General features: G+C 39.8%; 1 protein-coding gene and 2 pseudogenes across 3 annotated transcripts; 1 reads left to right on the top strand and 2 right to left on the bottom strand.

The window, feature by feature from the left end:
• Positions 1-15247: 15247 nt before the first annotated feature.
• LOC114288938 (short-chain dehydrogenase reductase 3b-like) lies at positions 15248-19256 on the bottom strand (annotated as a pseudogene).
• A 24432-nt stretch (positions 19257-43688) lies between these two features.
• On the top strand, positions 43689-48142 carry LOC114289483 (uncharacterized). Of its 2 annotated transcripts, XM_028233234.2 has the most exons (8): positions 43723-44128; positions 44741-44840; positions 45494-45589; positions 45730-45782; positions 47075-47123; positions 47342-47456; positions 47547-47594; positions 47804-48142. In XM_028233234.2, exons 1-7 carry the CDS (start codon positions 43896-43898, stop codon positions 47561-47563), a joined length of 663 nt encoding a protein of 220 aa, XP_028089035.2. In that variant the 5' UTR covers positions 43723-43895; the 3' UTR covers positions 47564-47594; positions 47804-48142. The 2 variants fall into 2 exon arrangements, with proteins under 2 accessions (XP_028089028.2, XP_028089035.2); XM_028233227.2 differs by lacking the exon at positions 47342-47456 and having other exon boundaries at positions 43689-44128.
• Positions 48143-48647: 505 nt separating this feature from the next.
• LOC114288933 (putative protein phosphatase 2C 2) lies at positions 48648-65432 on the bottom strand (annotated as a pseudogene). Its single transcript, XR_014350318.1, has 5 exons — positions 65414-65432; positions 55244-55419; positions 54901-55136; positions 54425-54786; positions 48648-49009 (listed from the first exon to the last, which is right to left on the bottom strand). The product of XR_014350318.1 is annotated as a putative protein phosphatase 2C 2 (transcript).
• Positions 65433-72089: the final 6657 nt, after the last annotated feature.

Below are 72089 nucleotides of genomic sequence, written 5' to 3'. Positions count from 1 at the left end.
CAAAGTATGCGAAGATGGACTTATACTAAAATGAGAAGGCCTCAGCCCACCCCAAAACAGTGGCCTAAGTGCACTAAAATGATGATGCCAATCATGCAAAATAAGCATGCAAACTAATGAGCCTAAGACTAAGGCATGAAGGCCAATTCTCAAGCATACCAAAAGAAGGCAAACATGGACATTAGACCAACAAAATATGTGCCATGGCATGCTAGAATGAGCCCCAAAACCCGCACACATGGCATCCCAAAGACTTAAACACAAGGCATGCACAATGCTCCATTCCAAGGCATAAAAGGAGACTTCTTCAAGGCATGGAAGGAATGATAGATGCGAACATTTAAGCACAAAACATGGACTGATATGGTATGGTAAGTGATTCCAAATCACTGAAATGGCCTAACTAAGGCATGTTTATGACCCACACCTTTAAGGCTCACAAGCCAAAATGCATAGCAACTATATCAAACATGTCAAGCATGACCAAAACAGTAACCAACAGACCTTAAGCATGGAAAAATAATGCCAAGAACTTTACAAAGCAAGATCAAAACATGAGAGCATGGCGGTCTAATGGCATGATGCACTTCTAGGTCAAATAAGGGAATACAAAGCAAATGTATTAAGCATGAAAGAGAGCACTAATCCGACCAAATATAAGGGCATATTAGGACCCAACAACATACAAAACCCCCTGAAATGGGATCAAAAACACCTAATCATGCATGCTACCCTTATAAGCCAGGAATATGCAAAAATGAGAGACTAAGGGAGAGGAGTGTCCCTCCCCTTTACAAGAACTCAAAACCCCTTCTTCACCACTGAAAATTCACTGGATTTTAGTGGTGAGAAGGCCAAGACTCAAGAGTAACCAAAGCTTAAGAAAGAAAACACCAAAAGGGCCAAACAAGGCCTAAGAGGGGGAGGTCGACCCCAAACCACAAAAGGACCTCAATGAAAGATCTCAAGCATGCAAATACAAGACTTTTATGTTATACACAAAGCCTAAATCAGCATGCAAGGCAGGTCAAAAACTAATGCAAGATTGGGGAAAATAAAGCAAAAGTCTTACCCTTGAAGAACACTTCAAGAACAGCTGGTCCAGCCACTCTCTTCTGACCAAAATCAGTCCAAAACTTCAAAAACAAACCCTCAAAGCCCCTCAAGGTCGAAGCAAGGTGTAATGGTGTGTGTCTTAGTGCAAAACTAAGGTCAAAACACACATTCTAGGCCTCCAAACACACACTAAGGATGAGAGAGAGGGAAATATATAGAGAGAGAGTATATGACAGATGTATATATGTATAATCTCTGGTTTTTTGTTCAAAATCTCTAAACCCCTACAATGGAAGAAGAGAGGTGCTTATATAGGTAAAAGAAATGGTTCTAAGCTTCTCAAAGAAGCTAAGTAAAAGAGGGCAAAGGGGGCAAGGAGGTCAAGGCTTCTTGAGGAATCTAAGACAGCTGGCCAAGCTTCTTGAGGAAGCTTTGACAAAGGGTCAAGCTTCCTCAAGAAGCTTTGACCAAAAGGGGACAAAAGGGGCAAAACAGCCACATGTTAGCCCCGGGGTAAGTTTGGTGTATTCCAGCTGGCACAGCTGGCATGCACCATGCCTGAAGAAGGCAAAAAGGTGTTACCGGCCGAAAAAGGAGGTCGCCGGCCAAACAGATAGCCGGCCGGTCATATGGAGTGCCGACCGGCCATTGGTATTAAGAAACCATGGCCGGTGTCAACAATTAATGGCCGGTGATGCAAAGGGAAGGCCGATGTGGTGTGGGGATGGTCAACAAGCCATTCCCTACCCCTCAAAGCAAAAACACAAGTATTTGGTGCGAAACCAAACGCAAGACGAACAAGTTGAGAGATCCTGAGGCAAGGTGCACAACCAAGGCCTCCGGGAACTCAAAATGAACACGAACATAGATGATCACCGAGTGTCCCCATCGGTGACGTCCAAGTCTTGAGGACGGTCAAAAATGAGGTGTCTACAATAACATACATTATTGGGCTCATCTATTGACAATTTAAGCTTTTGGGATAACTGGTGTTCTATCCGTTAATGAATGAGAGCATGGTCACATATGAGTGGGAGTGTTAAGGATACAAATAATGAAGTTACCCATACATCTTGATGAAGTTACTCCTTTCTCTAACAACATAAGCTTTCAATGTGATGGTAGTGAAACTTGCTTGGTTGTAGCAAATAAGGAGACTGGTTGAGGATTTTTTCTATGTCTTTACTTACGGTAGACGGTTTAATAGGATTAGGTAGTTCTTTTGATTTGCTACATCGTGTTTTAGTTGAGAGTGAAGTGGCCTTTGATATGACAATAAATAAATGCTTTCCTAAACTTTTATGCTTGAAATTCCTTAACTGAATACTGATTGTGAGCATATTTTCTTGCTGTAGGTGCGAACAATTTGATTCCCATGGAAATTGCACTTAAAATTGCTGAGAAAATCAGAGCGCGTGAGAGGTTTGCAGCTTATATTGTTATTCCGATGTGGCCAGAAGGCAATCCAACAGGTGCTATTACAGAAAGGATTTTATTTTGGCAGGTAGGAACCAATTATGACTTCAACGCATAGCATTGTACTTCTGCATTTTAAAGGTAGCTTCAGAGATGGATAACTTTGTTGCTTTTTTTTTCATTGGATTAATTTATTTCCAATGGGAAATCAAAAAATTTTATTAATCTGCCCATCAGTGTATATACTTCAGAATGATCAATTTTTGATTTTGAAATTATCTCTCATTTATTGTACAGAACAAAACAATGCAAATGATGTATGAGGCCATTTACAAGGCTTTAGTGGAGGTTGGGCTTTAGAATAAATACACCCCACAAGACTATTTGAACTTACGTTCACATTTGGAAAGCACTGGTGTGCATTATTTGTTGTTTGTTGTTTGGTCTTAAATTACAGATGATTGGTTGGTGTGCATTGTTTGTTGTTTTGTTTTAATTAAATTATTTTAAAATTGCAGAGCACTGGCGTGCATTGTTTGGTATCCAATTTTAATTTTTTAGAATTGTAGAATATTAGCTGGTGTGCATTGTTTGGTTAATTTTATTTTATTATAATTGCAGAACATTAGTTTACCATTTTAATTTTAATGAACATTATAAATTTTATATGTTTATTCCTTAATTTGCATTAAGACTAGGGAGAGTTGTTATTTTTAATTGAATTCTGTAGAGGGTATGGTACAAGAAAAATTATTAAAAGTTCTTTGAGAAGAAAAAATGTTACAGACTCCACATGTTTTAACATGATATGTATATAAATTACAAATATATTTCGATCTCAATATTATTTACACTGTGCATTTAGGCACGGACATACACTAGTATATATATATATCAAGAAAAGAATGTTACTGTTAAAAACTCTCATTTTGCTGGAAATTAGTTTTGTTTTGCTGATAGGCAAGTGGACATAATCCTCTATTATAAATGGTTAAAATAAATGGGATGGATTATTTAACATAAGACAATCGATTCAATACTTTAACGAGTAATGGATGGAAATTAATTTTGTTCACCTACATCATTTTTTTTGTACGATCTCATTCTTGATCTTGACACTAAATTTGTAATTTTTTTACGAACATAAAGTGAGCCTTACCCATATAAGAGATTGTGTCCAATTTTCTAATGAGATCATGTGCAATTAAAATTTTTTAGATTTGTATAATGACACAATTAGTGAAATTCCAATGAGTTATGGACATTCAAATACGCCCAAAAAACCAGTCCTATTTCTCAATTTGCTGTCATTCATAGTCTATATTATCCTATCCGTCATAAAATAATCTCCAATGACTCCAACTGCCCTTGTTTTTTTCTGTGCAAATTTTACATATTCCAAGTTAGCATATAGTCCTAGAATATCTATTGTGTGAGTGATTTTCCGATCACAATGCCCAACTCAATACTTAGCTGGAGAGTACTGGCAGAATAGATGACACCTGACTGACCTGCAACAAAAAGAGAAGATTCCGGCAGTGGTTCGTCCACCCGGGGGCACTCCGACGATCAAGTCAGTATATCTCTCAAAGATAATCAATAGCACTAATCTTACTATTCGGAATATAGATTGCGTACCTTAGACCCATCAGGGGTGCCTTTCTTTTATAGCAAACTCAATCCTAGTCCCAATAGAAGCCTAGTTTCAATGGACTATTGCTCAGTGCTTATCCTGGACTCTTCAATAGATAAAGATAAACTCCCTAAAAGTGTTATCCTTATCCATACTATAGTCCTTCCTCATTCTAGGACTCTTGTGCCTTATCCGCTTATCTCGGATTTCGATATCTTCGGAGATAACCTCGGCCTTGCCGAGATCACCTCGGCGTCATATCCTGGACACGTGGCACTTCGGCTGACACGTCGGCATCACCTTGGCCACGTGTTGGGACTCAGAAAATATGTCCCCACAACTGCCCCCTAGGTTCTATTACCTCGGCATCCTGAGGTGATGGAACCTATATCGGTAGTTCCTACCAGTACATCGACGTAAGCCGAGATCATCATCATAGGCCGATATTAAAGATTACGAATCCCAAGGGCTTCTTCACGCGTATGAGCTGTTATACATAACAACTCAACCGTTTAAGCCACATGCCTTCCCTTCACTGGATCGTACTTGTTACGCGCTTGTAAGTCGTCTCACGCCTGCGTGCTCCATCTAACAAATCCGTTTCTCTAGGCTCATCAATTCTGTGTTGCCGCCGTTTTAGGTTTTTAACAAAACCTTTCCCCCTTTCATCTTTTCACTTTTCGACGTCTCTATTCAAACTCTTTCTCTCTCTTGCCTTCTCTAATCTTCCATTGTTCCAAGCTCTGAAGCTCTACTGCCACCGCTGTTTCACCTCTTCCGACGAGGCTTTTTTTTCGCTACCGCCGTTTGTCTGACTTCGGCGATCTCAACATCGGCTTTTTCCCTCTGGTAAGTCATCATTCCTTCTGGTTTTTAGTTCTTGTTACGCTCCAAGAAATTTTACTTTATCATTAGTCGCCATTGTTGTTTTACTCAAACATTTGATTTATGAATCATACATCTGAATGTGTTTATTTCACGATTTTGCCCTTTGCCCATGTCTTGAATACTCGCACTGCTTACAATTTTTCTATAATTTTGCAACTGTTCTTGACCTTGTACCCTTTCACACACTCTATCACAGTGTTCTTGGTAGTTCACCCTTGTTCTTGATTCTAAAACACGTTCTTGTTTTCTGTTTTCTATGTCTTTTCCAGATTTCTGCCTCCAATCTTGCTCCATTTTATTTAGGTTTGGGATTTGTTTGTAGAACCCTTGATTTTTAGGAAAAACTGGAACTATTTCCTCAAATTCTTACCCAGCACATGTAGACGTCCCCCGAACGCCCCGGGAGGATGAGTCCCGTTCTGTTCATTTGGGGTTACTACAGTTCGGACTCAACTTGTGTCACGGTTCTTAATCTGAACCAAAGAGTCCAAATCTGGCAAATCGTTTTGAGAAACAGATTTTTGAAAAAGTAGTGCCAAACATGGACTGCTTTGCCAGATACAGAGTCGCCACCTAAATATTTTTAAAATGGGGAAATTTAGGAAACCCTGACTCGGTGCCGAAGGCCACATGTCCGTCATCACCGGAGTTGTCTCGGCTTGGGAGCTTGGGTACGATCGGGGAAGGTCAGCTATGAGCACCCCCTTTCGCCCGGTCCGAAGACCGGCCTCTACTAACCGTGATATCCAATTTTGGAAACGCTATGTGTTCTTAAACCAATTATTAGCCTAGAATTACTATGTTATGCGCGCAGCAAACAAGTATAGGCTAGATTGCCTAATTTGGAAAGAGACATTGCATATCCGTTCGTTTTGAAAATGCTTTGGAATTTGCTACTCGCAAGTAGGCTAAAACACGGATTTCAATGAGTTCTTCCAACTCAAACAATCCAACCTTCACCCACAGGCATCCAAGCAGTTTATAACACATAAGCATCTAGCCACATGTTAAGCATGCTGTCATGGCAACATTCACACTCATGCGATATGCTAAAGCGGAAATACTTACATCGTACTCCGTGCCAAAATAAAGAACTTGTTAGCAAACATGCATGATCCAAGTCCATGTTAAGTGCCTAATGCATCGCATACAAAGTGTTGCTAGAATAGGCTCGGCTATCCTAAACATGTCATGTGAAAATGCACAATTATCACGTATTCAGTTTGGGAATTGAAGTATTGATGCAATTAGCGTGATGTACCGAGCCTAATGCATGCAATACAAATGCATGGATGCACACATGCATAGCATGGGGTATGCTAAATTAAACGTGCCCTAATACTAACCATTAAAGCGGGTAAGTAAAAGGGAAGAAAGAAGTGAGGTTGGAAGACATACACACCACCCACGCACACTTATTACAGATTTGCCCTTGCTCGGAGGGACCGAATAAATATTACAAATTAATTAACTACGCAAGCTAATTAATATTACAAATTAACTAATTTAATTAACAAATTAAATAAATTAATTAAAACAGGAAAACGCCTCGGGAAGCGCGCCGCCATGCGCAAGTTGCCTCTGTTTTCCTTCTTTCACTCCTCTGGAGGCTGTCAAAACCTCAGGGTTGCATCCCTAGGCACTGGGGAGTACCACCAGCTGAGTGGAATCACCACCGGCACTGGTATATGTCCATCGGCACAAAATTGAATCTGTCGGCAGAGAAAAGGTTGCCGGCCGGCACCTTACACTGCCGGTCGGCAAAGAAAGTCTGTTGGACCTGCAACTCACAGCAACAGAGGGCAAAACAAGGCATGGCAGCACAATTCAAGGCATGTATGCATCAACCATATCCCTTATCATTGCAATGACTCAAAGGGGCATGTGCCTCGATTCTCGGACCACCAATCGCGCATTTCCATGCATGATGGCCCAAAGAACCAAGTATGCAACTTTGATTTCAAATGTATGCAAACCAATCAAACAAAGCTCCCAATCCCTATCACCTAAGTCAAGGGACAAGGAATGCATGCAAGATGCAATGCAACCTAGGCTTACAAGCTAAGGATGCAACATGGCATGGCAAGGCACTTATGCAAGCATACAAGCATACATATGGCAATGCAAACTAATGCTAAGATGGTCTTATACATGAATTAGGCAGCTCTAATAAGGCCTAAAACAGTGGCCAATGTGCTAAAAAGTGAGGGCTAAATGGCATACACACACACATGCACATAAGGACCAACACTTAAGCACAAATCAAGCAACATTCAAGCACACTTGAAAGAGGCAATCATGAACAATTGGCATGCAACGCGAGCTCTAAAATCATGTTATAAAATGATGCCAAGTCATATTAAACAAGACAAGCAAGTGCATGCAAGCATGGTCCAAGTACTTGAAGCAAGTCATGAAGCTTTGAAGCATGTTTATCACAACAAACATGGCATGCATTAAACTACTAAAACAGATTTTTAGCATGTCAAAACAAGGCCAAAGGACTCCTTAGATGGCATCTAAGTGGCTCAAATACAAAGGCATACATAGACACCAAAACATGGAGCATTGCTACACAAGCTTCCAAAGCATTAAAGTGGCATGCAAGGCAATCAAACAAGCATGGAAATGGGACTAAAATAACATGTGGAGGGACCCCAAATCACCAATTCGATGCAAAGATGTCATGCTACACATGCACATACTCAAGGCTAACAAGCCCAAATACAAAGGAGCTATATCAAGCATGCCAAAATCGACCCAAACACTTATGGACAGACCTAAAACATGACAAAATAAGCACATAATCCTCACAAGACTAAGCCTAAAACATGCTCCAACTAAGGCTAACAACCTAAGACATGTTAAGGCATAAACAAGGCATTACATGGCAACTATGCTAAGCATGCATGGGGTACCAAAACCAACTTGAAATCATGTTATATTATGGATATATAAGCATGAAAAACAAACCACACATGCTCAACACACACTCAAGCATAGGCTTCCTTAAGAGGCCAAAATATGCCCTTTTCAAGGACAACAAGGAGAGCGGGTGGCCCTCTCCTTCTTGGGACTTCAAAGCATCATCTTCACCACTGAAATCCCTCAAGATTTCAGTGGTGAAGAGACCTCAACACCAAAATCCCGGAGCTAATACAAAATGGCTCAAAATGAGGCCTTTTGAGGCCTAAGGGTGGTCAACAACCCTCAAACAACAAAACACTCTTAATAAACAATAAAGAGGGCTTAAAAATAGAACTTTTTTATGTTATACAATAATCACAAAAACAGCTCTAAGATAGGTATAAAATCAATGCAAAAATGGGGGAAAAAGGGACTAGAATCTCACCCTTGAAGACCCCTTCACAAATGGTGCTCCAATGGCCTCCTTGAGCTTGAATCCAACACCAAAGCTTCAAAACAAACTCTTTAGAACCTCAACTCCAAGAGGAAGGTGAAATACTAGGTGTTTGTGTGCAATAGTAAGACACAAAGCACCTAGTGAACAAAAGAGAGGGAAAGAGAGATAGAGTGTGTATCTAACTCTAACCCTAGAACTCAAACCCTAACAATGGCTGTTCTTGCTCTCAAAAAAAATCCTAAGTCTCTAACCAAGCCTCCCTTTTTGCCTTAGAGAGAGCTTCTCTCTATATTGTCTTGTAAAGCTTACAAGACAAGCTTTGCAAGAGGGGGATCCCTCCATACACGTGTATGGAGGGATGCAAAAGCAAGACAGCTGTCTAAAAATATCTGCAAAAGCAGATGAACAGCAATCGGCCGGCCAAAAATGCTATCTTGGCCAAAAGGAGTGCCGGTCGGCAACAAATAGTGCTGACCGGCAACAAATAGTGCCGGCCGGCAAACTATATTGCCGGTGGCAGCAAAAACCAGCCGGTGGCATCTAGCCACTGCCGGTGGTGGGTAGGGATGGTCTACAAGCCCTACCCTGCCTCTCAAAGGCAAGATGCAAGTGTTTGGTGCAAAACCAGACACTAAACGGTCGAGTTCGGGGATCCTGAGGCAAGGCGCACGAGCCAAGACCTCCGGGAACTCCAAACGAACACAAACATGGATGATCACCGAGTGTTCAAACGGTGACGTCCAAGTCTTGAGGACGGTCAAAAATGGGGTGTCTACAGCACACAATTTTGATTTTTGCCGAGGTCCCAATAACCTTTTTAAAACACCTTTCTGAAATCCAACCCCTTGAGTTAAGCCGATATCATGGGTATGTGGAAGCATAGGGTAGATACCCCAACAAAATTAGAATACTTCAGGCGAGAGTTTTCCATTCCTGTCGATGTCCATCTAAGGTTGGCCGGGGATGACGACTCTATCATGCCCGATGTAAACCTCATGCATTTTCCAGTAGTAGCGTTTATTAAGTGTGGACTTAGGTTTCCACTTGACCTTTTCTTCCGTGAAGTCCTCCACTTCTATAGGTTGAACCCAACGCAACTTGCAATCAATTCGTACCGAGTTATTAATGGTACCATAGCCTTAGCCAAACAAGAGAATGCTAGGATTACTCTTGCTGACTTCCAGTTCTGTTATACCATGTGTCGCCTGAAATCAGAAAAAGGCTACATCTATTACCTCAAGCCGAGGTCTACGGAATACAAAATTGTTGCCGACCTCCCTGACTCCAACAAGGGAGCGGGGGATGATTACTTCATCGTTTCGGGTAATTAGGAGTTTCAGCCAAACGATGACCTCCATCTTTATCCCCTAAGTCAAATAGTTTTTGGGGAAGGAGCTGGTAAGGGCCACCCTTCACAAATTTTCTTGCTTTCTTGCATAAAGTTTTCAATATTCTGCTATAATGTCTACGCTTTTTTCTGTTTTGCAGTTCTCCCTCAGCCACCAAAGGGCTTCCGTCAGTCTTTCTTTCCCAGCAAAGACTTGAAGAAACTACTGAATTTGCCAGTCCACAAGTGGAAGGCCCCTCTGCTTCTCAACTTCATCCCCACTTATAAGTCGGCTCTTCCCGACGTCCCAAAGAAGAAGAAGAAAAGCCTTTCTCCACCTTCTGCCACAACTCTACAAGTCGCATCCACATCTCAGACAGACCAAGGATCAACCTCTGATCCTGCAGAGCAGCCGTCAACCTCGGCTCCATACCTGATCCCGATATCCCAACGACAACGCCGGTGACGAACCGTTTTTTCTGCTAAGATGGGCCGTCAAAAAGCTGTTGCAAAAGATCTCCTAGCCAGCATCCCATCAACCGTTGACACTCCTCCAGCGCAAACCCAGCCTCCACCTAAAAAAAGAATTAAACAGGCTCAACCAAAGGCCAAGGTGACTCAGGTTGACACTGAGGACACTTTGTCGATCTCCAAACTGGCTGAAAGTGACAAGTCCCAGCCTACCACGGAGAAGAGGCGTGCCGAGGCCCAACCATCCGATTCTCCGAAATCAAAGAGGCCGAGGTCATCCTCTGCAACCACCTCAGGGTCCAAAAAACATGATGCCCCCTGGGCCCCCAAAATCACTCTGGGAGATAAGCCAGTTATGGCCAACAATAGTGCCGATGACATTAACGTCAGCGTAGCCCTCAGTACCGCTCTGTTTCTCCCTGGCGATCTCAACCAAAACGCCGAGTTGAGCAAGTATGAAAACTACGCCCTGATGCTTCAACGCTCCGTTCAAATAAGTGTCTTTATCTCGCAACTTTTTCTTTCTTTTTGTTCATTCCGTACTTGTAATTTTTTCTAATAACTTCTGTTCTGTTTTACTTTCAGGCCATCTAGCATGCCTATTCTTTCTCAGTACAATCTTTTGAGAACCGGGAGAAGCTGGCCGAGAAGAAGAGGGAGGTCTCCACTCTTCAAAAGACTAATAAGAACTTGCAGTCAAAGATGAAGACCCTGGAAGATTAGGCTGAGGATGCTATCAAAGCTCAACATGACGCCGAAGAGAAAGCAGGTGCTGCTGAGGCGATAAACAAAGTTCTTCAAGCCCAGCTGAAAGAGGCCGAGGACAAGATGGTCGAGGCCCAAAGGGAGCTTTAAGACGCCCTGGCCATCAAGGAGGCCGAGGTCAAGGCCGCCGACGAGAAGGGCTACAACGAAGGAGTGGCCGATGTCACGGCAGATTATGAAAAGCAAGTGAAGCAGGCATGCAACAAGGGTTTCACCCTTGGCTGGATGTCTCTTCTAAAAAAGCTTGAAGTCCCCGAGGACTCACCCCTTAGGAACACCGATGACATTCCTCTTCCATTCCCTCCAACTTCAACTCAATTCGATGACGACTTTGAATCTGAGGAGGAGGTTTTGGTGAGGAAGTCAAAAGATGTTGCTGGGGCCAAGTCTCCTCCTCAAAATGAGCAAGTCCTGGACTTGACTCAAGATGAGGAAGATGAGGAAGTCCCCAAGGATGCCACTCTAGAGAAGACGTCATCGGATGTGCCTCCTGCCAACAAGAGCATAAATGAAACCCTTCAAGAAATTGATGCTGAACTTGCGGCCGAGAAGGTTGCCAAGATGTCTTCTCAGTAATCCTCCGAGGTCCAAACCCAGCCTGCTGCTGAAGACTCTTGATTTCATGTTTTTCTCTTTATTTTGTGCTTTGTACTTTTCTTTTTGGAACAATTGTAGGCTTTGGCCGATATGTCAACTTTTTTAATATAACTTCTTTTTTTCTGAATGCTTGTATGTGTGCCTTCTCCGTATTACTCTTGTATGATCCCATACTTAAAATATATCTTTAGTATACACTTCAATCTTTGTGCAATCTTCTCGGGATAACACACCTCGGTCATACAGACTTCGTTTAACTTTACCTTGTAAACTTTTCTCAAGTTTCAACAAGTATCATCATCTTGGTTTGACTTCAACTTGTAAATTTTTTTTAAGTTTCAACAATTGTTAAGCATCATATCGGTTTAACTTCAACTTGTAAACTTTTCTCAATGTTTCAACAAGTGTTAAACATCTTCTCGGTTTAACTTCAACTTGTAAACTTTTCTCAAGTTTCAACAAATGTTAAACATCATTTCGGTTTGACTTTAACTTGTAAACTTTTCTCAAGTTTCAACAAGTGTTAAACATCATCTCGGTTTAAGTTCAACTTGTAAACTTTTCTCAAGTTTCAACAAGTGTTTAACATCATATTGGTTTAACTTCAACTTGTAAACTTTTCTCAAGTTTCAACAAGTGTTAAACATCATCTCGGTTTAACTTCAACTTGTAAACTTTTCTCAAGTTTCAACAAGTGTTAAACATCATATCGGTTTAACTTCAACTTGTAAACTTTTCTCAAGTTTCAACAAGTGTTAAATATCATTTCATCATCTTGGTTTGACTTCAACTTGTAAACTTTTCTCAAGTTTCAACAAGTGTTAAACATCATTTCTTTTCTCTGCCCCCTAATGTGAACCTAAGTTCCACTTGGGGTTTCATTATGCACGTATTCCGAAATAACGTTATGTATCTTCATCAGTCACAAATATAGAAGAATTCTACAAAAATTTTATTCATTACGTCGGCAAATAACAAGGAAAATCTAATGATAGAAAAACTTAGATACAAATATTCCAGGGTCTTGGCAACTCTTTGCCCTCACTATCTTCTAGCCGGTATGCCCCGTTGCCCGATTCTGAAGTGATTCTGTAGGGTCCTTCCCAATTTGGGCCAAGCTTGCCCTCCATGGGATCCTTCTTGTTGCCGACGACTTTTCTCAGGGTTAGGTCGCCGACTTAGAACTCCCTTGGGTTGACTCTTTTATTATAAGCTCTGGCAAGTTGCTGCTGGTAGGCTGCGAGCTGAATTACAGCTTTCTCTCTTCTTTCTTCCTCTTCGGCTAGGCCCAAGCCGAGAAGAAAGAAGCGTTCTTCATCCCCCTCTTGGATGAGGATTTTCTTCAGTGTTTCTTCACTCTTTTCGGCCGGCTCCTTGCCGACAACCTCTAGGACCTCCACGTCCTCATCTTCAATCTCTGCCTTCTCTGGTTTTTGAATGTTGTAGGTGGATTTCATTGCTGCCATGGAGCAATTCTTTGCCTACAGCTGATCTCCTCTGACCTCCTCAATCCCATACTCTGTTGGGAATCGCAATAGTTGATGTAGAGTTGAGGGAACAGCCCTCATTGCATGCAACCATGGCCTTCCCAAAATGATGTTGTAAGGGGAGGGTGTGTCAATTACGGTGAACTCTATTTTTATCTTCCTGGTGCCTGCCTACACCTCCAAGCTGGTTGTTCCAAGTGGCCATGTCGGCGTTCCATTGAACCCGACCATTGGGCTATTGGACTGCTCCATATCATCTGGGTAAAGGCCAAGCTCCTTGTAACATCGGACGTACATGATGTCACAAGACCTGCCTTGGTCAATCAGGATGTGCTTTACATGACATTCCCCAACCTGGAGGGATACTACCAAGGCATCATTATGTGGATGCTGCACCATCTCAAGGTCGGCTTCAGAAAAGGACACTACTGGTCCTTGGTACTCCTTTGCCCGATGTCTCTTCTCCCCGACTTGGTAGACATGCTGCAGATGTTTTACCTTCTGGGTCTCCCCCCGAATCTCATTTTCGTTGACCTTCGAGTGAATTACATTAATTATCCAAGGTCCTCCTGCTTGTGGTTGCTGTACTGGGAGAGGTGGAGCTGTTGTCGCCTGAAACAATCTTGTCTGTTCTTTTCTTGTTCTGGCCTCGTCGACAAGGTCTCTCAGATGGCCTTGCCTCACCAGGTCTTCCAAGTGTGTTTTCAGGGCTTTACAGCCCTGAGTCATATGCCCGTTTTCATTGTGGTAAGCACAATGCCTACCAAGGGTTCTTCCCATGAATTCTCCTGGTGCCCTTGCTGGTGTTCTGAAATAGGATTGGTTCCGAATTTGATCCAGGACTTTGTGAATTGGGATTCGGAACACAGTTGTCACTGCCTGTGTAGCCCTTAGTTTTGTCTCCTACTTGCTAGATCCGTTGTTACCTCGGCCTCGCTTCAGCGAGCTGTTTCTTTTCTCCTGCTTTCAGTCTTTTTGGTGCACTACTTTCAGCTTCGTGGTGAGTCTTCTTCGACCCTTCTTCATGAGTTGTGTCGAAGCACAGCGCCTGCCCCTGAACATTCCAATGTCCTTTAGGATCTGCCTCCTTTGTGCGATGCATCCTCCGTGATTCTTCTCTTCTTGACTCTCTTCTCCGACGTCCCTGGAAGGTCGGTGAGAGTATCTTTCGCTCCCGTTGTGCTGAGGGGTTACGGGGATTGTTTTCTACCTTCCCTTCTGGGCATTGGCCGCTGGAATCGGCATGTCCTACAGTGGGAACGGTGGCTGCATGACGTTATTTTGCATCATGAAATTGACGATCGAGTGCAGGTCTGCCAATTTGTTTGCCATCTCTTTTACCTCTTCATCCCTCTGTAGGCACCTATCCTTCCATACCTGGAGGTCATCCTCGTTGTAATACCCACTTCGATCTGGTTTCTTTGGTACGTCGCCAGTCTGGCCGACGTCTTTCACTCCGTGATTCTGGTCACGAGTTTCTGCGTTGCACTCGTTCCCTTCAATATCAAAGTCAATAGGTCTCCCACTCCCAGCATGAGTGTCATCCCCAATCTTTTCCTTCTATCCGTTACTGGCCATCTATTCTTCTTTCTTTCCCACAAACGGCGCCAAATTGTGTGAGTGATTTTCCGATCACACTGCCCAACTTAGTACTCAACTGGAGAGTAATGGCAGAATAGATGATACCTGGCTGACCTGCAACAGAAAGAGAAGATTCCAACGGTGGTTCGTCCACCCGGGGGCACTCCGACGATCAAGTCAGTATATCTCTCAAAGATAATCAATAGCACTAATCTTACTATTCGGAATATAGATTGCGTACCTTAGACCCATCGAGGGTGCCTTTCTTTTATAGCAAACTCAATCCTAGTCCCAATAGAAGCTTAGTTTCAATGGACTCTTGCTCAGTGCTTATCCTGAACTCTTCAATAGATAAAGATAAACTCCCTAAAAGTGTTATCCTTATCCATGTTATAGTCCTTCCTCATTCTAGGACTCTTGTGCCTTATCCGCTTATCTCGGATTTCGATATCTTCGGAGATAATCTCGGCCTTGCCGAGATCACCTCGGCGTCATGTCCTGGACACGTGGCACTTCAGCTGACACGTCGGCGTCACCTTGGCCACGTGTTAGGACTCAGAAAATATATCCCCACATCTATTTAAAAATGATTGCACATAGCTAAACCATTTGTTTTATTCCAATCTGCTATAGGTTAATATTACAACTTGGCATTAATTAATTTATCTCTTCATCATAGTCATGGCAGTGTTAACAACACTAACACCTCCATCAACTGCTAAATTATGTCCACTTACATAAACCGATTCATCCGAAGCAAGGAACAGAACAGCCTCGGCCACATGATTAGAATTCAACATGATTCCCTTTAAGTTGGCCAAGGCTGTAGCTAATGCTTCAATTGCACTCTTATCCATATTCTTCACACCAGAGGCAGAGACCAATCCCGTGGCAAGTCCAGATGGAGAAACACAGTTGACCCTAATACCATGCTTCCCGAGCTCATTCGCTGCTAATCTAACCAGACCAACCAAAGCATGCTTAGAAGTGGTGTAAGGATGAGGACCGCTACCTCCCAGAGTCGATGTCACGCTCCCCGTGCAAATGATTGAACCGCGAATTTGTCTTTCAACCATGACTCGAGCAGCGTGCTTGATGGCTAAGGCTGAACCACTTAAATTGATTGACATGGTGTTGTCGAAGGCATCCATGTCCATGTCTAGGATGCTGCCCACAGGACCCATGATTCCGGCATTGCTATGCATGATGTCAAGGGTGCCATATTTTTCTATGGCGAAAGCAACTGTTTCCTCCGCATGCTTTTCGACCCTCACGTCGCGGTGCCTGTAACTGGATTTCTGTGGGCCGATGGAAGCCGCAACTTGAACACCCAATTCGTCTTGAATGTCTACGATCATAACAAACGCTCCATTCTGCGCGAATAGGTTGCGGTGGCCTCGCCAATGCCACTGGCTGCCCCTGTGATTATTGCTACTGTACGGGGAGGAAATAATTCTCCTCGTATAATCCTGTTGACCAAGTCCACGCTCCTCCGTACGACGTCGCTTTGTCACCTGAAAACACAAACGTGAGCTAGCCGGCGGGTGTGTGCCGGAAACCTCTCCGATGCCTAAGTCAGAAAACTTGACAAATAGACAAAGCTCTAAGTTCTCAAAAAGATTGTGTTAAATTACCTCCTCCAAGGTGATGCTTGTGAGCTTTTATAAGTTTCATATGGCACAATCCTAATAGGACTTGTACTCTTCCATGCAGAGTCCTCCTAGGATTCATTCTCCTAAGGATAATGCTTATCCTTTTACACCCTCCCCACTGCTTAAACCAAGTGGGATGGTTTTCTTCATGGCTTGAACTACAACATGACCGAAATAACACTGGCTATGCTGAGCCACATAGAAGGCCGAACTATACTTAGCTCGGTCTTCTCCTCTAACTCATTACTTCGGCTGCCCTTGTTCAACCTTGGTGCGTTTAGATCAAACTTCCAAGTAGCAAGTTCTGACTGACCCAGCCAGAGTATGTCATGACCGGACTAACTCCGAAGCCGGTCTTCCTAGAGCATACTGCGACCGGACTAACTCCAAGACCCTACTCCGAGTTGTCTCTGGACCGGAGTAGAATTACTCTTCCTTGGGCCGAAGCAACTATCTCTTCTTGAGCCGGAATAAACTCACCTCCTTGGGCCGAAGTAACTTTGTCTCCCCAAGGCCGGAGTAACCTTGCCCTCTAGGCCGGAGTATTCAGTACGGCCTTTTTACCTAGTCCTCTGCGCTTTGGGCCTCAAAACCCAACTCGAAGCTCGGCCCAATTTTTTCCAAAAATTACCCTCTCAATTGCCCCTTAATTCCATCTGTGCAACATGATTGGGATTACCAGCCTTCTGGCCGAGCTAGAGTTTGTTACGCTTTTTCAGCCGAGCTAAAAAACCCTTTTAGCCTTTCCAGCCGAACTAAGTTTACCTCGGGTATCACTATGTCCGGTCAAAACGTCTCTTCAGTCATAGTGTCTGTAACGCTTCCCATTCCAGTGACACGTGGCAGGCTCTGATGGGCTAAGGACGGCTGTCACGCCGTCTTCGTGCTTTGAGATTTCGAGACGGTTCCCGCCCAAATTTTGGGCTCTCTAACAAAAGTGAACCCTAAGGCTAGGGTATCTTCACTTTTACCACCCTTCATACTCTCCCTCTGCTTTTTTTTGGCTGCTCGAGTTCTTGAGCTTTAAGCTTACTGTGTTCGTGCTTCCGTTGCTGCCACTGCCTCATCTTCAACTTCTTCTTCTCCAAACTGGTAAGTTCTGAGAAAACTTGTTGTTGTTTTTTGCTTTCTTCATTTCTGTTTTTTCTATCTGGGTGAAGCATGCTCGTGTATTCCTTGTTTTTGCTTCTGTACTTTCACGAAAAAATGAATAGAACTTGTATGTGTATGAACTGTTATGTAGAAAAACAAGCCTCAGATCCAAAATCACATTGCGACCGAACTAGGATTCTGTTTGCCCCCTAATACGTAGACTTCTGTAGTTAATAACCGAACTAGAACTTGTAGGAATGTCAGTAGTTTCCTCTGAACCACTCTAGCCAAGATAAGATTACCGAACAAGCTTGCATATACCGAACTAGGTACTTCGGTCTCCAACCGAGCTAAGACCTTGGGGCCAAGCCGGCTTTCTTAGTTCTGAAACCGAATTCAGAAAGCCGCCCCTAGGGGCTCAGCCGGAGTAACTTTCCTCACATCGCAACCGATTTAGGCCTTGGGACTAAACCAGCTTTCTTAGTTTTTTAGACCGAACTCAGAAAGCTGCCCCTAAACGTTAAACCGGTCTAAACTGCTCCAAACCGAGCTAACAAACATTCTGAAGAGCCGAGGTAGAACCAGCCCACTAAGCCGAAGTAGGATTTGTATATCTTGCTTATAATTTGTAGCGCGGTCCAACGATCTGTGCTTAACCCCTTTGTTTTCTACTTTGCAGACTTAGGTTGCCCAGGCACTCCCGCGTGTGCTCAACCGAGCTACTGAGCCTAGTTTTGGTACCGAAATAATTTATTCATAAATTATACAATAAATGGGTAAGTATAGATATTTAGTCGAAACCCCTGGTGGCCTGGCCGAATTTAGGCAAGATTACCAGATTCCTGATGATGTCCATCTGGCGCTGGCCAAAAAAGATGCTACCCCCTGGAACAATGAAGGCTTTGTGCCTTTTACCCTTCAATCCATAATAGAGACCGGACTACGGTTTCCTGTCCAACCGCTAATCTGCGAATTTCTTAGACAGACTAGGTTATGTCCCACCCAACTATCCACCAATACGTACCGTATTATCATGGGGATAGCCGCATTAAACCACCAAACCGGACTGAATCTTGGTCTAGCCGAGATCTTTCACCAATACTCTATCGGCTCAAAGAATGCTGGGTGGGTCTACTACCTTAGAATTCGCCGCCGCCGAGAGAAGATAATCAAGCACACTCCGGACAAAGATCTTAACGATGACGATTTCTTTTGGGTCTCTGGGAACTTTGAGGATTTTCAAGCTCAAATTCCTGGCCGACCTATAAATTGGAAAATGGGAGAGCCTGGTGATTTTACTTCGGTCTTCTGCTTTGTAAGTTATCTCGGTTGTTTAGTCTGTCAGCCGAACTAACACTTCTCTCTTTTTTGCAGATTTTGCCCATCTCCATTCCCTGTATAGCTATCCTAACCTTGGAGTCTTGCGAGCCGCTTTTCGGGTTAAAGAAAGGGATTGGGCCAAGCTTCTAAATTTCGAACCGACCTACCGTTACAGCGGTCGACGGAAAGCAAAGGTGACTGACTTCCTTCTTGAAGAGGCACCGGAACCGGACCCAACTTTGCCCGAGATAAGACTTGTCCCTCTAACCGCAGAAGAAGAGATGGCGAAAAGGAGCAGGGTCAGGGCCCTTCTTACCGAAACAGCTAGGCCTGAAGTGGCGCCTCCCAGCCAACCGCAACCTGCTGTTGTCGCCCTTCCTTCCCAACAGCCATCCTCTTCCCGCCGAACCAAACGTGCCCGAACTTCCGAACCCGAACGAGTTCTGATTGATGAAGAAACTCCTATTCAGCCGAGCTTACCACCGAGCCCCCAACCGGAGTCTTCCGACCGAACTATCGGCTGCTGGGCACCGAAACTAACCTTCAACGACCGAGTCATTCTAGACACAGACTCGGTCGTTGCTGAGAAAGACCACCTGTTGGCCATCAACCTGGCCAAGAGCGTGTGTCTGCCCAAAGACATGGAACATCATCAAAAACAGTTAACCACCGAGCTGAAGTCCATCCGGTCTGCTACTAAATCCATGATTCTGGTTAGTGATTTCGGTTGCTTTTCTGTTTATGTTTCTTTTTCTTTTAAACTTTTTCTTCGGTTTAAAGGAAAGTTGTTTGCTTTGGCAGGCTATTCAGAAAAACCAGATCACCCACAGGAAGGTACTGGAGCTGAGGAAAGTGACCAGGCAAGCAGCGGCCGAAGCAGAAGCGAAATCGGCCGAACTCGAAGAAGCCAGAAAGGAAATGGCCGAACTACGAGGAGAGGTCGGTCGCTTGACCGGAATGGTTAGTTCGGCCGAGGCCGAGAAACAAAAGGCTGCCATTGTGCTGAAGGACAAGTACTTGCGTGAGTTGTTAAAACTTGAAAGAAAGAAGGATGCCGAAATAAAGGAGAAGGTAAAAGAGGCTGACAAGCAGGGCTTCAAGAGGGCAGAGGATGCTTACGCCCTACAATGCAATGCTGCCAAGGATCTTTTCTTTAAGTGCGGCTGGAGGGGAGCCGTTGAGAAGCTCGGTCATGATCCTCAGACCGAGGTTTTCAACCCTCCAGCCTACTTTATACCGAACTCCCTGCTGGAATACGCCAATACGATGCAGCAGCAATTCCTTGAGGACTCAGGTTCAGATGAAGACTCTGCCACTGAGGATACTCCGGTTGAAAACGTGGATCAGATAGATCGACCGGGGTCCAGAGTGGAAGATCTGACTGTTGAGCGGCCAAATGAGACTGTGGCTCCGGTCGATACCACTATTGTGACTGAAGGAGTCCTGCCGCCAGAGACCGGTCTTCCAGCTATCACTGATGCTGCCTTTGATGCCGAGATTGAAGATCTTTTCGCTTGACTTTGTATTCTTTTTTTTTTTTTTTTTTTTTCTTTGTAACCGAACTAAGCCCCCTTGTAATGACTTCTCTTGCAATGAAAATTTTACTTCTCTTATTCCGGTTATTGTGTGTATGCTTGCATTTGTAATGTCTTCTAATCTCCAAGTGTTATTTCGGTTTTTGGTTGGTTAAACTATACTTACCAGCCAACCACTCCTTAGCCGACATAATTACTTCGGCTGAGGAGTACTAAGTCTTGGTTTAATCCAGCCAACCACTCTTCAGCCTTACACGTACTTCGGCTGAAGAGTAACAAGAGTTGGTTTATTCCAGCCAACCACTCCTTAGTCATGCACTTACTTCGGCTAAGGAGTACAAAGTGTTGGTTTATTCCAGCCAACCACTCTTCAGCCACACACTTACTCCGGCTGAAGAGTATCAAGAGTTGGTTTATTCCAGCCAACCACTCTTCAGCCATACACTTACTTCGGCTGAAGAGTATCAAGAGTTGGTTTATTCCAGCCAACCACTCTTCAGCCATACACTTACTTCGGCTGAAGAGTAACAAGTGTTGGTTTATTCCAGCCAACCACTCTTCAGCCATACACTTACTTCGGTTGAAGAGTATCAAGAGTTGGTTTATTCCAGCCAACCACTCTTCAGCCATACACTTACTTCGGCTGAAGAGTAACAAGTGTTGGTTTATTCCAGCCAACCACTCTTCAGCCATACACTTACTTCGGCTGAAGAGTAACAAGAGTTGGTTTATTCCAGCCAACCACTCTTCAGCCTTGCACTTACTTTGGCTGAAGAGTACAGAGAGTTGGTTTATTCCAACCAACCATTCTTCAGCCTTACACTTACTTCGGCTGAAAAGTACAAAGAGTTGGTTTATTCCAGCCAACCACTCTTCAGCCTTACACTTGCTTCGGCTGAAGAGTACAAAGAGTTGGTTTATTCCAGCCAACCACTCTTCAGCCTTACACTTACTTCGGCTGAAGAATACAAAGAGTTGGTTTATTCCAGCCAACCTCTAAGTTAGTTTTTCCAGCTAACTTAGAATAAAGTTTGGTTATTCCGACCAAACACCCTGCAGCCTGGATCCTTATCCTGGGCTTAGGAGGGGTGTTGGTTTATTCCAGCCAACCTCTAAGTTAGTTTTTCCAGCTAACTTAGAATAAAGTTTGGTTATTCCGACCAAACGTCCTGCAGCCTGGATCCTTATCCTGGGCTTAGGAGGGGTGTTGGTTTATTCCAGCCAACCTCTAAGTTAGTTTTTCCAACTAACTTAGAATAAAGTTTGGTTATTCCGACCAAACGTCCTGCAGCCTGGATCCTTATCCTGGGCTTAGGAGGGGTGTTGGTTTATTCCAGCCAACCTCTAAGTTAGTTTTTCCAGCCAACTTAGAATAAAATGCTTGCAATGTACCTAATCTTCACTAAAGCTAACTTTCACAGAGAACAACTCATGCTGAAAAGAATCGCTTGTTTTATTGAAGAAAGAAAAAATTACACGTCTTTGAAAAAGAAAAAATAAAATAACTTGAGATTGGCCGTGTTCCATGGCCTAGGGATTGCTTTGTCGTCCTTGTCTTGGTGGTATGCCCCTTTGTCTGTTAACCAAACCACTTTGTAAGGACCGTCCCAGTTTGGCCTTAACTTGCCATCTCCTGGTCCTCCACTGCTTTCCGATCCGCCGCTTTTCCGACATCTGCGAATAGCTCATTACTCTCCGGTTCTTCCACCGAATGAACATATCCTTTGGCAGCGCGGCTGCCATTCGCCGTGACGAAGCATTGCTTTGACATGATCTGATCTCCATAGACTTCTTCAATTATGCCGGTGTTGTTGGGGAACCGCATTACTTGGTGGTAGGATGACGCCACTGATCGCATGGCATGCAGCCATGTTCTGCCTAAGATGATGTTGTAAGTGGAGGGGACCTTCAATACCCAGAACTCCACTTGTTTTGTCACGGTTCCTGCTCTGACTGGAAGAATGATTTTGCCGACGGGCCATTCTGGCATGGAGTTGAACCCAATTAGGGGAGATACGGCAGATGCCAAGTCTTTGTCTTGTAGCTTCAATTGCTTGAATGTCTCGTAGTACATGATTTCACATGAACTACCCTGGTCAATCAGAATCCGCTTGACGTCAAAATCCTTGACTTGGAGAGTGACGACCAGGGCATCATTGTGGGGGCAGCAAATTCGTTCCAAGTCTTTGTCAGAAAAAGTCATGACGTTTGTTGCCTCCGTCTTCCCTTTCTTGATGGCTGGTTGGGTACTTAGTACTTCTCTAAAGTGTTCTGCCTTTTTGATCGATCCCCTGAGCTCACATACACGCTCAGGTTCAAAGACTCCATGTATGACATTGATGACGCCTTGAGGCGGGGCGTCTATTGGCATTCCATTGGGGTGGTTATTATGGTCCTGGGGGGCTGGCTGCGTCCCTCCTTCAATGTACTTATCCAAGTGTCCTGCTGCCACCAATTCTTCCAAGTGCTGTCTCAGTGGCGTGCAATTCTCAGTTCGGTGCCCTTTTTCTTGGTGGAAGGTGCACCGTGATCTGTCGTCGTAGTCTTTCTGGGCTTCTCCTAGCTTGGCTGGCCACTTGACGAAAGGCTCATCTCTTATTTCGCTCAGAATCCGATATATTGGTTTCTTGAACACCGTTGTTATGGCAGTGCGGATTCTCAACCATTTTTTATCTGGATCTTCTCCGTTATCTCGTCTGCCGCGTCCGTTTTTATTCTGTCGATCTACTGTATTGACCTTTGCTGAGGTCTTCTTTTCTGGCATTGTGGTTGTACTAGATTTTGCTTTTGCACGTGCGCCATCCTCTTCTACCCTGATGTGCTGATGTACTCTCTCCATCAGGGCCTCCATGGTGAGGGGTGGCGTCATGGTAATCGAATCCCTTAGTCTGTTCCCTACTGGAAGGCCTCTTTTATACTGCGCAATGGCTAGATTGGTGGGGCAGTCTCCAATCTGGTTGAATGTCTCCCAGTAGCGACTGTTGTAAGATCTGAGGGTCTCTTTTTCACCCATGTCGATGGAGAGTAACTGGTCTATCTCCACCGGTGTTTTAGTATTTGTCCGAAACCTTGTTACGAACGCTTCTGCCAATTGGGCCCAGGAGGCTATGCTATCCTCTGGGAGCTTTTCGAACCAAGTCAAGCCCAGGTCGCCCAGACTTGATGGGAAAAGTATGCACATTAAGGCCTCGTTTCGCCTGTACACGGCCATGACTTGGCGAAAGTGGCTCAAGTGTGAATACGGGTCCGTCTTCCCTTCATATGTATTGAACTTCGGCTGAAGGAAGCCTGATGGTAGGGGTGCGTTTTCAATCGCTGGGACAAACGGCGAAGTCTGTAGTCTTGCCAATGCTTTGTCCGTTGGTTCGTAGGCCGGTCTCGGTATTGGCATTCCAACCTCGATGCTTCCATGCGTTCGAGGAGCCAACCGTTGTAGGGCCGAAATTCGGTGTGGATCCTTTGCCCTGGTATCCTCCTTGCATCGTGCTTTTTCTTCTAGCACGGTTCGTAAGTCGGATGACCTGGGTAGCTCGGTTTGTCTGGATCTGGTTTGGTGTGAATGTGAAGGCCAATACGTGCTTCCTTCAGTGTATGATCTTTCGGATCTCGTCCTCTCAGACCTGGAGTGACGAGTTCTTGAAGATAAGGAATGAGTGTCGCCTGTCCTGAGGCTTCTGCTCTCTCCTTGAGAGGGTGTAGTATTCCTACTACGACTTTCTGAGTGGCGAGGGGGCGTCTTGTGCTTGCGCCCCTCTCCTGTCGCCACATCTTTGGTCTTCATCTGGCGTTTCAAGGCCTCCATGTCCGCCGCCATCCTCCGAATCAGTTCATCCTGTTCCTTTACGCGATCTTCCAGGACTTGAGGATCAATCCTCCTCCTTTGCCTGTCGGGACTTTGAGAGTGACGAGGGCTGCCATTCCGCCTTCCCCTGCCGCTCCTCCTGGAATTATGTTGTTGGGGCTCCAAGTCCGCCATGGGAGGGACAGCAGGTAATCCCTCACGCCTTGCGCCCCCTTCTGGAGTTAGTCCGTCGACGGCGGACTGCGGCAAGTCTTCAATGTTTGCCATTGAATGAGAAAAGGAGAAGCTTAGTCAAGAGGTTTTTGTTCTTGTCTGTTCTTCCCACAGACGGCGCCAATTGTACGGGGAGGAAATAATTCTCCTCGTATAATCCTGTTGACCAAGTCCACGCTCCTCCGTACGACGTCGCTTTGTCACCTGAAAACACAAACGTGAGCTAGCCGGCGGGTGTGTGCCGGAAACCTCTCCGATGCCTAAGTCAGAAAACTTGACAAATAGACAAAGCTCTAAGTTCTCAAAAAGATTGTGTTAAATTACCTCCTCCAAGGTGATGCTTGTGAGCTTTTATAAGTTTCATATGGCACAATCCTAATAGGACTTGTACTCCTCCATGCAGAGTCCTCCTAGGATTCATTCTCCTAAGGATAATGCTTATCCTTTTACACCCTCCCCACTGCTTAAACCAAGTGGGATGGTTTTCTTCATGGCTTGAACTACAACATGACCGAAATAACACTGGCTATGCTGAGCCACATAGAAGGCCGAACTATACTTAGCTCGGTCTTCTCCTCTAACTCATTACTTCGGCTGCCCTTGTTCAACCTTGGTGCGTTTAGATCAAACTTCCAAGTAGCAAGTTCTGACTGACCCAGCCAGAGTATGTCATGACCGGACTAACTCCGAAGCCGGTCTTCCTAGAGCATACTGCGACCGGACTAACTCCAAGACCCTACTCCGAGTTGTCTCTGGACCGGAGTAGAATTACTCTTCCTTGGGCCGAAGCAACTATCTCTTCTTGAGCCGGAATAAACTCACCTCCTTGGGCCGAAGTAACTTTGTCTCCCCAAGGCCGGAGTAACCTTGCCCTCTAGGCCGGAGTATTCAGTACGGCCTTTTTACCTAGTCCTCTGCGCTTTGGGCCTCAAAACCCAACTCGAAGCTCGGCCCAATTTTTCCCAAAAATTACCCTCTCAGCTACCTTCCCTTCTAACCTGAAAAACATTAACAACAAACTTCTGGTTAAGCAAAAGGGTTTTCTTTTGATTTTATAATTTGCTTTCTTTCTTCGTGTTTTTTTTTTGGGGGTTTTTTTTTTTTTTTTTTTTTTGGGTGTTAATATATATGTGCTTGTCTATGTGTACACATGCATATATTTCAGCGGATTCAAAATTGTCTGAAATTGTCTAAAAAGTGTCTAGAATTTTATATTAATTTTTTTGGGTTTTCAAGTAATGAATTTTTTTTAATAATTTTAGGATGTAACAACTATTGAATGTGAAGGACATTCTTGAAAATAGTATCAAAAAAATAAATAAATGTAATACCATTCACATCACATGCTTTTCTGTTAGAAATTAGGCGTTCAAGTGGCATGACACCTCATCTTTTATGTTCAATAAATAAATGTAATATACCTTATATTTTATGTTCATTAAATGTCTTTTTTGAGACAACAAATGCTTTTATTTTGGAAAATAGAGTTCGGAAGTACCAAAATTGGACCAAAAAACACCCCGGAAGGCGACGCGTGAGCCTCGTGTGCCAGATGAAGCGGTCAGCGTCCACCATGCGCCACCACGCGCCAGGCGCGCTCCCCACGCGCTGCCACGCGCGTTGTCTGCGTCATCCACGCACGAGACTTGCGCCCTTCCACGCGCGCGTTAAGCCACGCCGCTTCGAGCCGCGCCACGCACGAGCTGTGCGAGAGTTGCGTGCCGAGTCGAGCCACGCCGTTTTTCGTGCAGGCTTGACTGGTTTGACGGCTGGGTGTAAGGGTCTGTTTGTTTTTTTTTAAATCCAGCGTTGCGTTAAATGGTCATAAGTAATTCGTTATAATAAATTTTTAAAATTTTATGAAAATAAAAAATATTTTTCCAGAAATAATGCTTTAAAATGCTTTTGGGATTGCATGACTAAGTTTCTGGGGCTTAATTTTTTATTGTAGACTACTGTTATGGTTTACTATTTACTAGTATAGTTGTTGCATTTTTCTAGATTCTGGAATATTTATTTATGATTTTTGTGAATTAATTAATTATTTAAAATTTCAAAAAATATCAAAAAATTTCATAAAGGATATACTTTCTGTTATGGCATAATCTGAACAGCATATTGTTGTTTTTTGCCTAGAGTTTCTAATATGTTGTAATTAAAATAGTATGATTAATTGTTTTTTATTTAAATTCCATTATTAAATGTAACATAGCATGAGTTGATTATGAATCTACATTAAGATGCTATTGTATGGAATTAGAATATTTTATCATGCTTTTAGACATGTCATAGTCAGTGGGAGGTTGTTCGGTTGAGAGAAATCTTTGTAGATTTACTCCCGAAAACTAATATTTTGTGCATAAATTAAATTAAATTTTGGATAATTGTCACCTGTGGCGCAAGAGATGATTACGAGCATAACGGATTTTCGGTCTTGTGACTTGTGTAATATTGTCACTATTTAATTTAGATTTTTGTGGCAAAATTATATTATGCTAATCAAATTAATCCCAATACGAATTTCTCTCTAAATTGACTTAGCTTATGGAAGTTAATTTGGTTGACCTAGACTTAGTAGAGATGTTCAAATGTGAATAATGTAATCCTATTCTTTAGATGAGCAAAAGTCTTGGAGACTTTAGGTCAGACCTTAATTGAGCCAAAGTAAGGAAACACGACTCAAAGTCACTATGGTTTTATTGCCTTGTTTGGCACAATAAAAACTAATGTGTGTGCTATAGTTAGCGGCACACTACGTAGTTTTGGTTGGCGAGTTTTGGAGTTATGAAATTAGTAAGCTCTCAATAGATCTGTATATGATCTTGACTATTGAGCTGCGCAGATTGACTTTGTATTTTGACTTGCAATGATGTTGCATCATTGGATAAAGTAACATTCAAGAGTCACGTCATCCAAGAAATGTGAGCTTAAATGAATTAGTCATTAAGTGTAAAATGAGTAGCCAGTATGAACAGTGCTTTGCTCTTGTAACAACCCTCATACTGTTTACCGACTTATGACTGATTGATTACCGATAACCATTGATTACCGTTAAATTGAATTGATTATGACTGATAATTGAACTGATTAAAGTACTGAACTGACTGACTGAAATTGGAAACCGAATTGATTGAGTATATGTTAGTTAAATTGCATTCTATCTGTTTGACTGTATGATTATCTGTTCATGCTTATATGTTTAAACTGCTAATTGAAGACCTTATCGGCGGCCGATTTAGAAACCGATTGATGTTCCATGACCCTCGTAATTAATGTGATTTTATGGTGTATTTACCTGAAAACTGATTAGGTATGATCAAATCCGATTAAAATAAGCTAATTAAAGAGTTTGACGTAATTACACTTTTGCCATCTAGTGGGGCCTTTGTTTACTCATATTTGAAGCCTTGTGTATGCTTTATCAAAACATTTCATCAGCCATTTCTTCTTGTTCTAGCCGAATTTAGAGAGAGAGGAAGTGAGAGTCTTGAGTTCACTTGTAGAATTGTTTGGAAATTGAAGAAATTGTTAAGGAGATTGCATATTTGAGCTCCCTTCTTGAACTACAAGACTAAAGGTAGCTCCATTGTCTTCTTGTTCATGTTTTGAGTTGATTGTTGCATGGTCCATGTTAGATTGTAGAGCTAAGTCATGATTTGGGTCATTAATGGTGAATTGAAGCTCATTTCATGCATGCATGTTTGAATTAATGAGTTTTGAGTTGAATTCATGGTATAATGGTGCATGCATGTTCATAATTTTGTGGTACCCCATGAGTTCATCTTGTTTTTGAAGGTTTAAGCTCTTTTGAAACAGCATTAAAGCTTTGAAAATGATTTAAGATCATGCATGTCATGTTTGAGGATTGTTCTTGGAAAATGGTTTGAAAATGGGTTTGAATATGGTTTAATTGACTCACCTTTGGGGCTTGAATTCATAAATTGAGCTTTGAAACTTGTTATACATTGAATTTAGTTATGTTTTCCAGAATTTGGGCCCAAGAGGTCGAGTTTGGAGTGGTAGAATGCTTGGTTTGAGCTTGGGAGGCAAATCTGGAAATTCCAGATTTGGCTTCCTCGCTCGAGCGAAGGATTCCCCGCTCGAGCGAGCACCTTTGTCCACGGCTCCGCTCGAGCGACCATCGAGCGACCATCGCGCCCAAAATCACAGCATCCAGTATTTTTACTGTTTCGACAGACCGCTCGAGCGAAGGATTCCTCGCTCGAGCGAAGCCTTTGATTTTGGACTTCCGCTCGAGCGAAGAAAGTCTCGCTCGAGCGAGGCTCCTATTTTCAGCAAAGTTTGCAAAATGTTTTCTAAGTGTATTTTTGCATCCTCATCCCATCCTAGGCATTCTTAGGCCTGGTTTAAGACATCTTGATGAGGATATCGTTGTAGAACACACCAAGGCAAATTAGGGATTAAGTTATGATATTTCCCAACTGTGTAGCTTAGTGTGTTCAACCTGTGAACTGTGTAGGGTTAGCGACTGGGGAGACACGCTCTAGCATACCGTAGCCCAAACTCTGTGAGTAACAATTGTGTAAAGATATGTTCAACTGATATCTTTTGAATACTGAACTGAACTGTTTACTGAACTGGTATTACTGAATGAATGTATGTCCTTTATTTCTGAACTGTACTGTGGCATCCTTAGTACCTACTGTTTACTGTTACTGTTACTGCGACAGAATTCTCTGTCGGTTCCCTCGTGGAGCCACTACTGTTTACTGACTGATGGCCATCATTACTGTTCGGTCTTTTAAGACCTACTGTTACTGTTATGCTAATGGATGTACCACATATGACTGTTTACTGTACTGAACAACTGAAATACTGATTGAATTGAACTGTTTTCATTACCGTAAGGACATTCATTCTAAACCTCTTTACACATTATGTTATTCACTGGGCTTTAGCTCACTGTTTATATATATATGTAGGTGCTCAGCCACCAGATCGGAGCTAGGAGCGTGGGTTAGACTCCAATTTTGTCAAGCCAGCCTTTGTGCCTCACTGCGAGGTTCCGAGTTGCCATGCTATGGTTTTGGGGTGTTTTGTTTGTTTTCCCCCGTCTGTCTCCATACTGTTTGGATTACTGTATAGACTGTCAGTTACTAACTGTACTGTTATCAAGGGATTAGGTCCCTGTACTGTGTGACTGTAAATTTTGTATAGACTGTACTGTTTGTATATGTATGAATGCATGAAAAATATTTTTGGCATATAGACTGTCACAGCTCATTGGACATTGTTTAATTACTGTATTGGCTTCCGCCAGGCCCTGTACTCTGTTTTACTGTATTACTGTTAAGCAGGCCTTCGGTAATCTCGGATTACTGGCCGGTTACGGTGCTAAACCCATAGGGCCGGGTTTGGGTCGTGACAGAGTGGTATCAGAGCGATACTTACCACGAGTTATACCGCACACACGTGTTCAAATGAGCTATAGGGTGTCCTAGAAAAGTTATTAGGGCATCTCATGAGCATGATAAGTGTGTGGTTATGTTATGACTGAATACATGCTAATGTGGTAAACTGTTAAACAAATGACTGCTTATGTTTAAAACTGTTATAACTGCTTATAGTGAAATGGACAATGCAAATGAACCTGAGTCCTCATCTACTGAGGCAAGAATGGAAAGAATGATGGAACTGATAACTGCTAGACTTGAACAACAGAACCAACAGCCTCCTCCTCCTCCGGTACAGCCGGAGCCTAATGTGAATGTGAATGATGGGGATATTATTGCTCTGACCCAGAAGTTCAGCAAAATGAAACCGCCATCCTTTCAGGGAGGCCTCGAACCGTTAAAAGCTGAGGCTTGGGTTCTGGAAACAGAGAAACTATTTGAAGTATTTCCGTGCTCAGAAGCAAATAAAGTATTGTTAGCTACCTTCACCCTACAAGAAGAAGCTAGAAGGTGGTGGATGTTGATCCGCGATACAAACACTGTCATGACTTGGGCTCAGTTCAAGGAGTCCTTCTTTGAAAAGTACTTCCCACAGTGTGTCAGGGACAGGAAAGTAACTGAGTTTGAACAGCTGAGACAGGGCACCACGTCGGTTGCCGAATATGAAACAAAATTTACTGAACTTGCCCGTTATGCACCGCATATGGTGGATACTGAGTATAAGAAGGCCAGAAAATTTGAAGGTGGCCTTAATGTTGCAATTCTTGACCGAATAAATGTGTTGAAACTACCGACTTTTGTGGGTGTTCTGGACCGGGCATTGATGGCCGAGTCGAACATTGCAACAGTAAAACAATCTGAAACCCCAACAACCGAATGGCATGGTAAAAGGCAGGGTTTCAAATTCAAGAAAGGCAAGCACAACCCAGCCAACAAGAAACAGAATACGGGGTCGACAACTAGCCCCAGCCAAGGGAGTGGGTTCATACCACCCTGTCCTGAGTGTGGCAAGAAGCACAAGGGGGTCTGCTACAGAATATCTGGAGCCTATTACAGGTGTGGCAAGGTGGGCCACATGGTTAAAGACTGCCCCTCTGCTCCACAAGCCAGTAGTAAAGCTGCACCAAGCGCAGCAGCATCAACTGTAGCACCAAAGCCTAACCCCAGAGCTACCGGGAAAGAGCCCATAAGGCAGGGCCGAGTGTTCGCCCTAGTACCGGGAGACGTACAAAATACTGAGACCGTTGTGTCAGGTATTCTCTCTATTTGTACACAAAATGCATATGTATTGATTGATTCGGGGTCTACACATTCTTATGTATCGCATGCTTTCTCACGGAAATTGAATAGACCCTTAGAACCTATGAACTATCTGCTAGCCGTATCATCACCCGTAGGAGGGTCCATGACATGTGCTTATATGTACCCCGCATGTGAACTCATTGTTGGGGATATGCATCTGTTTATTGATTTACTGCCATTGAACATTGATCATTTTGACGTAATATTGGGGATAGATTGGTTACAAAAATATCATGCCACTATTGACTGTGTGACCAAGCAAGTTGTTTTCCGTCCACCCGGTTTGCCTGAATTTGTGTTTAATGGGAGTGGAGTAGTACCTCCTCCGTATTTGATTTCATCAATGAAAGCTGTTAAATTAATTAGGAAGGGGTGTAAAGGGTATCTGTGTTCTGTGCTGACTGCGTCTACTGATGATAGTGTTAAAATTGATGTGAATTGTGTTCCTATAGTCAGAGAATTTCCAGATGTTTTTCCAGATAATCTTCCAGGAGATTTGACTGACAGGGAGATTGAATTTACCGTTGATGTGATTCCCGGAACACAACCAGTTTCTAAAGCTCCTTACCGAATGGCTCCAACTGAACTGAAAGAACTGAAAGTGCAATTGCAAGAACTGTTAGACAAAAAGTTCATCAGACCTAGCACTTCGCCATGGGGTGCTCCTGTTTTGTTTGTCAAGAAAAAAGATGGCTCACTGAGACTGTGCATTGACTATCGTGAACTGAATAAGGTAACTGTAAAGAATAAATACCCATTACCGCGTATTGATGATTTATTTGATCAGTTACAGGGTGCACAAGTGTTTTCCAAAATCGATCTCAGATCGGGGTATCATCAACTGAAGGTTAAACCAGAAGACATTGATAAAACTGTTTTTAGAACGAGGTATGGCCATTATGAATTTTTTAGTTATGCCATTCGGAGTCACGAATGCCCCTGCTGCTTTTATGGACCTCATGAACAGAATTTTTAAACCATACCTTGATGACTTTATTGTTGTATTTATCGATGACATATTGATTTACTCCAAAAGTATAGAACAGCATGAACATCATCTGAGACTTGCCCTACAAACCTTAAGAGAACAGAAACTGTATGCTAAACTGTCTAAATGTGAATTTTGGCTTGACCATGTTATGTTTCTGGGGCATGTTGTTAGAAAAAATGGAATTTCTGTTGATCCGCAGAAAATTGAAGCTGTAGTGAACTGGCCTAGACCGACAAATGTGACTGAAGTCCGAAGCTTTTTGGGACTGGCTGGATATTACAGAAGATTTGTCAAAGATTTTTCCAAAATTGCCCTACCATTGACTCAGTTAACTCAAAAGGGGACATCATTTGACTGGACTGACCAAAGAGAATCTGCTTTTCAGGAGTTGAAAACTCGATTAGTGACTGCACCGGTTCTTACATTACCTTCAGGTACGGATGGTTATACTGTATTTAGTGATGCTTCTCATAAGGGTTTGGGATGTGTTTTAATGCAGAATGGGAGAGTAATTGCCTATGCTTCCCGTCAACTGAGACCGCATGAAAAGAACTACCCGACCCATGATCTGGAACTTGCTGCAGTAGTATTTGCACTGAAAATCTGGCGTCACTATCTGTACGGGGTGACATGTGAAGTATATACCGACCACAAGAGTTTAAAATATTTCTTCACACAGAAAGAACTGAACATGAGACAGCGGAGATGGCTAGAACTGATTAAAGATTATGACCTACAAATATTGTACCATCCGGGAAAAGCCAATACCGTTGCCGATGCATTGAGCCGAAAATCGATTGGAAACTTAGCCTGTTTGCTTACAAGACAGAAAGAGTTGCTTTGTGACCTTGAAAAATCTGAAATCGAAATTGTTTTACGAGAACAAGGTGGAATCTTAGCTGCTATTTCTGCTCAACCGGTGCTGATTGAGGAGATTAAAGAGAAACAGCAACTGGATGACTTCTTCAAGAAGATCATCGAAGAAAGAGAATCTAAACCGAGACCGGGATTCAGATTTGAGAACAATGTACTGAAATTTCGTGACAGACTGTGTGTACCAAATGATACTGAACTGAAAAGGAGAATTCTGCAAGAGGGCCACAATTCGAAATTGTCGATCCACCCGGGGAATACGAAAATGTATCAAGACCTGAAACAGAATTTCTGGTGGCCAGGAATGAAGAAAGAAATCACCGATTTTGTATCCAAATGTCTTCATTGCCAACAGGTCAAGGCCGAACATCAACGACCTGCCGGACTATTGCAACCCTTGCCCATACCAGAGTGAAAATGGGAGCATATCACGATGGATTTTATCGTTGGATTGCCTCGCTCCAGAAAAGGTATGGATTCAATTTGGGTTATTGTTGATAGATTAACCAAATCTGCTCACTTCTTACCTGTCAAGACAATCTATAATGCGGACAAATTGGCTATTATCTATATTGATGAGATTGTAAGACTGCATGGAGTGCCTGTGTCTATTGTTTCTGACAGGGATTCGAAGTTTACATCGAGGTTTTGGCAAAGCCTACAAACTGCACTGGGTACTGAACTGAGACTGAGTAGTGCCTATCATCCTCAGACAGATGGCCAATCAGAAAGGACCATCCAAACTTTGGAGGATTTACTGAGAATGTGTGTCCTTGATTTTCAGGGAGACTGGGAAAGTCATCTGTCATTAGTTGAATTCGCCTACAATAACAGCTACTATTCGAGTATTGGTATGGCGCCCTTCGAGGCATTGTATGGCAGAAAATGTAGATCTCCGATTTGCTGGGCAGAAGTTGGAGATGGGCCTTTGCTTGGGCCCGAGATTGTGTATGAAACAACTGAAAAAGTGAAACTGATACAGCAAAGACTGAAAACTGCACAGAGTAGACAGAAAAGTTATGCAGATGTCAGAAGACGGGACAGAGAGTATGAAGTGGGTGATCACGTTTTTGTGAAAGTGACACCAATGAAAGGCCAGACTCGTTTTGGAGTCAAAGGCAAGTTAGCGCCGAGATATGTCGGACCGTATGAGATTATTGAGAAAATCAATCCGGTGGCGTATCAAGTTGCGCTTCCTCCTGAAATGGAACACATGCATAATGTTTTCCACATTTCTATGTTAAGAGATTATCTCCGGGATCCCTTCCATGTAATAGGGCCTACCCACGTAGTGTTGAGTGATGACTACGCTTACGAGGAACGGCCTATACAGATTGTAAACAGACGAATCAAGAAATTGAGGAACAAAGAGATCCCGTTAGTGAAAGTTGACTAGCAAAACCACGGTGGCGTGTATGCCACTTGGGAAAGGGAAGATGACATGGCCAAACGATATCCTGAACTATTTCCACTGAATCCTGTTTTCTTCCAGAATGAAGGTAACTCGAGTTTAGAGGACTAAACTCTTTATAAGGAGGGGAGACTGTAACAACCCTCATACTGTTTACCGACTTACGACTGATTGATTACCGATAACCATCGATTACCGTTAAACTGAATTGATTATGACTGATAATTGAACTGATTAAAGTACTGAACTGACTGAATGAAATTGGAAACCGAATTGATTGAGTATATGTTAGTTAAATTGCATTCTATCTGTTTGACTGTATGATTATCTGTTCATGCTTATATGTTTAAACTGCTAATTGAAGGCCTTATCGGCGGCCGAATTAGAAACCGATTGATGTTCCATGACCCTCGTAATTAATGTGATTTTATGGTGTATTTACCTGAAAACTGATTAGGTATGATTAAATCCGATTAAAATAAGCTAATTAAAGAGTTTGACGTAATTACACTTTTGCCATCTAGTGGGGCCTTTGTTTACTCATATTTGAAGCCTTGTGTATGCTTTATCAAAACATTTCATCAGCCATTTCTTCTTGTTCTAGCCGAATTTAGAGAGAGAGGAAGTGAGAGTCTTGAGTTCACTTGTAGAATTGTTTGGAAATTGAAGAAATTGTTAAGGAGATTGCATATTTGAGCTCCCTTCTTGAACTACAAGACTAAAGGTAGCTCCATTGTCTTCTTGTTCATGTTTTGAGTTGATTGTTGCATGGTCCATGTTAGATTGTAGAGCTAAGTCATGATTTGGGTCATTAATGGTGAATTGAAGCTCATTTCATGCATGCATGTTTGAATTAATGAGTTTTGAGTTGAATTCATGGTATAATGGTGCATGCATGTTCATAATTTTGTGGTACCCCATGAGTTCATCTTGTTTTTGAAGGTTTAAGCTCTTTTGAAACAGCATTAAAGCTTTGAAAATGATTTAAGATCATGCATGTCATGTTTGAGGATTGTTCTTGGAAAATGGTTTGAAAATGGGTTTGAATATGGTTTAATTGACTCACCTTTGGGGCTTGAATTCATAAATTGAGCTTTGAAACTTGTTATACATTGAATTTAGTTATGTTTTCTAGAATTTGGGCCCAAGAGGTCGAGTTTGGAGTGGTAGAATGCTTGGTTTGAGCTTGGGAGGCAAATCTGGAAATTCCAGATTTGGCTTCCTCGCTCGAGCGAAGGATTCCCCGCTCGAGCGAGCACCTTTGTCCACGGCTCCGCTCGAGCGACCATCGAGCGACCATCGCGCCCAAAATCACAGCATCCAGTATTTTTACTGTTTCGACAGACCGCTCGAGCGAAGGATTCCTCGCTCGAGCGAAGCCTTTGATTTTGGACTTCCGCTCGAGCGAAGAAAGTCTCGCTCGAGCGAGGCTCCTATTTTCAGCAAAGTTTGCAAAATGTTTTCTAAGTGTATTTTTACATCCTCATCCCATCCTAGGCATTCTTAGGCCTAGTTTAAGACATCTTGATGAGGATATCGTTGTAGAACACACCAAGGCAAATTAGGGATTAAGTTATGATATTTCCCAACTGTGTAGCTTAGTGTGTTCAACCTGTGAACTGTGTAGGGTTGGCGACTGGGGAGACACGCTCTAGCATACCGTAGCCCAAACTCTGTGAGTAACAATTGTGTAAAGATATGTTCAACTGATATCTTTTGAATACTGAACTGAACTGTTTACTGAACTGGTATTACTGAATGAATGTATGTCCTTTATTTCTGAACTGTACTGTGGCATCCTTAGTACCTACTGTTTACTGTTACTGTTACTGCGACAGAATTCTCTGTCGGTTCCCTCGTGGAGCCACTACTGTTTACTGACTGATGGCCATCATTACTGTTCGGTCTTTTAAGACCTACTGTTACTGTTATGCTAATGGATGTACCACATATGACTGTTTACTGTACTGAACAACTGAAATACTGATTGAATTGAACTGTTTTCATTACCGTAAGGACATTCATTCTAAACCTCTTTACACATTATGTTATTCACTGGGCTTTAGCTCACTGTTTATATATATATGTAGGTGCTCAGCCACCAGATCGGAGCTAGGAGCGTGGGTTAGACTCCAGTTTTGTCAAGCCAGCCTTTGTGCCTCACTGCGAGGTTCCGAGTTGCCATGCTATGGCTTTGGGGTGTTTTGTTTGTTTTCCCCCGTCTGTCTCCATACTGTTTGGATTACTGTATAGACTGTCAGTTACTAACTGTACTGTTATCAAGGGATTAGGTCCCTGTACTGTGTGACTGTAAATTTTGTATAGACTGTACTGTTTGTATATGTATGAATGCATGAAAAATATTTTTGGCATACAGACTGTCACAGCTCATTGGACATTGTTTAATTATTGTATTGGCTTCCGCCAGGCCCTGTACTCTGTTTTACTGTATTACTGTTAAGCAGGCCTTCGGTAATCTCGGATTACTGGCCGGTTACGGTGCTAAACCCATAGGGCCGGGTTTGGGTCGTGACAGCTCTCTATCTAACTGTTGGGAGTGGATGGAGCAAAATTCCATGCACTATAACAGTGTGCATTAAAGTATCACTTGAAGTTAAAAGATTAGCGTTTAGTAGCAGAAAAATCTATTAACACTAAGTGAAGAGATTAGCGCCAAGTGGCTGCAAAATCTATTAGCATTGCCAACTTGTTTAAGTCTAAACACTTACAGTTTCCACACTTGAGTGTGAGACATGAAGAGGTGCTTCTTTGTATGATTCCTTTACTCGGCTAACGTTTTTTTTTTTTAATAATGTTTACCACTAAGCGCAAACGTTACAGCACAGTAATGAAAAGGTCAAGGCCGACAAGGTTGTTATGACTCTAAGAATTTGACGCATCGCTTGTGAGAGCATTGTGTTAAATAAGACTCTTTAGCCTAATTCATGCTTAAGTTACTTCAGGAGCTGTTATAGATTAATAGCTTGTTCTCTCCTTCTTGTGGATAGTAGAATTAATTGCAAGTAACTTTAAAGCAAGAAATAGATATGGAAAGAGGAGTATCGTCATGTTTCAACTAGATGTAGTAAAGTGTATGGAGAATAAAAAATGACTTGAAGGTGCAGGGGATTAGCACTTACTAGTTAAATTTGCGACTTAGACGCACTTGATATCTCCATGACATCCTTTTATGATCTAGTCAACATTAATTAGTCATGAGTCATTACCTAGTTGGGCCTAAACCTTTAAAACTTGTCTTTGAGAACTCACACATTAGGATGATTGGAATTAGTTTATGACATTGGTCATGAACCGGTGGCTTATTATACTTAATCACATTAATGAGAAAATGACATGGATGGTTTGAGTAGGCCCTCTCGAGCCCACTCGCTTGTGACATCCTACTCTCATATGAATGTGTAACTTTGTTCGCAATGGTTGTGCACAAGTGAGTAGGAAAGCCGTAGAAGGTCATTTGTATTGGCGCATTTAGTCCACTATGATATTTGTGACTAGATATGTGTAAGGGTATGATAGCTAAGCCTCAATCTTGACACATTTATAGATTATGATACGCATTTGAGTCAAGACTATTTGATCTCCCATAAGTCAAAAGTTTTGAGATGATTTTTGACATTACACATATGAGGTTGGGATCAATTAGATAACAACTTTCGTGCTTTTAGTTTTGACCAAGGTGGCAAGTATCTATTTGAGTTATTTTAAAAAACTCTATAAAGAGAAATTGATGCTTAGAAAATTGATTATTCCTAGGACTCAACAACACAATGGTGTAGTAGAGATAAGGAATTAAGTATTATTAATGTTAGGTAGATGATGGCGCAAAATGTTTTCCAATTGGGAATTGCACTAGTTTGTTGCTTATATCCCTGACTAAGTGCCCTCCATATCAGATTTTACACTCTATTTGAGTAATGGGTTAGCGGAGAGCCATTTATGGGTGATCTGTAACCGTTAAGCAGCTTATCTTTATTTTACTTCTCATAAAGTTGCAAAATTAAGACCTAGGATTCTATGGCGCATTATTGTATGTTGTCATGTAAACCCTCCGGGTCATGTGCATATAGGTAAGCAGCTTTGTGAGAGTGTAACTAAGTCACATAAAGTTTTCTTAGTAAAGGTGACGTGAATAGAGTTTTGGAACTCTATAAGATAGAGAATTCTAAGCATAGCGCTCTATGTAGCCTAGTTGAGAATGGAAAGAAATTTCCAATATCCTAGGGATAGTGGGAGCGGGGTGCCTACTAATGGATTACTCCATTAGAGAAGAATACTCTACATTCTTAGTTGCGTGGTAGCGAATGTGAAAATTTTCCACGTCATCACTGGGTTATTGAGAAAGAAACATTCATGATTGCTCTGCAAGATGTTAAAGAGCCTAGGATAATGCCAAAGGCTCTAGTCCCCTGTTTTTAGAAAGTGGATCAATGTTGTGCAGCTTAGGGCAAAGTCTTTGAGGATTAAACATTTCTATAATTTGGTTGACTTTCCATTATGACACAAAAATGTTCTAAAGTTATGCATAATTTGGATAGTCATTGTTAAGGCATAAGGCTCGCTAGATACCAAAAAGTCTCACCATTGAGGAAGGTGTAGACCAAGAGAAGACTTTCTCCTGGGGAGTGAGGTTATTTCAACTTAGGCTATGATTGACATAAGTTCAGAATATTGATTTGTGGACGTTGTGACCTAACTTCTCGTCGGAGAATTGGATAAGTAGATCCATAGAGATTTACCTTCTGCTTTTATGGTGAAAAGCTGGGAGCGCAAAAAGATTGCTAGTTCCAATAAATCTTTTACAACCTAAAACAGTTATCCAAATAGTGATTTTTAAATTTCGTCGAGCCATGATAGGCTAACGATGATTGATGAAGACCACTGAGGCATGATCAATGGTCCAAAAGAAGTTTTTCCTTACTTAGTCATTATGAGCCAGGAATTTATAAGATGTCGCCACCTAGGGTGAGCAGTCCTCTGTTTTAGATATGATGGACATGGGTGATATAATTTATATGCTCGGATGTACGATCCTTAGGGATTATTTTGGGAGAATTCCCGGTTTGTCTTTGATGACTTACATAAGGAATATCCTAGAATGATTCTAGATGCAAAATTGCAAACCCATTGACTTACCTATCGGTAAAAGTCAGACCCTTAACTATTGAGTGAATCCTCGGATTGTCTTTGGGAGAAATAGATGACCTATATTCCTTGATCTTTTTTTTTGTTGTGGGAGCCTAAAGTACGCTCTGTGGGCGTATTCGGCATGATAAGTGTTATCTTTGGTAAATGGTCAACTAAGTTGTTTAGACATTGACCTTGCTCATTAGATTGTGGATATAATGCTTTACTAGTAGTATATTAATTTGCTCATTGTAAGATTCAATGCGCTAGTTGGGCGCATCTTGAATGAACACAGATTGGTCACCAAAATATTTTTAGAGAGGTTATTGCACAAGAGGTAGTGATCTTGAATCACTTCATGTGAGGCGCACATGGTGGATTCCGTTGTATACTCTTATCGCAAGAGGTGTTGATAAGGCTTATGTTTGGAATCTAGAATTGCGCAAGCTGTGGTCGTGTTTTTTTTTTAAACCAATCACTTATTTGTTGTGAGATGATGGAATGTTGACACTATTATGGTTTGTGTCATAATGATTAGCATATGATGATGTCAACAGGCAAAATTGGCCCACTCACACGAGCAACGCCCTTGGCGCTTGAGAGCGAGCAAGGATGTGATTAGTGGTTTATTTTTATTTGGAGCCAAGAGAGGCTTAAATTATCCATTATGTATGTCGCCTTGGTTACAACCAAGATGAGGTCATGACAAGGACCAAACATGGATGTTAGTACCCACTTTCCATGTTGTGCCTGTTATGATTAGCCAGATGCGAGATCTCATTTGGCGCTTGGAAGGTGAGCAAATAGAGAATTCGAGTTAGGCGCTAGAAAGCGACTAGACTAAGATCTATACGGTATATCGAGTATGACGTCACTCTTTTGGAAGAGTTATTCCATCGTAGCATGTATTCATACTATATATGCTTAGCGACCGAGTAATGAGGTAAGAGAATGGATCCCTGTTTCCTCACCGTGTGAGTCTTACGTGTCATTATTGATATGACTTTCATTTATGTACCATTTTGTGACCTTTGACTATGTTATAAGGTAAGGGATTGATGTTCTGCTACTTTGGTATGTTGCCTGCGATCATGTATGATTTGGATTTAAGGGACATCACTGGGAAAACGGTCAATCCTAAACTAAATGGCATAAGGGCAAAGGGAAGATCATCTAGTATTACACCACTATTGTATATTCACTGCCGACAACTCACACCACTCTGTATGAGAGGCGGATTGAGTGTGAATATATTGTAAGAATTGAGAGGGTCAAACATGCTTTTTTGAGGGATTAGAGATGTCTTTTGGATTAGTGTAATTAGATCGATTTGGGGTATATGAGACATTATTTTTATTTTTGGGTTGATGTCTCTATGTTAGCTCATTTTTGAGTTTCTAGTATAGAGCTCCCACATGCAGGTGTTTCTCAGTGGTCACACGGTGCACTGGCTAGCATGAAATTGTTCCTTTTTTTTTAGGGAGATTGAAATAGAGATGTGGCTGTGTCATGCCAACTCATGTGTGAGTAGGAGATGTTAGAAATTGGGCGCCCATGTGGTATGACCCATGACCCTTTTGAACATTATCCATGTAAGTTTTGAATTTGAATTCAAAACCTATTTGGATAACCCACTCTTGATATCTATATCTATCATATCAACTGATATAGATAGATTGATATATATGGTTATAAATCTGATTATATATTTGAATAATATATTGATATCAGATACGTTATGTGATTTTTAACCTATAACCTTTTTATATACTCTCTCTGTCTCTCTCCCATTAAAAATAACGATTTTTGTACTGTGACTTGTGTGGGTGATACTCATATTCCACTGTTGGGTGTTCATTATTTGCATTTTTAAAGCACGTGATTTACCCACAAGATTCTTAGCTTCAGGTTCTATCACCTAAGATATGACCAAATAATTTTTACCCATTACGTTATACTTGTTTTACATTTTCAATAATTGCTAAATATATTTTTTCATTCATCAAATTATCGAAAATTGTTAAACGATTTTGCTCCTTCATCAAACTATTCAAAAATTTAAATATAAAATTACAAATGAATTGTATTTGCATAAACCGTTAATATATATATATATATATATATATATAAAAGAGAGTAGAGAGTGAATGACCTGGGCTTAGACATTGAGGAATGTGGAGGCTCCTCAAGAAGTCACTTCCCTAAAGCAGGATTGGGAGTCTATTGATGGAAGTATAAATTTCTAGTGATGTGCTGCAGTTTATATAATCTTGTGGCACATCTCTTGGTCGCTGACAGATGTATGTCATACATCATTTTGCAATTGTCCTCACTTTGCTGGTTTGTTTTCGCACACTCCAAAATCCAAGTTTACATACATATTGACATATTGTCTGCAAATAAATGTTTCGATGGATCCAATGATCTGAAAATTATATATATATATATATATATATTTGGCTGTAACTAGGAGAGGGAATATTAGGCCTGCATGTGATGTTACATTGATTTCAATTTTATTTGTCCACTTTTCTATTTTAGCCCATTTTAAAATGTTTGTATAGTTTCTATTTTAAATATTAACTTTCGTTAGATTTTCAAAATTATTTACTATAAATCATTATAAATACATTTCAAAATTCAAGAAAAAAGAGCAATGGTGATAAAAATATTTTAAAATTTAAATTAAAATAAAATGATTGTATATCTCCTTACTATAATCAATAAACAAATTAGGGCAGTGAGTGAGAACAATTGATACTAGTATTTAACCAGGGCAGGGCAGGGCAGGCCAGGCATGGCCCAGCATTGGTGGGCAAGGGAAGGGAAGAGTCAAATGAAGAGTCAGTCCAGTCCTAAAGGGAAGGGAAGAGTCAGCTCGTTTGGTTCTCGTTTTTAAAAAATAATTTTTTAAAAATTTTATGTTTTATTTTTCGTATTTTATTATTTGTAATGAATTTTTTTAATATTTTAAGTAATTATTTTTTAATTTTTAGACACATGTAACATAAATACATTTAAAAAGTATAATATTTTGTAAATTATTTTTAAAAAATACACTAAATGTCAAAAAATATAAAAAAAAATGTAAAAATTCAGTACATTTTTCATATTTTTGTATATTTATTAATTTTTTAAAATATTTTTCATAAATATTTTATTATTTAAATGCATCTAAGTAAAGTATATTTAAAAAAATTTAAAAATACTTAAAATTTAAAAAATATTTATTAAAGACAAAAAAAAGAATATAAAAAATAAGAAAAATTTAGGTTGCGTTTGGTAGTGTTTTGTAAATGTGATTTGAGAGTATGAGTTGTATTTTGAGTTTGTGAGTTGTGGAATTATAATTTTAGTGCAGAAAATTTTTTTGGTTATGATTTTTTAATAGAGTGTTGAATTGAGTTTTGAACGTTTGATTTGACATGTGAAGTAAGAAAATTTGTTTGGTTATGAGTTTTGAAAAGAATTTTCAAAACTTAATTTAAATTGTCATAACTCATAACAAAACATACTATTTTCACACTATTGAAAATTCTGATCAATACTCATAACCAAACTTTTTTTAAAATTCAATTAAAAAAAGTATTATTAGCAGAAATAACATTAATCAATTTTTTAATTGAAAATACTACAAAAGAAATAATTTTTTTTTTCAAAATAAATATTCAAAAAATTTAAATAATCTAAAAAATTTAATAAGTAAAAAATTTAAATAAATATTCAAAAAATTTAAATCGTAAAAATTTAAATAATTTAAATATTCAAAAAATTTAAATAATTTAAATTTTTAATATTTTAAATTTAAAAACAACTCTACACTCAAATTGTAACCAAACACATAAAACAAAACTCAATTAAGAAATTATTTTTAAAACTCATAACTAAACACATAATTTAAAATTTCATACTACTTTCAGAGCTCTACCCTCAAATCGTAACCAAATATATAATAAAAAAATTAAAATACTTAAAAATATTTTTATAAAATAGAGTTTGAATTTATTTTTATAAAATATTTTAAAATTAAAAAAAAATAAAATCATAATATTTAAAAATTAAAATATTTAAAAATATTCAAAAAAATTAAAAAAATAAAAAAAATAAAAAAAATAGTAACATATTTAAATATTAACATATTTAAAATCTTAACAAAATTAAAATATTTTTAAAATATTTAAAAAATTAAAATATTGATTTGAATTGAGTTTTGAAAAGAATTTTGAATTATATATTTGGTTATGAGTTTTGAAAAGTAATGATTATGTTTTGAATTGAATTTTAAAAAATATATGTAAAATTATAATTTAAAAGTTTAAAATAAATATCACACTCAAATCAATGAGTAGAATTATAATTTGAAATAACTTAATTTTAAAAAAAAAAAAAAACTAATTCAAACAAACTGAACTGATTATATTCTATCTATCCAATCCAGTCCAGTATAGTATCCAACCAACCATCCATCCATTCGGACGGTTGGAGATTTTGGTTGAAGGGGGTGGGGTGGGTTAGACTTGAGAAGGAAGGAAGGATCCAATCCGATCCAATCCATAAAAAATGTCTTCGGCGGCGGCAATCTTTATTTCAACTCCAAACAACCACCACCACTCCCTTCTTCTCAGTTCCAGAAGCTCTTCCGTCATCGGCCAGATCTGCGTCGGATTTCGATACCCACTTCCACATGGGACCCACAGCAACAACAACAACAACAACAACAAGAGGACTTCATCTTCTTCTTCTTCTTCAATCTTCAAACCCTTTTCCCCTGTCATGGAATGGCAGGATTGCACGTAATTTTAATCTCCCCTCTCCCTTTCTTTCCTTCCTTCCTTCCTTTCTGTGTTTTTCCTTTCTTTCTTTCTTTCTTTCTTTCTTTCCCACTTCCACTTTATTATTATTATTATTATTATTATATTCATTTTACTACAATCAGATCAGATCTTCTTCTTGATGTCGCAATGGGCTTGTGTTGTGTGAAACTCCGATTCTAACTCCCTTTTGGGAATCAATCAATCTTGTTAAAATCTTGATTCCTTGCACCCACTCGGTTTAGTCAAAAGTAACTCAATTTCCTTTATTCAACTGTCTTTCTCTACAACCCCCTTCTCTACTAATTCATATAGCTCACCCTAATCACTTGGGAACGACTTCAAGATTTTGTTGAGTTTGGTTATTTATTAATCCATGACACTCGTCATTCATTTGCATATTTAATGCCCTGCCCATGTCATTACCATTTTTTACTTTTTTTTTTTTTTTTTAAATATATAAAATGTGTCTATTAAATTCTTTGTTTTTTCCCCAAAACAATAAATGTTCAAATCCATGCGTGTGGTTTCTCATTAGTTTCCCCAAGCTTTCTGTGCTGTTGGTATTAAATTGAACTATGTGGACTAACACAGGATTAAGATGGATATAGACGTCCCTGCTTCAGTTGCCTATAATTGTTATTCTGATCGTGAAGCCATTCCCCGCTGGATGCCCTTCATTTCATCTGTAAAGGTGTGTGCGTGAGCAACTGCATTTACTAGATATTCCCGTTGCCCGTGTGGTGTTGTAACTCAATTCTATACAAGTCACTAAACTAGATTCTTTCATTTCAACACCCTTGAATGTGAAGTTGAACTTGTAATGGATTGCTATCATAAATTTATTTTCTTTTTCTGATAGTGAAAGATGAACGACAAAAGGGGTAATTTTCCAAAATCTCATTGTTCTCATTACTCTCACTGGCTGATGTGACTTCCTAATACTGCTATATTTTTCTCCTTTATTTATTTGCCATATAATTACAACTTCAAATTAGTTTTCCACCTGATCTGATATTTTGATCTTCTTGGTTGTAGTTTCTGATTTATCCATATTAGAACTTGCTTCCACTAAGGTTGCTGGTTTGTTGTTTTGACTACTGCTCTCAAGGGGAACCTTACGTGCTGATGCCCTAAAGAGGCACTTACATGTCGTTTGGTATTGGTAAAAATTAAAAATTAGGAACTAGAAACTAGAAACAAAGGCTTTGCTTTCTATTGCCAGTGATACAGGGTTTGGTCAAAACCTCCCACTTGAGGGCATTGTAAAAATTAACTCAACTAACTGGTTGGGGGGCTGTAGATTTATATATCTGAGGGAAGTTTTTAACTGATCCCATCTCACAGATTTTAGAAGATAAGCCTGACCTATCACAATGGTCACTAAAGTATGAAGCATTTGGCCGTGATATTGAATTCTCTTGGCTTGCGCGAAATATGCAGGTAAGGATGTCTAAAACCTAACTTTTTTCCTTCGCGTCTTCTCAAACATGCTTTCTTGTATTATCTTAGAACTTAGAAGTTCCTTGATTCATATTTGTGAGGTTCCCATTGAAGTTTTTCTTTGTTTACATTCTTTGCAGCCCATCCCCAATCAGAAGATCCACTGGAGATCTCTTGATGGTCTCCCTAACAGGTAATTGGAATTCTTTAACAGGCATGCATAACATTACCACAAATGCGTATGTTAAATCCGTCTAATTCTAACTAGTGAAATTATTTATTCCCTCAAGTCTTTTTATTGGCTGTTGTATTTGGTTTTAACATTGTAGCACATGCACAATTTTCCTTAGGGAAACCTCAAACCCTACCTTCTTCTCAATAGCTACAGTCCAATGATATATTGCAGTGTTGATGTGATAAAATTGTCCCAACAAACTAGTAACGAACTTTAATTATGTAGTAAAAGGCATGCTTTAGTACATTAAGTGCTTTGGAGAGTGTGGAAACGAAAAATATTGGCAAAAATACACAATACAATTATATCGCTGTCAAACCTGATGGGCAAAGCCTTGGATATGATATAATTGTGCTGATGTGCCTAAATCACCCTCACCAATGTCTAAACCCCAAAATAGCAGGGCTCCATGTGGCCAGACCATCAGGAAATTAGTTATCAAGACAAGAAAGAATATCTTCAGAACATGATATTTTAGAAGTTATTACCATGTTTCATGTGTTAACAATTTAAATGTGAAAAAATACAGTCCAAAGAAAGTACTTAAAAGAGCTCAATGATGTCATATTATTCACAAAAACTTTATAAAGATACCAATAATCCTGCATCCATGCTAGGGTTAGTAATTTCATGGAAAAAAACATTAAGTTTATTGGTTTGTGGCAAAGGTTGTAGCCTGTATGAGGGTGGTTCCTTGCACTGGTGCATTTCCCATTTAGTAAGCATTTTTGAGGGGGAAAATAAAGGGATCCTTGGGCTTCCTTAGCTTTCAAGTGAACCTAAAGCTCTTAAATTCTCACAAAGCAAACACTTTGTCTGATGCTGTTAATTAAGCTTGTCCCTATTCTGCCATTGCATCGCTCAAATTATGTTTTGTTAGTCTGTTCTCTTATTTTGCTAAATAGTTTTCATCATGGATCCTGGTACAGTGCAAATCTGTCTTGGTTCATTGAGGACTCAATTGGGTGCAAATTGCCATTTTTCTATAAATTTTCGGATTGCTTACACACACATTTAATGCCTTGAAATTATTTTTGCATGTACATTGGTAAGTTGGTGTAGCACTGGTGTACTTGTCAATGAAATCTTTAATATTATTTTTTCCATTTCATGGATAATATAGGTATACTTTTAAAATGAATCCTTTCATACATATATGTGTATGTGCATGTATGTGTGGTATTTATACACGCCTGTGTGTGCCTTATGATTGATATCGGAATCTTGATAAACTTCTTTCTTTGTGGCAGAGGAGTTGCACGATTTTTTCCGAAAGGTCCTTCATCATGCGTTGTAGAAGTGAGGCTACCCTTCATAATATTTCTATTTGTCAGTCTATCATTATTGTTTATGCCTTCAACGACTATCCTTTTATGCCTATCATCATTAATTTTCATTGGCGACTGTTTAATCCATCTTTGGATAGCACAGTCCATCCATGCGATTACTCCTTAGTAGCTCACATTAATCAAGTTGAAGATTTCCATAATATGGCCACTGTTCTCCTTTATCTGTAGAGAGGGACCAAAAGGAAAAAACATATGTTGGATTGGATGGGTTGGGATGGACATATATTTGGTCCCGGTGCTTCCTTTCCACGTGGTGGCAATGAGGGGAACTATAAAAGGGGGAGTGGGCACAATATTCCTTTATTCTTTTTCTCTTCCCCTCAGATGGTTCAAATTTAACTCTGAACTTACAATTGTGATTTCTCCATTTCAGCTAACTGTCTCATATGAAGTTCCTCAAATCTTGGTTCCAGTGGCATCAGTAAGCTTTCCAACTCAGAATTAAAAGTTCTTTCATTTAATTTTAGAAGTTCCATGTTGGACTACTAACCCTGAACAGAAACTAAGAAAAAGGCAAAATAACCATCGACTGACTATTGAGATTTGATATTTTTTGTGTTATATTTGCCATGTAAGATATTCCAATTATTTTCCAAATAAGATCTTCCTCTTATGTTAAAACTTTTTCAGGCACTACGACCTTTTCTTGAGAGCTTACTCGCAAGGGGTTTAGAAAGATTCAAAGAGTTGGTAAAAAGCTACTCTACAGACTGAACCCCCAGGTGATGTGATGTCTCTATACTGTGAGACTTGGGTGGTATGTGTATTAAGGCAGAACATTCTCTCTTTAGGAAGAATGTTTGATCATGTTCAATTGTAATGAATCTATATATTGTAAAAGAGAAACTAAGAGGTCTCGATTTTTTCATCCATTGAAGCTATGGAATGCTTTCTGTTTGTTTATGAGGGTCCTGTAGTTTATGAAAGTTAAAAAAGCAAAGGAAAAGTGCCTATTATTTGGAACAACAATTAAATGTTGCAAAATCTTGGTCAATCTTTTACCTGTTTACTGTGCTCCATGTGCTCTTCTAGTTTGGGTTTGTTTAAGCCAAGCATGCATTGCTCGAATTGTTAAACAAAGTCAAAAATTTTAATTCAAGTTCTTCATTCAACAAATAAACTAAACTTAAACAAAATTTAAACAAATCAAGCTCGAGTTGCATTGATCTTTCTGTATTGAAATGAAGTTGCTTCAGTGAAAAGTAGATCATGAGAAACATTCATCACATAGATGGCTAACAAGAATGACCAAAAGATTTGAAGGACAACGAAAAAATGGCAGGAAGAAGACAGAAAAATAGGAACACTAGTCACTGAAATTATGCAATTTAAGAAAGTTTTATATACAAGAAAGCCAAATAGTAGATACACAAACCAAAAAAATTTATAATTAATTATAGACCACTATTGCCACCGTCCACCTGACAATATAATTATGTTATTATGTACAAGAACCCAAAAGCCAAAGCCCACCAAAGCATAGCAGGCAAGCACAGCTGGGTAGACAGATTCCCTACAAAACTGCTACTCTGCTACCTGCTTTTTTCTAACATACCTGACTCCTCAAAACAAACGAAGACTTTAAAATAATAATAATCATGACAATAATAATAACAATGTACATTCAACAGTGCCAACCATTGCCATCCAAAAAGTTCCTCAAGTTGCTCATGGCCTCTCCAGATAGGCAGCGCCTCAATTTCCGATGTCGTACTGGGGATGGGTCTCTGTGATCAAGGGAAGAGAAACAGACAACAATAGCAGTGAGACTGTCAAAAAGTGTTGAGACGCAGAGCCTCCATCACACGGTCCATTGAGCATTTGAAACGAGAGAGACTGAAATGAAAACGAGAGAGACTGAAATGAAGGATTTTGTATATTCAATATATGTTGTTGTGTATCTGTGTTTACAAGAGAATTAGGCCTCTCTCTTTATAGAGAGCAGAAGGGTACAATGGAATACGAAGGCATAAGGTAATATATTACAATAATATCAAAGTGAAATCTAAAGTTGAAAGTGGTAGTGGGTGTTGGCCTCCTTTACAGCTTTGCTGGTTTGTGGGTGTTGGCTTTACAGCTCCTAATGCACTGTGATGTACATTTACAGCTACTAAGGCATTATATGAAAGTGTATTATATGTTAACAGCTCCCCGCAAACTCAAGGAGGGTAGGCATCGACCAAGTTGAGTTTGGAAACAAGATCACGGAAGCGCTCAGGAGGATGAGCCTTGGTGAAAATATCAGCAGGTTGATCGGTAGAAGCAATAGGGAGAAGATGAATAGTACCACGTGTAACATGCTGTCGAATGAAATGACAATCAATCTCAATATGCTTGGTGCGATCATGAAAAACATCATTGTGAGCAATCTGAATGGCACTCTGATTGTCACAATAAAGTGAGGTAGCGCCAGAAGAGGAAACACCCATATCAGTGAGGAGCCAGCGAAGCCAGAGAAGTTCCTGAGTAGTATCAGCAAGAGCTCGGTATTCAGCTTCGGTGCTAGAACGGGCAGTGAGGGATTGTTTCTTGCTACGCCAAGTAAGAAGAGAATCCCCTAAGAAAAAACAGAATCCCGTGGTGGAGCGTCGATCCGTAGGATCCCCAGCCCAATCAGCATCAGAAAAGGCACGCAGTTCAAGAGAGGAGGAAGCAGAGTAGTGAAGGCCATGGAACAGGGTGCCTTTGATGTAGCGAAGGATGTGGAGGAGAGCAGTATAGTGGGGAGTGCGAGGAGCCGACATGTACTGACTAACAATGTGAACAGCATAGGCAATGTCAGGACGAGTCACTGTGAGATAGACAAGACTACCGACGAGCTGGCGATAAAGAGTCGCATCAGGGAGGAGAGCCCCATCGAGAGGAGTGAGACGAATCTGAGGATCAACTGGAGTAGATGTAGTTTTGCAATCAGTAAGACCAGCACGAGCCAGAAGATCGGATGCATATTTGGCCTGAGATAAATAAGAGCCAATCATGAGAGACTTCAAGGCCTAAAAAGTAGTTAAGAGTACCAAGGTCCTTCATCTCAAACTGACGGTGGAGAAAACTTTTGAGGTGGAGAATACCAGCTGCATCATTACCAGTGATAATCATATCATCCACATACAGAAGGAGAAGAGTGGTGCCATGAGGAGTAGTCCGTATAAAGAGAGCAGAGTCATAGGAGCTAGAGGTGAACCCGAAGTCATGAATGGTAGAACTGAACTTAGCAAACCAAGCGCAGGGTGCTTGCTTGAGGCCATAGAGGGCACGCTATAGTTTGCAAACCTTCTGAGGGGGAAAGTTAGACCCAGGTGGAGGTTGCATATAGACCTCCTCAAGAAGGTTACCATTGAGAAAGGCATTTTTGACATCCATTTGAAAGAGCGTCCAGTGGCGAGCAGCAGCAACAGCCAGTAAACTGCGAACAGAGGTAAGCCGAGCAACAGGGGAGAAGGTTTCCTCATAATCAATCCCATATTCCTGGTTGAAACCCTTGGCAACAAGACGAGCTTTGTAGCGTTCAATAGAGCCATCAGAATGAGTCTTGATTTTGTAAACCCATTTGCAGCCAATCGCAGTTTTGCCAGGAGGAAGATCAACAAGATCCCAAGTATGAGTTTTGTCCAAAACTTGAAGTTCCTCATCCATAGGAGGTAGGTTCATAAGTAGAAAAGGCAGCAGACCCAACAATATAATCACGAAGGTGGATAGGAGGTTGAGTTACCCGGTGTGGTCGACCCGAAGGAGGATCAGTGGGAGGAAGAACCGGTAGAGAAGAAGGTGGTGCAGGGAGAGGTGGACCTCCAGGGAGAGCAGTCTGATCGGGAGCAAGAGTGAGCAAGGGCGTCTCAATGAAGGAGGAACCTGTATCAAAATCATCAGAGAAGAGATCGATGGAAGGATTAGTAAACAGTACATTAGTGGAAAGTGCAGGTAAGTGAAAGGAGGATAGGGAGGAAAACATTTGGTGCTCCCAAAAAACGACATGGCGGGAGATACGAAGACGTTGAGAGAGAGGGTCCCAACAGCGAAAACCTTTATGTTCAATTCCATACCCAAGAAAGCAACAAAGACGAGAACGAGGTTCAAGCTTGGTGCGTTCATGAGATTGAAGGAGAACAAAGCAGGTAGAACCAAAAACCCGAAGATTAGTATATGGAGGGGGAGTGCCATGCAGACGTTCAAAGGGAGTTTGATTATGGATGACAGGGGAAGGAGCACAATTGATAGTGTAGACAGCAGTGAGGGCAGCTTCCCCCCAAAAGCTTTCAGGGCAGGAAGAAGAGAGAAGGAGAGCGCGAGTAGTGTCAAGAATATGCCTATGTTTCCGTTCAGCACGACTATTTTGCTAGGACGTGCCAGCACAAGAACGATGAGGCAGTGTACCATGACTCTGAAGAAAGGAAAGGAAATCTGAATCCCGATATTCCATAGCATTGTCAGAGCGAAAAAGTTTGATGGTTTTTGAAAATTGGGTGTGGACCATTTGGGCAAATCGATAATAAAGAGTTTTGAGTTCAGACCGAGTTTTCATGAGAAAAATCCAAGTAAACCGTGAAAAATCATAAATAAAAACAACAAAATAACGAGATCCCCCCATAGTAGTAGTAGGGGAAGGTCCCCAAATATCCGAATGTATAAGATCAAAAGGTGCATAGGAAACGGAAGTACTTTTATTGAATGATAAAGCAGGTTGTTTGGCAAGTTGACAGGGTATACAATCGAAAGTATCTGGAATTACATGACCCAATTGTCCACTAGAAACCAAAGACTTTAAGCGATTAATAGAAATATGCCCTAAGCGACAATGCCAAAGATAAAAAGGAGATAAATGAAAAGGAGATAATGAGGAAGCAGATGCAGGAGCAGCGATCTGAGGAGAGTCAGGAACATGAAGGTGAATGAGCTCATAGAGACGTCCGTGCTTACGGCCGATCCCCATAGTCTGCCTTGTCTGAGGGTCCTGCACCAAACAATGAGTAGCAAAAAAGGTGACAGTTAGACCAAGTTCACATAATTGGCCAATAGAGATAAGGTTTAAAGTGAGAGCAGGGATATGATAAACTTGAGATAAAGTTAAAGAAGATGTGGAAACAGTACCAATATGACGGACAGTCATGAGAGAACCATCAGCAGTTTGAATTGAGAGAATATGAGGAGATGAAGAGATGGAAGAAAATATAGTTGAACTGGAGGTCATATGATTACAACAAGCAGAGTCAAAACACCAAGAAGAGTTACCTAGAATTACAGACAGAGCAGTTTGAGGAGGTGTACCAGAAGGGGAGAGAAGGTGTTTGAACATAGCCTCGACATCCGTTGGAGAAAAGAGAGGGGTAGATGGAGCAGGAGACTCAGAAAATCCCTCAGCGGCAGCAGCAACAGTGGCAGTGTGATGAGACTGATGCCCAGAATGAGACTGATTCCTGGAATGATGAAAGCTCCCCCGAGGAGAACCACCGCAAGAAGGGTGGCTGTTGAAGGATGAGCGGGATGGATTGCGAAAACAATCCTGTTGCAGATGACCAGGACTGAGTTTGTTGCAGTAGCGGCAGGTTCGGACCGGGCAATTGACCAGGAGATGTGTTGAAGGAAGGCCCCGATTCTGACAATAGAGGCAGACAGTGGTCCGCTGGGTGAATGATGGCCGGTGCGAGGGAGTGGCAAGAACAGAGTCCACATGATGAGTTTGGAGAGTACCAAGACGAGTCTCTTCTGATAGCAACTCAGAAATAGCTTGTTCCAGAGTGGGCAAGGGATGGCGATGAAGAAGAGAGGCACGTACGGGCTCAAAAGATGAAGTGAGAGCCATGAGAAAGTGCACCAACCTTTGTTGATTACGATAAGCAGTGAATAAAACAGCATCTTCTCGGTGAGGCCAAGTCAGTTCGGAAAGAGCAAGCTGATCCCAAATGGAGTGCATTTGAGAAAGGAAGTCATTGATGGACTGACTAGATTCTTGGCGCATCTGATGAAGTTGGTTCTAAAGTTGATATTGATGAGCAAGACCAGTAGTCTGGTATCGGTCTTTCAAGAAATCCCAGATGTCTTTGGCAGGAGTAGTGACAGAGTCAAGCTGAAAGCGACCAAACTGAAGACTGATAGAGGTAACAGAAGTATTGCGAAACCAGGTAATGATTTGGTAATTCTTACTGTTCCAGTCCTCAAGGCGATCTTCATATGTAGGAGTAGCAGGAGAAATAGTGGTTTCAGCAGTGTCTTTTACCGGTTGGGTCATGTCCCCGGTGATAATTCGCCAGAGCTTCTTTCCTTTGAGGAAGGAAGATATGGCTTGGGCCCATAGAACATAGTTGGAACCATTCAAAATAACGGAAATGGGATGGGAGGCATCATGACGATCCATAATAACAGTTGAGTAGGGCTAAATTGATGGTGATAGACCTGTAGGAGCAAAATTAGGTAAAACAGAGTGTACCAGTGAGTCCGGAAGGTCGAAAATAGCTAGGAAAGGTGGGCTGTGTAGAGATGATGTCAGCAGGATGAAAAATGATGTCAGCGGCGCACGTTAGCAGAGAAGGCGTGCGGCGCACGTTAGCAGAGAGGGCGTGCGGCGTAGATTAGCAGAATGGCACACGCGGGTGCACAATAGCGGAACGGCGCACGCGCGGCTCACGGTAGACAAACGGCGCACGCGGGTACACGGTAGCAAGCCCGGCGCACGAGAGGGCAGGTTGGAAGGCGCGTGAGGGCGCGTGTGAGCGTGGCGACGGAGGCAGAGACGCGCCAAGCAAAAAAGCGGCGCGTGAGAGCGCGTGACGGCGTTTCTGGTGATGGGCTTGGTGCCGTTGGAATCGTAAGGAGATTCCGAGCTGTTTGGTGTAGTTCCACTGTGCACGGGACTAAGCACCAAAATTGAAGGATGCCAGAGTTGTATTTCTGGGCTCTGATACCATGAAACGAGAGAGACTGAAATGAAAACGAGAGAGACTGAAATGAAGGATTTTGTATATTCAATATATGTTGTTGTGTATCTGTGTTTACAAGAGAATTAGGTCTCTCTCTTTATAGAGAGCAGAAGGATACAATGGAGTACGAAGGCATAAGGTAATATATTACAATAATATCAAAGTGGAATCTAAAGCTGAAAGTGGTAGTGGGTGTTGGCCTCCTTTACAGAGTGGTAGTGGGTGATGGCCTCCTTTACAGCTTTGCTGGTTAGTGGGTGTTGGCTTTACAGCTCCTAATGCACTGTGATGTACATTTACAGCTACTAAGGCATTATATGAAAGTATATTATATGTTAACAGTTCTGGGTCATCATGTCGTCGCAACCCACGGCGCACCAGGCTAACCGCATGGTGGCTTGAATTCCGTCACACCCGATGATGAGGAATTCATCATCCTTGGTGAGAACCACTTGGCAAAATTCTGGCTCTGCAATGAGAGGCGAGGATGAGCCTCGAGGAAATTTCATATCCCAATCCCCCATTGCTCGGGTTACTGATAAAACCCCATTGAGATAACCATCATCAATGTACCCACCCAATTCTTCAACACGCATCTGCTCTGATGCATAATTTGGTCTGTGCTCTTGAGACATCTCAATTGCTATGCCTTTCCTGCACAGAACTGCTCGGCAATCTCCTACATTGGCCACCATTAAATACCTGAAATAGAAACAGCATCATCAATCACGACCCGTGTCTAAAGGACCAAATAAGGCTCAAAGATTCTGCAGTATTGTAAATGGAAATAAACCAGGTTCTGGAGCATGAATTCACCTTCCTAATATTAGATCTGCCAGTGCCATTGTCCCCAAAGAACTGCTTACACTACAGTCATCAGCCAAAGCTAAGTCAGCCAAAAGAAATGCTTTCCGGAGAGAAATCTCAACCTCGAATAGGAAGGCATCATCAACTTTGGATGTTTGAGGAAATTTGGCATCTTCAGAAAAGAATCTGAGTACATTTTTCCTAACATAAGCTGCAGCTTCAGGTCCTCCATGGCCATCAAATACCTACACAGAAATTAATCTCCATCAGTGAACTCTGTGTTTATTTTCAAGCATTGAAAAAAATGACCACACACAAGGCTGTAAAAAGTTTAGGCTTGACAACTACTCACCCCATAGATGGCACTTGGCTTATGAAACACGAAAAATGACCCCAAGTGTGCGGATAAATCATCAATCCTTATATGCTCATCCTCCACATACCTTCGGGATCCAATGTCTGCAAAGCTACCAGAACGAATGCTAGGGACAAATTGCAGTGTAGCAGACTCGAATGGTTTCAAGAGATCTTATGTCCTAAAAAACAACAGGTAATAAGAATTGTATTATGTGTGTAAACCAGATGATTTAAAAAGTTTTATATATGTATGGAATGTCAAGATAGAACACAATATGCAATATGAATTGCAACATCTAATAAGAATTATCATATTTCTTTATATCATATATGCGTTTCATAATTATAAGAATTGGTTTTATAACGGATACGAGACTCAATGGAGCCATTTTACAAATAATCTCATGGATTTATTGGTGCTGCACTTCCTTTTTCTTAGCATTTGAAAAGAACTAAAAATACAGTGGGTAGATACAGTCAGAATCAAAATAAATAAACAAATTATTGGTGACATAGGAGACATCTATTTTCCCTAGAGAATTTAATTGAATAGTTGACCCAATCCCTCATTTGAAGCACCACTCCACTTCAATCGGTATTTTTACAGGGAAAAGCAAACATGAGACATTCTCACGAAACAGAGTATAGCCCAGTTACTTAATACTGTGGCATGAAGAGGAGAAATACTACAATATGAGGTAGCAAAAAAAAAAGCCCATGCCTAGGTAGACAGCTTTACATCCGCCTTTTTTTTTTTTTTTTTTTTTTTTTTTTTTGGGTGAAGGGGCTGATTCTCTTGACTAGAACCTGCGCCACATCCGCCAGGCAATAAGCGTTTGCCATCATGTGCCAAGTCATGACTTCTCCAGAGGTAAATAAATTTAGTAATCTTATACTAGTTTTATATGAGCGAAGGACTGGGTTTCAATCATCGCCTATATTTTCTAGAGATGGCTTCCACAAAATTCATGTCCATAGGGAAGTGTGGACGGACAAATTTCAATGCTAGGGTAAGCCAAAACAGGAAATAAATTTCAACTACATAAACTTCTAATTTTTTTAATAAAAAAAAAAAGAGAGAGAGAGAAAGGATTGAAACCGGAAATTTGGTAGTTCTAATTTCTTGTTAGAATTCAAAATAATAAATGTAAATGGGGTAGAAAGTGTTGTGCTATATGGTGTCTTCAGATTGGAGATATTCTACAATTCATATTCGTAGAACAGTAAATAAGCATATCGAATATGGATCCACAAGGTTAAGGTCACAGAGACAAACCCTAGAAAATATTATTCAAAACCCACATGGAGATGGTTCAATGTCCAGCATCCAGAAACCTCCTCCCATTAAAAAAAAAATTGAATACAACGGTGATATCATATCATTGGTATCACCATCCAATAGCTTCTTGTTATTTACCCTCCTATACATATGTGGCAAAATATGTTGAAAGTAAAGTTCATCCTCCATATATATGTTTATTATTGGTTAGTGATAGCACGTGTCAAAAATGACATGATATTATCATGACATTCAGTTTGTACACGCTTCTGTCACTTTCATGGTGATTGAAAGAACCCACCTTAATAATCATTTACCTTTTCTTTTTCAAAAAAAAAATTTCAATCCTAATGAGCATAATAATGTTACTCAAATGCCAAAACAAGAGTCCATTTGGTGCAGCTTTATTATCATTTTTATTGTCTAAAAAACAAAATTAGGGGTTTTTTTTCTTCTTTTTATTAGAGCATCCCTAGCAACTCCCTTTTAATAGTTTTTTGTTATTATTTGGTTTTCCCAATAGATCCTTTATCCAACCCCCAAATATAAGTGTTACTACAGTGACTCCTTATTTATAGAGAGTCACGGTAGCTCCCTCATATCCGATAAATTCTTATTTTATTTCATTGAAGGCGCGAAGGGGATGTCCTCCCGGATGTCCCCCCAAATGTCCCGTGAGTGCCTGCAGCTGGAGAAGGAAAATGCCCAAAATTGGCCTGACCGATCGATCGCCCGGTTGTCCGACTGGTTGACCGCCCTTCTTTGTTTTCGACTGCTTTGATCTACTGCTTTGCTAGTGCTGTTTTGCACTCTGTCTTGGACGGCAGGTTGATTAATTGGTCAGCCGACCAAAGTAATTGGCTTCCAACTTATTGTCTAGCCAGCCAATTAATTTGGCCGGCCAGCCACTTTATCTGCTGTAATTATTTGACTTTAACAAGAAATATGGAGTTGCCTTTGAGCCTCCACTTTTGACTTTATTTTATATTATTAATTTCAATGTTTTTCCAAATGTGTATTAATTATATTGTTTAATTATTTTTATTAAAAAAATTAAAATTAAAAACAATTAAAAAGATTATTTTAATAGAATAAAGAAATAATAGAGAATTTGTTAGGGGAAGTAGATGAAAAAGTGATTCTTAAAATAGAGAATGATTTTTTTAATAATATTTTAAAATAAAATTTAAGTAAACTGTTGGGATGCTCTTAGTCATTGTTTAGAAATTCGGATCGGACCGGGGACCGGACCTTGTTTTGGTCCGAAAAATCCTCTAAACCCGGACTAAGGACAAAATCGAATAAATTGAAAAACTGGTAGACCCGGAGGTCGAATTGCCAGAACCAAACCAGGTTTGGAGACCCGACCGATTCTATTATATATACTTTTCTTTTCTTTTTTTTGTCTTCAACTTTTTTTTCCTTCTTTCTTTCTTATATATATATATATATATATATATATTTCAAAATTTTGATTAAAAATTATTCTTTCATGAGACTCCTCTCATAAGGAGGAGTCTCATTAGAAACTTGAAGAGATTATGAAAATCTATTGCTATTTATAGGAAAAGATTTTTAAAAAAGAACCTACATAATTTTATGTGGGATTCAATCAAATTATTTGAATCATATTGATTGGAGGTAGAGTTGAAAATTTTATTTCCTTTCAAAATTAAATTTAGCATTCAATCAATTTGTTTGGAATGAATGTTAAAAAATTTTAATTTTTTTAAAACAAGTGACTTTTTCTTATCAATTATAACTTTATTAAATATTATTAATAAATACTATGTAACAATTTTTATTTTTATTTGAGTATTTATATGTATTTTATTTATTTATAATTTATAATTATATAATATTAATTATGGCGTCACGGTTCGATCGCTTTGACCCGATAATTAAACCGGTGACCCATTCATCCGATCACAAATCCGATTTTCGAAACATTGTAGTGATCAAATGACAAAGTCAATCTGAATTTTGTATGCTCTACGTAGAACCCTGCAAACTTATTTGTAGTTGAATCGGAGCCACGAATCGGGTCACAACTTGGAGGCGAAAGCGGCAATGCGATGGCCAACTCCAGACGATGATGATGACGGTGATTAGTAGTACAAGACCGGTACGCTCTGTTGAATCACGGCCTCTGCTTCAGCTACCATATTGTCTTGAGATCGTAGCAAAACATAGATAAACTCACCCTCATGATAAAATATATGAAAAATCGAAATTAAATTTGAAATTTCGTATAAACTAGAATTTGATTTGGAAAATGCTTATTGGTCTGTTTGGTAACATTTACGTTTTCAGTTTATATTTACAAAAATTTTATAAATTGATTTTTGTTTATTTTTAGAGAAACATAAACTACAAACGCGTTTGGTAATTGACAAAATATTTTAAAAAATTTTAAAATATAAAAAATAGTGAGAAATGACAAGTGGCGGCAGAAGACAGTGGTGGAAAGTGGTGACGGTGGGTGGTGGATAGCGGGTGGGTGGTGGCGTCGGGTAGGTGGGTGACGGTGGCGGATGGTAGCGAGTGGGTGGTGGTTGTGGTTGTGGTGGTGGTGGTGGCGGGTGGTGGTGGTGGTGGCAGGTGGGTGGCGGATGGTGAATGGTGGTGGGTGGGTGGGTGGGTGACGGTGACGGGTGGTGGGTGGTGGTGGTGGTGGTGGTGGTGGTGAGTGGTGGATGGTGGTGACAAGTGGGTGGCGGATGGCGGGTGGTGGTGGATGGTGGTGGCATGTGGTGATGGTGGGTGGGTGGGTGGGTGACGATGGTGGGTGGTGGTGGTAGTAGTGGTTGGTGGTGGTGGCAGGTGGGTGGCGGATGGCGGATGGCGGGTGGTGGTGGGTGGTGCGAGTAGGTGGCGAGTGGTGGTGGTGGCGGGTGGGTGGGTGACGGTGGCGGGTGGTAGCGAGTGGGTAGCGATGGTGGTGGTGGTAGCGGGTGGTGGTGGTGGTGGTGGTGGGTGGGTGGTGGGTGATGGTGGTGGTGGGTGGTGGTGGTGACGGGTGGGTGGCGGCGGGCGGTGGATAGTAGTGGCGGGTGGTGGGTGGTGGGTGGTGGTGGGTGGATGGCAGATTGGTGGTCGTCGGTGGTGGTGGTGGTGGCGAGTGGGTGGCAGGTGGGTGGTTGTGGCGAGTGGATAGCTGGTGGGTGGTGGTGGCGAGTGGTGGGTGGTGGTGGGTGGATGGCAGATTGGTGGTCGTCGGTGGTGGTGGTGGTGGCGAGTGGGTGGCAGGTGGGTGGTTGTGGCGAGTGGATAGCTGGTGGGTGGTGGTGGCGAGTGGTGGGTGGTGGTGGCAGGTAGTGGTGGGGAGTGGGTGGCGGTGGCGGAAGACGGTGATGAAAAATGGTGGCAGGTGGTGGCTAGTGTTGGGTGGTAAAAAAAAAAAAACTCAAAACTCAAAACAAAAACACATTTTTTGCGTTTATATTTTTTGGCCAAATTTATAAACTGAGACCACTGATTTATAAATCAAAAATTTACCAAACAAGTTTTTATTTGAGTTTTTCAAATTTTTATAAATATAAACAGAAAATTAAAAACGTAAGTGTTATCAAACGACAACTCCCAACTTTTCATAAAATATTTAATAGAAATTTTGATATCTCTAATATTACTCTTTTAATTTTAGCTTCTTATTGTTGGTTTGGTGAAAATTTAATTTTAGGCAGGTTTTTTAAATGTTTTGTGCGGTTCTGAAAAATTATTCAATTCAATAAAATAAAAAAAAAGGTTGACAAGTTTGCTTCTTTATAAATTTTTTTTAACAACTTTGTTAAAATTATTTTTATCTCATAAATTATATTAATTAATCTGACACAAGTTTTTTAAATTTAAAATAAAAAACTGTAGCAAATAATTTCATAAATTACACCAAATAGCAATATTTGACGCTATGACATTAATAAATAATTATATATATATATATATATATATATTAAAAAGTGGTTTTGACGATCTTATCATTTCTTAGTTTAAAATATTTATTATTTTAATTTCATATTCTTAAAAAAGAAAATTCAATTTGACTCACAGCCTCCGTTTGGGAAGTGGGTTGACTTTTTGATTTTTTGACTTTTTTGACTATTTTAGTCTGGGCTAAAAAGTTTGGTTTGGGAAGAGCTTTTTGACTTTTTAGCTTTTTTGACTTTTTTTGTGAGAAAAGAATGTAATGATTATAGGTTGGATGTGATATTTTATTTTTTGTGGCTAAAATAGTCTATTTTGTCTTTTGTGATTAAAATAGCCAAAAAAGCCCCGTTTAGCTCTTGCCAAACGGAGCCACAATGATATAATAGATATTAACTTTTGATCGATCATATCCTCAATTATATAAGACCTAACGCTTTTATCAGAAGTGAATTTGTAACGGCCTAAAATTGTAGATCTCTAACATCTCTAATTATAAAATAATACTATAACACATTATTTAAAATAAATTTTATATTTGCAACACAAATACAGTTAATTTTATTATAAATTAATAACTACTAATTAACTTGATTTGAGCCAAAAAAAGCTGTTCAAACATTATAGGCTTTATCTGGTTTTAGCAACAAAAATTTACTTTTTAGTTATTCATAAAACCATCTTCAACCTAACACTAATTTTCATTAAATTTAAATTTAATAAAAATTTTTTACCTTTTATTGCTTTAACTCAGTACCAAATATTCAAATTATAACTACAGATCATTTTCACCACTAGACAACAAAGGTTGTCCCCTCGGATGACCACCTCCTTGCAAAAATTTGTAAAAAAATTACACTAGCCGATCGACCAGCCAGACATCCGCCCGATCGTCCGTCCGGTCAACCGGTATTTTAATAAAAGTTCAAAATCCCCCGTTAGAACGCATAATATCAAATAGAATTTTTACTCAAATTTAGTATAAAAAAATATATATATATATAACATTAGAGATACTCTAAAACCAAATATTGTGATTTTTTTTTTCCTCAACTTATTTAACTGATAATTGAAAAAACAAAATTAACAAGCGTCAACCTGTTTGGAAACCATTACAAAAATTTATACTTTGATTAATTTTTTATATATATTTAGTGAATTTTTTTAATTATAATTCATTTTTTAAGTATTTTAAATTTAGAAGACTCTAAAAAGTGAGTTTAAAAATAATAAAAAAAAGTTAAATAAAAACAAAAACAAAATCTAAATGCTACTGAAAATTTTCTAAAAACAAAAAGTGTTTTTTTAGTATTTGAAAAAGTAACAGAATTTTTAACAATAAATTTATACTATTTTTTTTTTTCAAAAAAAAATTACTGAAAACACATTTGCCAAACCATTTCTTATTTTCATTTTTAACAACACAAAACTTCTCCAAAAGCGTGTGTTGCTAAGGCCTTAAGGCCCATTTCTTTTGGAGTATGAGAGGGGGATTGAAATTAGAATAGTTATGGGTCTTATTTAATGTGTGTTTGTTTACAGAGTTGAGGAAGGGACTGCTAAGCTGAAGAGTTTAGGATAGGCCTTGCAGATGGGATTCGGATGAGCCTCCAGGACTTGGTATTAGAAAAATAATATCATAATTTTTAACAATAAATTTATACTATTTTTTTTTTCAAAAAAAAAATTACTGAACGCACATTTGCCAAACCATTTCTTATTTTCATTTTTAACAACACGAAACTTCTCCAAAAGCGTGTGTTGCTAAGGCCTTAAGGCCCCGTTTGTTTTGGGGTATGAAAGGGGGATTGGGATTAAGATAGTTGTGGGTCTTATTTAATGTGTTATTTGGTTACAGAGTTGGGGAAGGGATTGCTAAGCCGAAGAGCTTAGGATAGGCCTTACAGATGGGATTCGGATGGGCCTCCAAGACTTGGTATTAGAAAAATAGTCCGGTGGACTAGAAAATTTTTATTTTTATTTATTTTTTATTTTATTTTTTACATGTCGAGCATTTTTTTTTGAACATTAATGTTTAATTTTTTATATTTTTTGTTAAGTAAAAATCATTATTATATTTATTTTATTATTTTCTGAAATTTTTTATTTTATTTTTATTTTTTTTAAATTTCGTACATGTTCGGCATTTTTTTTTAAACATTAATGTTTAATGTTTTTGTATTTTTTTATTTGTTTTATTATTTTATATTTATTTTCTATAAAAATAATTTTACAATCCCTACACTAACAACTATTGTCAAAACAAACACAATTTTACTTAATCCCCTCACTAACAATCCCTTCACTATTAATTCCCTCACTATCAATCATTTTCATTCTACTTCTAAAAACAAACGAGGCCTAGGTCATATGCCGACACGTGAATTTTGATAGGTGACTTTGTGGAAGCAAGGGGTAATTTCGCTCCAGTTGACCAAAATACCTGTTTGGTTAGGAAATTTAAAAAAGAAAAAAAATTGCGGAAAATTATATAAAATTTGAGTATATTTATTCATATTTTATTTATTTTATTTTATATTTTTTCAAACCTATTCTCAAATTTCTCAACTATATAACGTTAATAAATCATGTTAATAATAGTTTAATGAAAAATTAATGAATTGATCTGATTAATGACTTGCTCCATCCCTTCTTGTGAGGTATAATAGAGGTGTTTGGTGAAAATTGTTTTAATTTAAAAATTGATAATTAGAAAATAGAATTTAAAAATATTTTTTTTTCCAACTTTTGAAAAATTATTATTTTTTAACTATTTTTGTCTAATAAGATATAAGTTATAAGCAGAAATTACATCAAACAGCTTAATATAAATTTCTAAATTAAAATAAACTATAATCTGCTTTTAAAATTCTCACTAAACACCTCAACAATGGGAGTTCGAATTTACAAATCTGCAACACCATTTTTTTATTATTATCCAGTCACCATTTAAAAATTAATCAAATCAGTTAGTATATGATAAATGGATGAAAAAACTACTCGAGATAATTTCCTTCTAAATTTTGCTATAACATTATAAATTTCAATCATAAAACAAACATGCTATGCCATTATTATTTTTTTCCAATTCCACTCTTTTAAATTGTAAAAAATAAAAAAATAAAAAATAAATATTAAAAATTTATTTTTTATATTATATATTTTTACACACTTTGCATGATACATTAAAGGGGCACTTTTTTCATAAATATATTTTCGCCTATTCATGTTTTATTTAGTCTACATTATTTTCTTATATTCCAGTAAATCCTATGGGTGACATAGTTACCAAAATACCCCTAATAATATTTATATTTACAGTGTGAATGTTCCGTGATGTGAATGTTCACACCATTAATGTAAATGTTAACATGTCAATGTGAATATTCACACTGTTAATACAAATATTCACATTGTAAAATACAAATGTTCACATCATCAAATTACTAACTGTTCAAAAAATATTTGTAATTGTAGAAATGTCTATAAAATACTTTAAATATGAGAATTAGGATTTGATAGATCAAATATTCAAATAACATGACTTATTTGAATACAAGAATATCTTATGGACTAAGTGAGTGTTTGGGAAATGAGTTTTTTTGTAGGTTTTTTTAGTTGTAGGATATTATTGGAGAAATTTTTTTTTGTGTTTGGGAAGATAGTTGAGTTTTTTTATGGTTGGATGTGATGTTTGTGAGAGAAAAAATAAAATGATTATGGGGTTTGATGTGATATTTTGTTTAGATTTGTTTTTTTTTGATTTTGTAACCAATCTGTCTTTTAATGAAAAAAAAAAACCAGTAAACTTCATTCCCAAACAACGCCAACACTTGAAAAATAATTTTAAGATAAACAACACCTAATGCTTGAAAAATGATTTTCTAATAAATCTCCCTACATTGGGGAAACTAACAATAACATTTTTATTTTTCATGTTAAATAATATATTGTGTATATATATATATATATATATTAGTGATGGACACACACTATATATGTGCGATTTGTAATTATATATGATAATTATAGAAATTATTTGAATTAGTTAAAAATAATTAAAGCAATTTATAACAGTTATCATGATTTTGAGATAATTTATTTTTTATTTTTTGCGATATCTACACCAATAGAGGTTCTTACTTTGTATGTATATATATATATATATATATTTCGTTAATGGGTATTCAAGATTTTTGTCTCAACTATTTCCCATGGAGTGCTTGATGCCATACACAGGACATGAGAAATTACAAATCAGTGATCTATTTACAAATTTATTAAAAAAATTATAACTTTAATTATTAAAATTGACAAAATTTACCACTAATTTGTAAATTTTTTTAAAAATACATTGGAGTGCAATTTATATAAAAATAAAAAATAAAAAAATTGTACTCTAAAGAAACATTTAAGATAATTTAAAAATATTATAATTTTTTCTATTACATATACTTTTATATGGATGTAAAACTTTTAAAATCTATTGACATGTTGGCTTTTTGGCTTTCGAAAGTTATTTTTGTAATTATGAGCATGCCAGCAAGAATCAATCAGTCCTTACAGAATATTAATTGCCAACCAATTATCAGACGATTGTGTTTTAGTTCTTTCAGCCTCAATGAAAAGAACTTTTACTGGTAGCTTTGTTTAGGAGAATTAAGCAAACAATGATTAAATGAAGAACAATTATAGTATTTCATTAAGCAAAATGAAAGACTTACAAAGATCCAAATCAGCCTCGTAGAGGTTTACAACAACAAGCTACTTGAAAACTACTCCTATGAACGAAATGCAGTGCAGGAATTTGAAGTACAGAAATGTAAAGAACAAGAAATATAAAACTGAAAGGAAATAAAGTAGAATAAAACCGGTTTTTCGAATTTGAGTTTGGGGGCACTTTCTGGGGCCTTCTCTGCTATTTATACTTCTCACTGAAAACCGTCGAACTGTATTTCTAACCATCGAACCGCCTCTCCATGATCGCTGATCATGTTGCTTTATAGTTAGCTCCACTATGCCAATATTTGCTGCTAGGCTTCCCTCCTAATTTTGAATTTAAATACAAGTAACCGTTGAAACCACATCATTTTGCATCTCTTTGCTGATCCAGTCCTACGCAGATCTTATAAAAACCAATACTAACTGCCACGTGTACGATTACGATCAAAGGTTTGAATTGTTTTCTCGCATTGCCCTTATCTTGCCACGTGTCGAACTGTGATTAGCTTATACAAAATATGTAGCCAACATTACCCCCCGCACTAATATACCCAATACTTGGTAATATTAGTGGAGCAAGATATTTTATCCACGTCTTAGAACGTGCATGGGCTTTTGCATTTCTCAGAAATGCAACTGTCATTCATCATTTGCATTAAATTATCTTCCAACCCTTGAACACTCCCACTATCTCAGTATTCAAAAAGACTGATACATCTTTTATGGCCAGGCCAAGCCAATCTTTTCTTACATTGATCATACATACGAAGAGTTATTTGATGACACTGTTCGTCCTCGAAAGAACCTTCTTGCATTAATTAGCCACCTTTATCCACCTCTATTTATACAAGTTATGGAAGCTTTCACAAATCACCAACCTTCGAACCAAGAATCTACTGCTTACGATTCTCTAGAACACAAATTTGCAATCATGGATATCGGAAGCTCTTCTTCTGGAACAAAACTATCCGCGTGGGATGAAGCTACTGCTGCTTCTTCTTCTTCTACGGCTTCTGGCTAGGGAACTTGGTCCACTACTGCTCAACCTCAGACAAGGAAACGCATTCATCATCGTTTCCCTGAATTCGATGATCCTCTTGACATTCTTCATTCCAAACGCAATTCAGTAGTATATCCATATGTTTCTATTAATCGTAGACGCTGTCTTGAAGACAATCTGCTTACATCATGGTATACTTCTACCTTTCCATCTTAGATGGTTCGAAGTGTCCCACATCTCGTTGAAACTCTAGGGATCAGCCCTGTGCTTTTAGCCAAAAAGGCAAAACTTTATCCCTCTAATTGGCTAGAATGTGTGACCAGGCCTGAATTTTTGGACTCACCCAGGGAACCTCTGACTGCTCCTCCTCTCCCTTCTAACCCAAATTAGATTAATGAGTTGAAGCTCACTCTCTCTAAGGGCCAATCCTTTCCCCTTTACAAGGTCCCAGTACCTCAAACTCTTTATCAGCAATTTAGGGCTCAGATATTGCTTGCTGCATTTTCTTATTTATCCTTCGAGGTCCTTCGAAATGATATTCCCCACCAAAACTTTCTATGGGCTTGTGACATTATGTCTCAAAGCCATCTCCTTAACCCTGTAGCCTAAATGGAGCTCTATACCTTTTTAGACCAACTTCCTCTTCTGCTTAACTGGCACTTCCATGTTTCCATTACCAGTGAAGTTTTGGATGAAGCCAATTCTGCTCGATTCCAGGTTCAGTATGAGGCGGAGAACCTTCTTGATGAATATGAATCCTTTAAAAGTCAGGATTTTGAGTATGAGGAGGATGTTATTATGAATGAGGTGCATGAAGAGTGAGAAATGGACACCACAGATAAAGCCTTAAAGCAAATAGAATTCGAAGTGAAAGCCCAACAACTCACTTCTCGATTAAGGGCTTACCAATTAGACAAGCCAAACTTGGACAAGATAGAAGATAGAGTAGGAAAAGAATTTTCGTTTATTGAATTTTGCTGGACTAAATTTCATGACCTTGTAACTCTGTCCATTCCGTATTTCTACGAAATCGAGAATGTAATCAAATGAACTCTAGTATCAACAGCATTTATCAATAAAACTGAGCTTTCCGAATTTCATTTGTTAAATTCTAATTTAGCACTCAAATTATGAACTACATGGTTGATGTGCTTTAACTCCATTTTGACTCAAACTCTTCTAAAGTGTGAAGTATTTTCTTTTGAGAAAGCAATTTTTGTCTTTCATGCCGACCCTAGGGCTAACATAATTCCTCACCCAACGGCTTCGAATTAACCAACCTTACCCTTCGAAACTTTATTCGATCATATTCAATTTCCCAACACATGGTTGATACAACCAAATAATTTCGAATCAATTAACTTTCAAACAAACAGACTAAACAAGGAATCCTCTTTTACACCGTTTTATTCAAAAAAACTGATTTCTTCTATATACTATCAAACCAACTATTGGTTGGACACTTAGAACAACAATTTCTAACCCAAAAGTGTTTCAAGTTTTGCTTCGAAGGATTTTACTCTCAACTGGAAACCTACAAACAGGTTTTTAATCCTTTTTGAAGTAAAATACCTAAGCACTTTTTCACAGTGAGGCGTGGAATGTGCTTCGAAGTCAGCTTCATACATTCGAAGCCGTTTATCATTTCATTTTGGCGCCAAAATTTGGCTTCGAAGCCAAATATTTTATTTCGAAGCTGACATCAGTATTTAAGATGTGTCTCCCTCCATAATTATCAATACAGAAAGAAACTTTTCGCATCTATAACTTTAGTACTTCTTTGTGAATTCCGTCCGTGCAACACGATTGGGTATATTTTTTCAGACACAAAAGTTTTAAAACCTTTTTATTTCGTGCTTTGAATTCACCTATTTGCCTATCACATAAACCCTTCATCTCTGCTGACCTTCATTTTCCTCTACTCTCTTTCCCGACTTCGCCTTCTGAGAAAACTCTTTATCAATGGCTTCTTCTTCTTTGAAAATACCGGTTGTGGAGCGTGCAAGTCCGTCTGTGACCTTGAAAAGGATTATTGACACAGAGTGTGAGAAGTACAAGGTCGGTGAGAAAAGCGCCATTGACAGACGCATCTTCATTCCTTGTCGTCATGAGCAGCAAGAGTATGTGCTTGGGCCTATCTTCAAGGAGATTCCTACTGAGCTTCTAGCTCTATATCCACGTCTAGAAGACCATTGTCTCTTTTACGAAGGTGGTCTTGACTGGGGAAGCTGGAGGATGAACCGCCCCCACCGCTGCTGGCCCACGATGAGACTAGAGTGGCAAGAGTGGTATGATCGGGTTGTCCCTGATAGGACTCTGGACCTTCAAGAGCTCTGCTTTTTTGATGCCCTCCAATTATCCAGGTTCACTATCTCAGAGGACCCTTTCTTAACACCTGCTGCCCTTTGTTTTTGGAATTCCGCTTTTAATTTCTTTCAATTCATATGTGGGATGATGGCCCCTACTGTTCTTGATATCTGTCATTTATTGGGATTGTCCCCCACTAGAACCCCCATTGGACCAGACTATCCTGACCTACAAACCCCTTTTTCCCTAACCTCTCTTAACTCATCCTATAGTGACTTTGTCAAGGCTGAAAATAAAAATGAGGGCCCTGTGACTGATAGGGAATTCTTTTCTTTCATATTATATTGGCTTTGCAAATTCCTTTTCTGCACCTCTTCTCAGAGGATCATGCCTGAATTCACCCCTCTTGCCAAAGCCCTTGTTTTATAGAAAAAGGTGGTCTTAGCTCCATACGTTCTACGTTACGTATATAGAGCCTGTTCTTTTTTTTCTGAGAAACCTTTGGATGTCAATCAAGGAGATCCATTTTGGATACTTCAGCTTTGGCTTTTTGCATATTTTACTGAACTATAATCTAAATGCCTTAAGTTTTTTAAGCCAAATCCTACTACTCATGGCATGAGGCTAGCCAACGTTTCACTCTATCCTTCTACCATTGCTTTTTACTTCTCTTTCTTCTACCAACTCCCAGCTTCCTTTTCTTCCCTTTCTTCCCATAACTTCCGTCCCTTGGAACCTATCAACATTGGCCTATCTTGGTTGAAAACCTTTCTGAGTGATAGGTTTTGCTCTTCACCCCAACACAAGAACATATAGGCCTCTATTTTGATCCCTAGAGAGCTATTCATTGGGACTATGAACCCCAGAGCTTACAAGTGCATTGTTGAGCCCTATTGTCCTGCTCAATTTGCTAGGCAATTTGGTCTCTCACAAGGGGTCCCAATACCTCTCTGCAACCAGACCAATTTAAGTCTTACCAGCAGGGACTTAAAGGTTCAAAGATCCAGATTAGAAGAGACAACTTCTAAATTTATCCAGGACTTGATTGACTTTGAGTATTTCCCTTTCATTCCTTAAAGTAACATGTTGAAAAGGTGCTAGAACTGGTGGGTGACCAATGTGGAGGTACACTTGGCCATTCCTCCCCAAGACCTATTAATGGTACTGGACATACCTCAACCCAAATCAAAAGGGGTTGGAATTGTTATTCCTTCCACTGCTCCTGCTACTACAGTTCTTGCACCTGTCATTACAAAGCCCATTCCTGCTGCCTCAACTCCTCCTAGAGTTACTCGAGCTGCCTCGAAGAAAGGTATGTACCCTTGTTTCTTTTCTCTTCTTTCCCTTTATAATGCTCTTAGCTTTACTTTTAGTTCTTTCTTTGGTGTAGGTGGTACGGGTGCCTCACAGGGAGGTTCTCCCCAAAAGGTCCAAGCTTTAAACCTTCTTAGGAGCAAACAACAACAACAAAAGAAAAGAAAGCTTTTACTTGATCCTGAAGAGGAGGCATCTGGGGTTCACGCAGCCGAAGCAGAAAAAGAAGAGATAGAACAAAAGCAAGAGACACCCTTGAAAAGAAAGAAGAAGATGACTGTCTCTCTTGCTGATTTCACTGGAGATCCCATCTACAAAACATCAGCTAAAGCAGTGCAAGCAAAGCATTCCAAAGAGCTTATTGTATTTCAAAGGGCTGAGAAGAGGAAACAACAGTAAATGCTCAGGGATGAGGCTGCCGCCGCTGATGCACTCCAAAAGGAAATTGCAAGAAAACAACAAACTACTAGACATTATACTCTTCGCAGCTCTCCAATCATAATCACTACTTCTGAAACCAGTAAGTCCCTTCGTACTTCTATTCATCTTTCTCAAATTCTCAATACTGAGGCTTGACATTGTTTTGTATTTCTTCTTTTATAGCAACAACTAATCTGCCTCCTTCAACAAAGACCCTTCAATCTCAGTTGAAGTTGAAAGACCTAGAGTTGTAAAGCCAATTCAAGCAATACTTCCACCTCGTAGTCCCATATTTTCTATACCCTTCTTGAAGCCAAGTATTCCTGCATCTCTTTATTTTGGCTTAACTCCATACTTCCCTAATTTATCTTTCAATTCCACTCAATTTACTCCCTCTTTAAGCCTTGCTGTCTCTTCTCCTCCTGATAACCTTCCAGCTAATACATTATCTCCAAAGATAGCTGATTTCCATAGAGAAGACACTGGTAGCTCTCCAATTCCTTGCTTATTATCTCTGTTTAGCTCCAGTCCCTCTTCTCTCGATTTACTGGTGGCCAAAACTATAGAAACTGCTAAGGATACTCCACCTTCTCCTCCTATTCCTATGCAGTCATTTTTTCCGTCTACTAGAGCTCTTTCTGCGCCTTCCATGTCAATGGATGAAGTGGATATCTTCGAAGCTAGGCTAGCTAGTCTGTTTGACATACCTTCCACCTCTCCAACAGATAGCAGTGAGATTGAGACATTAATTCTAGCTGATTCTTTATTAGAAATTTTTGAGAGCTCTTCCTCTAGTGGTAAGACTTCCTTGCCTCCAATAGACTTAAACAGTTGCCTAGAGCTGCTAACATCCTTTTCGAGGATTCCTTTTGAAGCCTTACAGAGGCCTATAATAAAAAAATGACTTCCTCCAGTGCTGCAAGATTGTTGAGTAATCCGGCATGACTGTTTCAAGTCATTTATTTTAGGCAGCAGCCACCATTGATTTTTACATCAACATCTGTCATACTGCCAAGGCTGCAGAGGAGAAATTGTTGAGAGATCAGAGCTTTGTTTCTAAAATACATATCGAAGTGTCAGAACTAAAAGAGCAACATTCCTCTGTCTCTCAATTTCAAGCTCAACTGTTGGAAAAGAAGGCTCAACTTGAAAAAGAATTATCAGCAGTCAATCAAGCTTTGGATCGAACTGTCACCAAGCTGCAGATCACCAATCAGGAGCTGATTGATCGAAAGCAAGAGATGACTACAGCCATTCAGTTGTTCACATCTCTCAAGAATAGAGTATCTATTGTAAAAAAATAACTGAAACACTGTACTGACTTTTGGGCCAATCTATGGTTACATGTACTTAACTCATTATGAAATAAAATCCTCATTCATCATTTGAGTGTTTTCATGTTTTTTTACTTAGCATTTATTCTATTCCTTGTGTTTCCCAAATGGTTGAAAAATAAGACTTCAAATATCTGCCATTAATTCTCTTGGGATGTATATATCCATTCAAAATTTTCAAATGATATGCTCCCGAAGGCAAGACTCTATGAATTTGATATGATCCTTCCTAGTTAGGTGACCATTTGCTAAACTTGTGGCTTTTAATCTCTATTGGGAGTATTGTTTTCCATACCAAATCACCTTCATCAAAGCTAATGTACTTGACCTTCTTATTATAGTTTTTGGTTGCTTTCTTCTTTTGGAAAAGAATGCTATTTAATGTTAGAATTCTAGCTTCATCTATACTTTCTAATTCTAAGCACATACTCTGATGGTATTGCTCAAAATCTAACTGATCCTGGCATCTCACCCTCAAGGACTTAACATTAATTTCCACAGGTAACACCGCATCATGCCCATATACTAAGGCATAAGGAGT

Source organism: Camellia sinensis, chromosome 14 (assembly GCF_055761805.1).
Source record: "Camellia sinensis isolate YWXY chromosome 14, ASM5576180v1, whole genome shotgun sequence".
NCBI classification, from domain to species: Eukaryota; Viridiplantae; Streptophyta; class Magnoliopsida; order Ericales; family Theaceae; genus Camellia; species Camellia sinensis.
This window is presented reverse-complemented; position numbering and strand designations above follow the sequence as displayed.

Bases quoted from the DNA above. Each gene is read 5' to 3' on its own strand.
- LOC114289483 (XM_028233227.2), top strand. From the start codon at position 43,896: ATGTCTTCGGCGGCGGCAATCTTTATTTCAACTCCAAACAACCACCAC. The intron at 45,590-45,729 runs GTAAGGATGTCT...CATTCTTTGCAG, and splicing joins GGCTTGCGCGAAATATGCAG to CCCATCCCCAATCAGAAGAT. The intron at 45,783-47,074 runs GTAATTGGAATT...TCTTTGTGGCAG, and splicing joins CTTGATGGTCTCCCTAACAG to AGGAGTTGCACGATTTTTTC.